The sequence below is a fragment of the Saccoglossus kowalevskii genome, chromosome 19 (assembly GCF_978046115.1).
Source record: "Saccoglossus kowalevskii chromosome 19, keSacKowa6.1, whole genome shotgun sequence".
NCBI classification, from domain to species: domain Eukaryota; kingdom Metazoa; phylum Hemichordata; class Enteropneusta; family Harrimaniidae; genus Saccoglossus; species Saccoglossus kowalevskii.
This window is the reverse complement of record NC_140659.1, coordinates 5,730,234-5,802,322: the sequence shown is the minus strand read 5'-3', so window position 1 is coordinate 5,802,322 and position 72,089 is coordinate 5,730,234. Positions and strand designations below refer to the sequence as shown.

General features: G+C 34.5%; 2 protein-coding genes across 2 annotated transcripts; one reads left to right on the top strand and one right to left on the bottom strand.

Annotated features, from left to right (window-relative positions):
• Nucleotides 1–27,852: 27,852 nt before the first annotated feature.
• Nucleotides 27,853–44,502, bottom strand: LOC100369620 (DNA-directed RNA polymerase III subunit RPC4-like). The gene is made up of 9 exons (XM_002735244.4): nucleotides 44,374–44,502; nucleotides 41,240–41,381; nucleotides 39,428–39,477; nucleotides 38,612–38,781; nucleotides 35,621–35,751; nucleotides 34,338–34,506; nucleotides 33,272–33,603; nucleotides 30,896–31,054; nucleotides 27,853–30,147 (listed from the first exon to the last, which is right to left on the bottom strand). The coding sequence occupies exons 2-9, from the start codon at nucleotides 41,369–41,371 to the stop codon at nucleotides 30,034–30,036; spliced, it is 1,257 nt and encodes a 418-aa protein (XP_002735290.1). The 5' UTR covers nucleotides 41,372–41,381; nucleotides 44,374–44,502; the 3' UTR covers nucleotides 27,853–30,033.
• A 140-nt stretch (nucleotides 44,503–44,642) lies between these two features.
• LOC102808961 (DNA-directed primase/polymerase protein-like) lies at nucleotides 44,643–66,286 on the top strand. The gene is made up of 11 exons (XM_078009667.2): nucleotides 44,643–44,834; nucleotides 51,693–51,785; nucleotides 52,893–52,971; nucleotides 54,571–54,709; nucleotides 55,099–55,190; nucleotides 58,027–58,174; nucleotides 59,855–60,058; nucleotides 61,900–62,062; nucleotides 62,548–62,657; nucleotides 63,994–64,195; nucleotides 65,951–66,286. The coding sequence occupies exons 1-11, from the start codon at nucleotides 44,785–44,787 to the stop codon at nucleotides 66,219–66,221; spliced, it is 1,551 nt and encodes a 516-aa protein (XP_077865793.1). The 5' UTR covers nucleotides 44,643–44,784; the 3' UTR covers nucleotides 66,222–66,286.
• Nucleotides 66,287–72,089: the final 5,803 nt, after the last annotated feature.

The following is a 72,089-nucleotide window of genomic DNA, read 5'->3' as shown; positions in this document are numbered from 1 at the left end:
ATCTTTTAGGACTCCATCTCAGGTAATGTTTTTAGGATTCCACCACAGGTCAATCTTTTAGTATTCCATTACAGGTCAATCTTTTAGTATTTCATCTCAGGTCAATATTTTATGATTCCACGTCAGGTCAATCTTTTAGAATTTCACCTCAGGTCAAACCTTTAGTATTACATTACAGGTCAATCTTTAAGTATTTCATCTCAGTTCAATATTTTATGATTCCATCTAAGGTCAATCTTCTAGAGTTCCATCTCAGGACAATCTTTTAGAATTCTACCACAGGTCAATATTTTGGGACTCCATCACAGGTCAATCTTTTAAGATTTCATCTCAGGTCAAGGTTTTAGGATTCTACCACAGGTCAGTCTGTTAGTATTTCATATCAGGTCAATATTTTAGGATTCCATCTAAGGTCAATATTCTAGAATCCCATCTCAGGTCAAACTTTTAGCATTCCATCACAGGTCAATCTTTTGGTATTCCATCACAGGTCAATATTTTATTATTCCATCTCAGGTCAATCCTCTAGGATTCTACCACAGGTCAATCTGTTAGTATTTAATCTCAGGTCAATATTTTAGGATTCCATCTCAGGCCAATAATCAATTTTCATCACAGGTCAATCTTTTAAGATTCTATCTCAGGTAATTTGTTAGGATTCCATCTCAGGCCAATGTTTTAGGATTCTACCACAGTTCAATCTTTTAAGATTCTCCCACAGGTCATTCTTTTAGAATTCCATTACAGGTCAATCTTTTAGCATTTGTCTCAGGTCAATATTTTATGATACCATCTAAGGTCAATCTTCTAGAGTTCCATCACAGGTCAATCTTTTGGGATTTCATCGCAGGTCAATCTTTTAAGATTCCATCTCAGGTCAATCTTTTAGGACTCCATCTCAGGTATTTTTTTTAGGATTCTACCACAGGTCAATTTTTTAGTATTCCATTACAGGTCAATCTTTAGGTATTTCATCACAGGTCAATATTTTATTATTCCATCTCAGTTCAATCCTCTAGTATTCCATCTCAGGTCATTTTTTTAAGATTCCATCTCAGGTCAATCAGTTAGGGCTCCATGTCAGGTCAATCTTTTAGGATTCTACCACAGTTCAATCTTTTAGGATTCCATTACAGGTCAATCTTTAGTATTTCATCTCAGGTCAATATTTTATGATTCCATCTAAGGTCAATCTTCTAGAATTCCATCTAAGGTCAAACTTTTAGCATTTCATCATAGGTCAATCTTTTGCGATTCTAGCACAGGTCAATATTTTAGGATTCAATCTTAGGTCAAACTTTTACGATTCAATCGCAGGTCAATCTTTTAGGATTCTACCACAGGTCAATCTTTTAGTATTCTTTTAAGATTTCATCTCAGGTCAATATTTTATGATTCCATCTCAGGTCAATCTTCTAGTATTCTATATCAGGTCAATATTTTAGGATTCTATCTCAGGTCATTTTTTAGGATTCCATCTCAGATCAATATTTTATGATTTCATCTCAGGTCAATCTTCTAGTATTCCATCTCAGGTCAATCTTTTAGGATTCCATCTCAGGTCTATCATTTAGGGCTCCATCTCAGGTCAATCTTTTAGGATTCTACCACAGGTCAATCTTTTAGGATTCTACCACAGGACAATCTTTTAGGATTCCATTACAGGTCAATCTTTAATATTTCATCTCAGGTCAATATTTTATGATTCCATCTAAAGTCAATCTTCTAGAATTCCATCTCAGGTCAAACTTTTAGAATTCCATCAAAGCTCAATTTTTTGGGATTCCGTCACAGGTCAATCATTTAAGATTCCATCTCAGGCCATTCATTTAGGACTCCATCTCAGGTAATTTATTTAGGATTCCACCACAGGTCAATCTGATGGTATTTCATCTAAGGTCAATATTTTACGATTCCATCTAAGGTAAATCTTCTAGAATTTCATCTCAGGTCAAAATGTTAGCATTGCATCACAGGTCATTTTTTTTGGAATTCCATCACAGGTCAATCTTTTAAGATTCCATCTCAGGTCAATATTTTAGTGTTCCATCACAGGTCAATCTTTTAGGATTCCATCACAGGTCAATCTTTTAGTATTGCATCACAGGTCGATATGTTAGTATTCCATTACCGGTCAATATTTTAGTGTTCCATCACATGTCAATCTTTTAGGATTCCATCATAATTCAATCCTTTAGTATTCCATCACAGGTTAATCTTTTAGTATTCCATGACAGGTCAATATTTTAGTATTCCATCACAGGTCAATCTTTTAGTATTCCATCTCAGGTCAATATTTTAGTATTCTATCACAGGTCAATCTTTTAGTATTCTATCACAGGTAAATCTTTTAGTACTCCATCACAGGTCAATATTTTAGTATTCTATCATAGGTCAATCTTTTAGTCTTCCATCTGAGGTCAAACTTTTAGCATTCCATCACAGCTCATTTTTTTGGGATTTCATTACAGGTCAATCTTTTAGGACTCCATCTCAGGTAATGTTTTTAGGATTCCACCACAGGTCAATCTTTTAGTATTCCATTACAGGTCAATCTTTTAGTATTTCATCTCAGGTCAATATTTTATGATTCCACGTCAGGTCAATCTTTTAGAATTTCACCTCAGGTCAAACCTTTAGTATTACATTACAGGTCAATCTTTAAGTATTTCATCTCAGTTCAATATTTTATGATTCCATCTAAGGTCAATCTTCTAGAGTTCCATCTCAGGACAATCTTTTAGAATTCTACCACAGGTCAATATTTTGGGACTCCATCACAGGTCAATCTTTTAAGATTTCATCTCAGGTCAAGGTTTTAGGATTCTACCACAGGTCAGTCTGTTAGTATTTCATATCAGGTCAATATTTTAGGATTCCATCTAAGGTCAATATTCTAGAATCCCATCTCAGGTCAAACTTTTAGCATTCCATCACAGGTCAATCTTTTGGTATTCCATCACAGGTCAATATTTTATTATTCCATCTCAGGTCAATCCTCTAGGATTCTACCACAGGTCAATCTGTTAGTATTTAATCTCAGGTCAATATTTTAGGATTCCATCTCAGGCCAATAATCAATTTTCATCACAGGTCAATCTTTTAAGATTCTATCTCAGGTAATTTGTTAGGATTCCATCTCAGGCCAATGTTTTAGGATTCTACCACAGTTCAATCTTTTAAGATTCTCCCACAGGTCATTCTTTTAGAATTCCATTACAGGTCAATCTTTTAGCATTTGTCTCAGGTCAATATTTTATGATACCATCTAAGGTCAATCTTCTAGAGTTCCATCACAGGTCAATCTTTTGGGATTTCATCGCAGGTCAATCTTTTAAGATTCCATCTCAGGTCAATCTTTTAGGACTCCATCTCAGGTATTTTTTTTAGGATTCTACCACAGGTCAATTTTTTAGTATTCCATTACAGGTCAATCTTTAGGTATTTCATCACAGGTCAATATTTTATTATTCCATCTCAGTTCAATCCTCTAGTATTCCATCTCAGGTCATTTTTTTAAGATTCCATCTCAGGTCAATCAGTTAGGGCTCCATGTCAGGTCAATCTTTTAGGATTCTACCACAGTTCAATCTTTTAGGATTCCATTACAGGTCAATCTTTAGTATTTCATCTCAGGTCAATATTTTATGATTCCATCTAAGGTCAATCTTCTAGAATTCCATCTAAGGTCAAACTTTTAGCATTTCATCATAGGTCAATCTTTTGCGATTCTAGCACAGGTCAATATTTTAGGATTCAATCTTAGGTCAAACTTTTACGATTCAATCGCAGGTCAATCTTTTAGGATTCTACCACAGGTCAATCTTTTAGTATTCTTTTAAGATTTCATCTCAGGTCAATATTTTATGATTCCATCTCAGGTCAATCTTCTAGTATTCTATATCAGGTCAATATTTTAGGATTCTATCTCAGGTCATTTTTTAGGATTCCATCTCAGATCAATATTTTATGATTCCATCTCAGGTCAATCTTCTAGTATTCCATCTCAGGTCAATCTTTTAGGATTCCATCTCAGGTCAATCATTTAGGGCTCCATCTCAGGTCAATCTTTTAGGATTCTACCACAGGTCAATCTTTTAGGATTCTACCACAGGTCAATCTTTTAGGATTCCATTACAGGTCAATCTTTAATATTTCATCTCAGGTCAATATTTTATGATTCCATCTAAAGTCAATCTTCTAGAATTCCATCTCAGGTCAAACTTTTAGAATTCCATCAAAGCTCAATTTTTTGGGATTCCGTCACAGGTCAATCATTTAAGATTCCATCTCAGGCCATTCATTTAGGACTCCATCTCAGGTAATTTATTTAGGATTCCACCACAGGTCAATCTGATGGTATTTCATCTAAGGTCAATATTTTACGATTCCATCTAAGGTAAATCTTCTAGAATTTCATCTCAGGTCAAAATGTTAGCATTGCATCACAGGTCATTTTTTTTGGAATTCCATCACAGGTCAATCTTTTAAGATTCCATCTCAGGTCAATATTTTAGGACTCCATCTCAGGTATTTTTTTTAGAATTCTACCACAGGTCAATATTTTAGTATTTCATTACAGGTCAATCTTTAAGTATTTCATCGCAGGTCAATCTTTTAGAATTCTACCACAGGCCAATCTTTTAAGATTCCATCTCAGGTAAATCTTTTAGGATTCCATCTCAGGTCAATCTTCTAGGATTCCATCTAAGGTCAATCTTTTTCAGGATTCTACCGCAGTTCAATCTTTTAAGATTCTCCCACAGTTCAATCTTTTAGTATTCCATTACTGGTCAATCTTTTAGTATTTTATCGCAGGTCAATATTTTATGATTCCATCACAGGTCAATCTTTTGGGATTCCATCACAGGTCAATCTTTTAGGATTCCATCTCAGGTCAATCATTTAGGGCTCCGTCTCAGGTCAATCTTTTAGGATTCTACAACAGGTCAATATTTTAGGATTCATTCTCAGGTCAATCCTTTAGAATTCTATCACAGGTCAATCTTTTAGGACTCTACCACAGGTCAATCTTTTAGGATTCTATCTCAGGTCAATCTTCTAGTATGCCATCTCAGGTCAATCTTTTGGGATTCCATCACAGGTTAAACTTTTAAGATTCCATCTCAGGTCAATGTTTTAGGACTCCATCTCAGGTATTTTTTTTAGGATTCTACCACAGGTCAATCTTTTAGTATTTCATTACAGGTCAATCTTTAAGTATTCCATCGCCGGTCAATCTGTTAGGATTCCATCTCAGGTCAATCTTTTAGAATTCTACCACATGTCAATCTTTTAAGATTCCATCTCAGGTCAATCTTTTAGGATTCCATCTCAGGTCAATCTTCTGGGATTCCATCTAAGGGCAATCTTTTTCAGGATTTTACCACAGTTCAATCTTTTAAGATTCTCCCACAGTTCAATCTTTTAGTATTCCATTACTGGTCAATCTTTTAGTATTTTATCTCAGGTCAATATTTTATGATTCCATCTAAGGTCAATCTTCTAGAATTCTATCTCAGGTCAAACTTTTAGCATTCCATCACAGGTCAATCTTTTGGGATTCCATCACAGGTCAATCTTTTAAGATTCCATCTCAGGTCAATGTTTTAGGACTCCATCTCAGGTATTTTTTTAGGATTCTACCACAGTTCAATCTTTTAGTATTCTATTACAGGTCATTTTTTAAGTATTTCATCTCAGGTCAATCTTTTAGGATTCAATCTCAGGTCAATATTTTAGAATTCAATCTCAGGTCAATCCTTTAGGATTCTACCACAGGTCAATCTTGTAGAATTCTACCACAGGCCAATCTTTTAAGATTTCATCTCAGGTCAAGGTTTTAGGATTCTACAACAGGTCAGTCAGTTAGTATTTCATCTCAGGTCAATATTTTATGATTCCATCTAATGTCAATCTTCTAGAATTCCAACTCAGGTCAAACTTTTAGCATTCCATCACAGGTCAATCTTTTGGGATTCCATCACAGGTCAATCTTTTAAGATTCCATCTCAGGTCAATCTTTTAGGACTCCATCTCAGGTAATTTTTTTAGGATTCTACCACAGGTCAATCTTTTAGGATTCCATCTCAGGTCAATCGTTTAGAATTCTACCACAGGTTAATCTTTTAGGATTCCATCTCAGGCCAATAATCAATTTTCATCACAGGTCAATCTTTTAAGATTCTATCTCAGGTAATTTGTTAGGATTCCATCTCAGGCCAATGTTTTAGGATTCTACCACAGTTCAATCTTTTAAGATTCTCCCACAGGTCATTCTTTTAGAATTCCATTACAGGTCAATCTTTTAGCATTTGTCTCAGGTCAATATTTTATGATACCATCTAAGGTCAATCTTCTAGAGTTCCATCACAGGTCAATCTTTTGGGATTTCATCGCAGGTCAATCTTTTAAGATTCCATCTCAGGTCAATCTTTTAGGACTCCATCTCAGGTATTTTTTTTAGGATTCTACCACAGGTCAATTTTTTAGTATTCCATTACAGGTCAATCTTTAGGTATTTCATCACAGGTCAATATTTTATTATTCCATCTCAGTTCAATCCTCTAGTATTCCATCTCAGGTCATTTTTTTAAGATTCCATCTCAGGTCAATCAGTTAGGGCTCCATGTCAGGTCAATCTTTTAGGATTCTACCACAGTTCAATCTTTTAGGATTCCATTACAGGTCAATCTTTAGTATTTCATCTCAGGTCAATATTTTATGATTCCATCTAAGGTCAATCTTCTAGAATTCCATCTAAGGTCAAACTTTTAGCATTTCATCATAGGTCAATCTTTTGCGATTCTAGCACAGGTCAATATTTTAGGATTCAATCTTAGGTCAAACTTTTACGATTCAATCGCAGGTCAATCTTTTAGGATTCTACCACAGGTCAATCTTTTAGTATTCTTTTAAGATTTCATCTCAGGTCAATATTTTATGATTCCATCTCAGGTCAATCTTCTAGTATTCTATATCAGGTCAATATTTTAGGATTCTATCTCAGGTCATTTTTTAGGATTCCATCTCAGATCAATATTTTATGATTTCATCTCAGGTCAATCTTCTAGTATTCCATCTCAGGTCAATCTTTTAGGATTCCATCTCAGGTCTATCATTTAGGGCTCCATCTCAGGTCAATCTTTTAGGATTCTACCACAGGTCAATCTTTTAGGATTCTACCACAGGACAATCTTTTAGGATTCCATTACAGGTCAATCTTTAATATTTCATCTCAGGTCAATATTTTATGATTCCATCTAAAGTCAATCTTCTAGAATTCCATCTCAGGTCAAACTTTTAGAATTCCATCAAAGCTCAATTTTTTGGGATTCCGTCACAGGTCAATCATTTAAGATTCCATCTCAGGCCATTCATTTAGGACTCCGTCTCAGGTAATTTATTTAGGATTCCACCACAGGTCAATCTGATGGTATTTCATCTAAGGTCAATATTTTACGATTCCATCTAAGGTAAATCTTCTAGAATTTCATCTCAGGTCAAAATGTTAGCATTGCATCACAGGTCATTTTTTTTGGAATTCCATCACAGGTCAATCTTTTAAGATTCCATCTCAGGTCAATATTTTAGTGTTCCATCACAGGTCAATCTTTTAGGATTCCATCACAGGTCAATCTTTTAGTATTGCATCACAGGTCGATATGTTAGTATTCCATTACCGGTCAATATTTTAGTGTTCCATCACATGTCAATCTTTTAGGATTCCATCATAATTCAATCCTTTAGTATTCCATCACAGGTTAATCTTTTAGTATTCCATGACAGGTCAATATTTTAGTATTCCATCACAGGTCAATCTTTTAGTATTCCATCTCAGGTCAATATTTTAGTATTCTATCACAGGTCAATCTTTTAGTATTCTATCACAGGTAAATCTTTTAGTACTCCATCACAGGTCAATATTTTAGTATTCTATCATAGGTCAATCTTTTAGTCTTCCATCTGAGGTCAAACTTTTAGCATTCCATCACAGCTCATTTTTTTGGGATTTCATTACAGGTCAATCTTTTAGGACTCCATCTCAGGTAATGTTTTTAGGATTCCACCACAGGTCAATCTTTTAGTATTCCATTACAGGTCAATCTTTTAGTATTTCATCTCAGGTCAATATTTTATGATTCCACGTCAGGTCAATCTTTTAGAATTTCACCTCAGGTCAAACCTTTAGTATTACATTACAGGTCAATCTTTAAGTATTTCATCTCAGTTCAATATTTTATGATTCCATCTAAGGTCAATCTTCTAGAGTTCCATCTCAGGACAATCTTTTAGAATTCTACCACAGGTCAATATTTTGGGACTCCATCACAGGTCAATCTTTTAAGATTTCATCTCAGGTCAAGGTTTTAGGATTCTACCACAGGTCAGTCTGTTAGTATTTCATATCAGGTCAATATTTTAGGATTCCATCTAAGGTCAATATTCTAGAATCCCATCTCAGGTCAAACTTTTAGCATTCCATCACAGGTCAATCTTTTGGTATTCCATCACAGGTCAATATTTTATTATTCCATCTCAGGTCAATCCTCTAGGATTCTACCACAGGTCAATCTGTTAGTATTTAATCTCAGGTCAATATTTTAGGATTCCATCTCAGGCCAATAATCAATTTTCATCACAGGTCAATCTTTTAAGATTCTATCTCAGGTAATTTGTTAGGATTCCATCTCAGGCCAATGTTTTAGGATTCTACCACAGTTCAATCTTTTAAGATTCTCCCACAGGTCATTCTTTTAGAATTCCATTACAGGTCAATCTTTTAGCATTTGTCTCAGGTCAATATTTTATGATACCATCTAAGGTCAATCTTCTAGAGTTCCATCACAGGTCAATCTTTTGGGATTTCATCGCAGGTCAATCTTTTAAGATTCCATCTCAGGTCAATCTTTTAGGACTCCATCTCAGGTATTTTTTTTAGGATTCTACCACAGGTCAATTTTTTAGTATTCCATTACAGGTCAATCTTTAGGTATTTCATCACAGGTCAATATTTTATTATTCCATCTCAGTTCAATCCTCTAGTATTCCATCTCAGGTCATTTTTTTAAGATTCCATCTCAGGTCAATCAGTTAGGGCTCCATGTCAGGTCAATCTTTTAGGATTCTACCACAGTTCAATCTTTTAGGATTCCATTACAGGTCAATCTTTAGTATTTCATCTCAGGTCAATATTTTATGATTCCATCTAAGGTCAATCTTCTAGAATTCCATCTAAGGTCAAACTTTTAGCATTTCATCATAGGTCAATCTTTTGCGATTCTAGCACAGGTCAATATTTTAGGATTCAATCTTAGGTCAAACTTTTACGATTCAATCGCAGGTCAATCTTTTAGGATTCTACCACAGGTCAATCTTTTAGTATTCTTTTAAGATTTCATCTCAGGTCAATATTTTATGATTCCATCTCAGGTCAATCTTCTAGTATTCTATATCAGGTCAATATTTTAGGATTCTATCTCAGGTCATTTTTTAGGATTCCATCTCAGATCAATATTTTATGATTCCATCTCAGGTCAATCTTCTAGTATTCCATCTCAGGTCAATCTTTTAGGATTCCATCTCAGGTCAATCATTTAGGGCTCCATCTCAGGTCAATCTTTTAGGATTCTACCACAGGTCAATCTTTTAGGATTCTACCACAGGTCAATCTTTTAGGATTCCATTACAGGTCAATCTTTAATATTTCATCTCAGGTCAATATTTTATGATTCCATCTAAAGTCAATCTTCTAGAATTCCATCTCAGGTCAAACTTTTAGAATTCCATCAAAGCTCAATTTTTTGGGATTCCGTCACAGGTCAATCATTTAAGATTCCATCTCAGGCCATTCATTTAGGACTCCATCTCAGGTAATTTATTTAGGATTCCACCACAGGTCAATCTGATGGTATTTCATCTAAGGTCAATATTTTACGATTCCATCTAAGGTAAATCTTCTAGAATTTCATCTCAGGTCAAAATGTTAGCATTGCATCACAGGTCATTTTTTTTGGAATTCCATCACAGGTCAATCTTTTAAGATTCCATCTCAGGTCAATATTTTAGGACTCCATCTCAGGTATTTTTTTTAGAATTCTACCACAGGTCAATATTTTAGTATTTCATTACAGGTCAATCTTTAAGTATTTCATCGCAGGTCAATCTTTTAGAATTCTACCACAGGCCAATCTTTTAAGATTCCATCTCAGGTAAATCTTTTAGGATTCCATCTCAGGTCAATCTTCTAGGATTCCATCTAAGGTCAATCTTTTTCAGGATTCTACCGCAGTTCAATCTTTTAAGATTCTCCCACAGTTCAATCTTTTAGTATTCCATTACTGGTCAATCTTTTAGTATTTTATCGCAGGTCAATATTTTATGATTCCATCACAGGTCAATCTTTTGGGATTCCATCACAGGTCAATCTTTTAGGATTCCATCTCAGGTCAATCATTTAGGGCTCCGTCTCAGGTCAATCTTTTAGGATTCTACAACAGGTCAATATTTTAGGATTCATTCTCAGGTCAATCCTTTAGAATTCTATCACAGGTCAATCTTTTAGGACTCTACCACAGGTCAATCTTTTAGGATTCTATCTCAGGTCAATCTTCTAGTATGCCATCTCAGGTCAATCTTTTGGGATTCCATCACAGGTTAAACTTTTAAGATTCCATCTCAGGTCAATGTTTTAGGACTCCATCTCAGGTATTTTTTTTAGGATTCTACCACAGGTCAATCTTTTAGTATTTCATTACAGGTCAATCTTTAAGTATTCCATCGCCGGTCAATCTGTTAGGATTCCATCTCAGGTCAAACTTTTAGAATTCTACCACATGTCAATCTTTTAAGATTCCATCTCAGGTCAATCTTTTAGGATTCCATCTCAGGTCAATCTTCTGGGATTCCATCTAAGGGCAATCTTTTTCAGGATTTTACCACAGTTCAATCTTTTAAGATTCTCCCACAGTTCAATCTTTTAGTATTCCATTACTGGTCAATCTTTTAGTATTTTATCTCAGGTCAATATTTTATGATTCCATCTAAGGTCAATCTTCTAGAATTCTATCTCAGGTCAAACTTTTAGCATTCCATCACAGGTCAATCTTTTGGGATTCCATCACAGGTCAATCTTTTAAGATTCCATCTCAGGTCAATGTTTTAGGACTCCATCTCAGGTATTTTTTTAGGATTCTACCACAGTTCAATCTTTTAGTATTCTATTACAGGTCATTTTTTAAGTATTTCATCTCAGGTCAATCTTTTAGGATTCAATCTCAGGTCAATATTTTAGAATTCAATCTCAGGTCAATCCTTTAGGATTCTACCACAGGTCAATCTTGTAGAATTCTACCACAGGCCAATCTTTTAAGATTTCATCTCAGGTCAAGGTTTTAGGATTCTACAACAGGTCAGTCAGTTAGTATTTCATCTCAGGTCAATATTTTATGATTCCATCTAATGTCAATCTTCTAGAATTCCAACTCAGGTCAAACTTTTAGCATTCCATCACAGGTCAATCTTTTGGGATTCCATCACAGGTCAATCTTTTAAGATTCCATCTCAGGTCAATCTTTTAGGACTCCATCTCAGGTAATTTTTTTAGGATTCTACCACAGGTCAATCTTTTAGGATTCCATCTCAGGTCAATCGTTTAGAATTCTACCACAGGTTAATCTTTTAGGATTCCATTTCAGGTCAGGGTTTTAGGAATCTATCACAGGTCAGTCTGTTAGTATTTTATCTCAGGTCTATATTTTAGGATTCCATCTCAGGTCAATCTTCTGGGATTCCATCTCAGGCCAAAGTTTTAGGATTCTACCACAGGTTACTCTTTTAAGATTCCATCTCAGGCCAAGGTTTTAGGATTCTACCACAGGTCAATTAGTTAGTATTCCATCTCAGGTCAATATTTTAGGAGTCCGTCTCAGGCTAATATTTTAGTTTTCATCACAGGTCGATCTTATAGGATTCCATTCTCAGGTCATTCTTTAGGATTCCATCTCCGGCCAATGTATTAGGATTCCACCACAGGTCAATCTGTCAGTATTTCATCTCAGGTCAATATTTTAGGATTCCATCTCAGGCCAATGTTTTAGAATTCTACTACAGTTCAATCTTTTACGATTTTACCACATGTCAATCCTTAGGATTTCATCACCTGTCATTCTTTTATGATTTCTATATTTTATTATTCCATCACAGGTCAATCTTTTAAGATTCCATCTCGGTAGCGGAAGTGAACTATAATGTACCTGGCCATTGTAACAACCTTAACCTTAACAACCTCCTATATGAATTGATATTTAGGAATCTCCAAGGTTTTATGAACCGTGATTCAATGGGAAAGGGAATTGTATAAATGCCGACAGATTAATTCTGTGAGTAGTACACAGATGCGAGAGAAATATAAGCCAAAAAGACTATGTATTGTAAGTAGAAATTGAGATCTTCATCTAGCTGCAAAGACCCTGGAACCATTGCACAAGCGTGTCATACATTGAGGTAAAATCATGTCATGGTGTCAGCATCCTTTATTTTAAGTTTTTGTCATATTACCTCAAATTCTGCAAATAGAAGTGTGCATGGAATCATGGGAAAATGTGGTAAATGTCATGAAGGTGATTGACAGGTCATACTTGTTTACAATTGGAATCTACCAAGTGTACTTGTGATTTACATATCAAGAGATGTTTACAGCTCTGGATGGACAATTGGAATATACCAGACGTGCTAGTGGTTTACATAAAAAGAAATGTTTACGATCTACTGACTTGTCACTGTGAGACAGCTGCTAGCAAGATTCTGATTGGCTCGTGTGGAAACTCATCATTCTGTGAGACTTGTATGGACTGCTCTGCCATCTCCTGCTATCAGCAGTGCCCTCCAGAATAACAGCGTTCCTCTGCAAGCAGGACTCCTGTATGTCTTCGTTGTTGTGTTGCAATAACATTGGGGCGATTCTCCATTGCACTTGCAAGTAAAAAACCAGGAAGAGGACATATTCGACAGTTGAAAAGAAATGCTGGTCACTGGTCTGGGCATTTCTTGTGCTCAATGGACCATAAATCATTGATGACCCGAACAAATATAATGATGTTACACTGAGGGAGGTGTGTGTTTGTGTCGGCGAAATGTCTACGCCTCTGTGTCTGCGTGCAACTGTAAAGACATTTAAAGACTATCATCGTGTACAAGATTGCGTTGGGACTACCAGTCTACGCCTAGTGAATCACGGAAGACTAGAAACACCCCATAACGTGACATTTCACACACACACGCAAACACCACCAGATATTCCAGTTCGAGTAGGGGTAACGAATCGTATAGTTGTGAAAAAATGGCATATGTCAATGTCACATTAATTTGATTTATACTTATTGCATTTCGTTGTAAGCCAACATAGTTATCATTTCGCCTGTTTAATATTTGGTAATTTAACGTTGCCTATCATTGTTCTTGATACATATATCCTATCACCCCTAAATATATATAGTTCAGTTGTGTGCTTAGTGAAACCGTAACCAGAACCCACACAAGAGTGTGAACACATGTTTTAGTGACTTTATAATTTGAAACCTCTTGAAAATTATGTTTCTTGACAATTTTTCTCAAACAAATTTGTTTATCTACATTCGGATGCAGTTCCATATGGATTATTTATTTTGCATTATATTGTATCGACTAGTTATAATTCGGAGAATCGGGATTAATGTTATAAACAATAGTTAATACAGTATACATGGAAACCGTGTTTCTGCATTTCAGACTATCCGTCTGGTCACTAAGACGGATTTGGGAAATGTACCGCACATTCAGTTAACATTATTCTCTCACACTATAATCTGACCAAATACTGATAAGAATCTGACTAAGATTCTTGCAGGAATCTCAGGGAAAATTTAATTGGATATTTTTATGCAAACCAGAGAAACAAAATAGTGTGAATTTGCTGAAAATTTAGTTTCTTGCTATAACCAAAATTGAAGATTACCTCTGATATATCGAAGACTTGATGACTAAAAACAAACTACAACTAAAGAATGGAAAAACTGAGGTTCTACTCATTCTTATTAAACTTGATCCCTCTCCGAATCTACCCAACTGTCTCCAGCTTGGATTTATACTTTTCAGGCCAGTTCAAAATATCGGAGTTTTATTTGATTACATTTTTCAGTATAAGAAGCATGTCACTGCACGTCAAAGGATCTGCATGGACATCCGAGGCATCTGGGCAGTATCTATCCCTAATATTAGCCTGTTCCATTCTTGTCGCTGAACTAGACTATTGCAACGATCTACTATATGAATTGTATGATACACAAATCAATTTATTTCAAATTCAACCATATTACCCCCTGTATTACATCAATTGTATTAGTTCCCAGTTACTTACAGAATTCAATTCGAGGTTCTACTACTCACATACAATGGAGTATCACTAACATTTATATTAGCTTTGATTCAGCGTCATCTATATGGTAAAACTCCAGAAATCCAGAATCAGACTCAAATGTCATGGCGACCGCTCATTCTCACATTCTTCCCCGTCAAACCATACATGTTTCTGGGGCATATCTGTGAACTACAGAGTGTTATATGTGGGGCATTATATAAACTCTTTATTAATGTCCATTATTGTTATTATCTCATGATCTGGTCAGTTCTAAACTTGTTCGCTCCAACTTGCATGCAAATAAATATCGTAATTGAATTCATACATACAGTTTATCCCCTGTCAACGACAGATATTCTGGCCAAAATGTGGTTGAAATTTGTTATTTGTTTCAATTTCAACATTTTTTTTGTCTAAATATGGAAATATGGATATTGCAAATGATGTAATTTATCAACGATTGCTCTCATCAACAATGTTTCTGTGAGATATTATGAATAAATATACAGACGTATTCAAGTTCACCTTACGTTTTATTTTCTTCTCCCGTGCCATTTAACTGCTATCCCATTACCTATGTTTGCATAATCCATTATAAGGCCTCAGAATCAAAAGCTTCTAACCTCGTCCAACATTTTGAAAAAAGGTTCCAAACTATGAAATGTACGGGAATTTGTTATGCTGGCCGAGGAAGAATCGAACGAATCAAGTATGTCGCATTAACTGAGCTTATTATATTTTTTTGCAATAAGAATTTTGCAAGTAAAAGTAAAGCTTTTAGCTAGATTTTGGTCGTTTGGTACTGATAAGAATATTTCGTTGTTCCCAGTCAGCAAGAAGACTACGAGAAAGTAAACTGATTTATTGTTCTGAATTTCTCGTGGCAAATCTGTAATCAGTCCTATAAACAGTTTATCTCCACATAACGGCGATCAGGAAATAAATAACACCCCAATTGTGGCGGAATTACATTTAATTTGTCTAGTTTGCTGATGGAAAACAAAATGTAATGTTGAAACAGTGACAATATATGTAGACAATATTTACACCGTCGAGTCTTTGAAAACACAATCATAAACGTGGACATGGTTAGGCTACTTGTATGCATAATCACCAGAACAGCGTTAACAACGAATCACGCGGCGCATGATTCCAAACCAACAACGTTTAACGCGGCAGCCAACAATATGTATATATAATGGCAAACTGACGCCAAACGTTGCCCATCTATTTAACGTTTTAATAGACTAGTCTATATGCATAGACAAGCGTTCGTTTTTATCTTATTTATGCTCGCATGCTGTGTTTTCTCTAGAGTGACTCGCCTGTGATTGTACGGCGACCGGACTCAAGTCGGCTTTCATTGTAGCCCCAATTAAAGCCCTTTGCGTATTGAATTAGTCGTGATTTGGTTACGCTAATCGAGTCAGCGTCATTAATACCCATTTAAAAGCACTGAACTATACCAGTGTTCGCTTCATATACAAACACTCGAACGACGAGGCGTAATTCAATTTACGTGTAATTCGATTTCCCTTATTCTCAAAGGTGTATCTTTAATTTCACGGCCCTGAACCGACTGTAAATTATATTTAGAAAACAGAGATTGCCATTATAAGCTGATCCGTTTCGGGCTATAGATAGCGTTATCGGAGAGCAATGTTTTAAGTTCGGCGTAATAGCCTTTGTCGTGGCATTAATTTATTTAGTTAACTAATTTTCGACATTGCATAGAATTGAATTCGGCGTATCGTTGATGCATAAACGAGTACGAGGCAGATGTCAAATTATAATATGTGAGTGAAAACAACGTGTAATTGGAAATTTTGCGCATATTTATTATTTATACTAAAATGTCTGTAATTTTTAGAAACAGTTTTTGGACTGAACGAAAAAGTTATCTGTGTATTTGATGTTGATGGTGGCAGTAAAAAACGTCACATTTACAATTACAAAAGACAAAAAGAAAATTAAATAACATTGACCACAAGAATACACATTCCTTAAATACACTTTGAAAGACACTTGGTTGGATTTCTGTGATTCAATCACGCTTAATGATTTAGTCACATATGTCTAATTTATCAATAATATAATAGAGATAATAACTATTATGACGTAGCCATTCGAATACGTAATACACATACATCCGTGTAACTGTCTTTATTAAACATGAGTGCTAGTGTCGGAATGAAAAATAAAATAAAACAATAAATAAATAAATGAATATTTTAAATAAGAACTATGTTGGTATTGATATCATATATCACGTGGCATTATTAGTCATTCTCATTGCCGTATTCCAATACGTATTCACCAATACGATGGAGTAGAGAAACACCAACTATCGCACATCCATACATAATTAAGGACGTTGTGGCCATGCGGGGATTGACGCTCGTATTTTGATTGGTTGTTATAGCGACTAATCTTTGAACAAACTGTGCATGTGCAGACGTAATTCACTCGAGTCCCAAACTCCCATCTGGATTGATTAATTAAAATTTAAACCGAGTGTAGGCTTTAATTAACTTTAATATGTTGTTTAAATTCCCAGATCACAGATAGAGTCGTTAAATTGCGATAAGCATTACCAATTACAGCATGTAGTTATTCTATTAAACCCGGCGACACAAACTAATTATAGTCTGTGCATCTGAAGAATAGCTCCTATTAAAGTAGTATTGATGGCACGTAATGCAATATGTGCACTTTTTACTCCTTTCGCACATTCAATTAGCAGAACACACAATCATTTTGGACATGTACGGTTGAACATGGTGGCACCGCTCTCTGTATCAAATTCGACACACGTTGTTATATACTGCGATATATCGCCATGTGTTGACATGTAACCACATATTACATTCACCTTACCATGCGTACATACAATAAGTTATAAACCATGGCTTAAAAATAAGTGTGTAATCACTACTTACCAGTTTATAGTCAAAATAACTTTTTTTTTGCACTGGGCGGATCAGGCTTCCATCAACACTTAGTTGGATCGCGGCCCAGAAACGTGAGCATTCTGCATTCTGTTAGTCTCCACGATCGCCAACATTTCAACGTTCGGTCGACTATCCCACAGGACCGCATTATTCATGCCACTTCGCCGTTATTGATTTTCTATTTGTTTTGTAGTTAATTCTATTTGTAATGATCACTACGGTCGGGTTTATTAAATCCACATCCGGTAAAGACGTACCCTTTCACGGTCGGCGAATATTTCAATCTAAGTTGCGTGCGTAAAATATTAAATATACAGTTTTATACAGGTAGCATGGTGTCACGTGATATGTAGTTATTTGTGTGTAATCGAACACAGAAATCGTGTGGAACGCATTCCTCACATGCCAGAAAATACTGTCGTTCTTTGAGCAGTAGAAATACATACAGGTTTAATGGTTAGTAGAAATTATTACGTGCTGGTTACAACTAAAGAAGGCTATAAAGAGTGATATAAACTAAATTCCAAAAAAGGACATATATGGACATAGGTCAGAAGACAATAAAAGGTCATGTCAGAGCACAACGTAAAGAATAATGGCCTAGGGATGAAAAAAAAGAACCAGGCAACGTCATTTGAAGGCGAAGATCGTGTCTAATTTCCGTCTTGAAAGTGAAAATTTAATAAAATTTCAAATAACCGATCACATGTAGAAAAACTCCACCAACAACGTTTTGATCAAAACTTATAGAGGTGATGTCTATTGAATCGCCCCTTCCCCATCATACTAAATCTGATTTTGTAGTCATTTTCACTAGATTGATGTTAACGCCGTGTTGCATTGTATCCTTATTTTAGTTTCACGAACTCACAATGAGTGGTAAATTATTAATAGATTAATACCTGAATTCGTCACAATTATTCATCAGTGAAACCAAATAATCAGGTTGGGCGAGTAATTACCTAGACAGAATGCAATTTGACAAGTTTTTGTTCTACTAATCTTTATAAATAGTATCATGAACCAGGAAAAACAATTATTTGAAGTGATATCGAGTAATGTTTAATTAAAATCTCATTAAAAGTTGTACACCTGATGTTCATGTACCTGCATTCTGATGTTATCGATTATAGTACGGCGTTTTCTCGCCTCGTCTTCTTATGTTGAGTCATTTTTGCACTCAATGGCAACACTTTGCAATATTTCGCATGCCAAGATGATGGTTTTCTAAAATTATTGTAAATATTTGCAAAACTAAAATCATCATGTTTTATTTGAAATTGCCCGGTTCAAAGTGTTAATGTAGTTTTCAACACACTTGAAATACAGATGCAGTCCATGAGTCAACTATTCTTAACGCAGAATAAACCTGGGTGCGAGGGAACCCTGAGAACTGCTCCACTGCTACATGAAGTTGATAAAAGAAAGCCCAGAAAATTGAAAAACGAACTAATTATATCCGCATTCCGTATTTTTTCTACTAATCAAAGTGTGTATGTTACAATTACATCAAGACCAACGAGGAAATTTAATTAACAGTTTTTAGCAAAATTTAACAAGTTTAACTATTTTTAAAGCCAATTTTATCACAACCCAAAACATGATGCCTGGAAATGCGTTTTTATTGAAAAATGAATGGATATGTCATCTTCGACAAACTTCAAAAGAGATATGCCAAGTAATCATTAAAATGAAAAAAACTAAAACCCGTCTGTGATACGTACATAGACATACGATAATGAAATACATGTTAAAATGGAATGAAGAAATAAAACATGGCGTTGATTAATCAAAACTAAAATATTTCTCCTTCTCAGGACATTTATGCACATATCCCATCATGACTACAATTGAACTAGCCATATACGGCAACAGCTATTTTGCTATAGTCAATGATTCATGTAACGCGAAATAATAACTGAAATAAAATGAAAAAGTAAACCGTGTTAACACACGAGTTGAAAGTCCTCAAACAACTCCATGTCAGTCACACACACGGGTTAATCCAACAAAATAAATTGGTGTCGATGGTACATTTAAATTTGTTTTGAAACGATACTTTTCATTTTAGAAATATGTATTTACAACATATACATAAGTTTCTGTACACATGACGCTCCCACCTTTTACTCACTGAATCCTAAGAAGTGAACGTGTTTAATCAACACAAAAATCCAATTACAAGAACTTAATTCTCGTCATTACGTTTTAATAAGATTTACAAACAACTATCAGCTTTTACTTTCACTCACTCCAACACCCCGTTAATAATCATCCAGGCGTCAAACAGGAAATGAACATCAAGTTGATGGCGAAGTCTGTATTGCTAAACGTTCATCGGGGTTAATTATGGATCGGAAATTTATGGATATTGAATTAATATGCAAATAGTGTTCACCACCTTTCATGCATCGAATGAAGTATACTCTTAATATACGTATATTTGTGGTACACCAAGGGAATAGATATATGAATAGTGATAGATAGAGGCTATTTAGTCCCCTTTTTCATTCTCTTTACTATAACAAGTTAATCTGGGATAGTTTTTCTTTGACGTGAGATGCTTATTTTCATCATAGATAGCACATAAATAGTCATTGCGTCCGGAAGTGCTAGTCAATGATACTAAAATGTCAGAATGTTCCAAATGCAATGTACAAATGAGTGTTATGAGGTATTGTGATATAGACCAGTTCATACACAGATACAATGGACACCTTCAATTAAATAATATAAACATTTACGTACGCATACGTAAAGTAAATCAAATATTAAACAGACATATATAGATCGAAATAAATGAGTTCTCTCAAAATAAAACAATTAGTTTTAATAAACTTCCACCCAAACTGGGAATATCTGGTGTTGTTTGCGCGTATATGCAATGCCACGTTACCGGGTACATCTTTCAATGATTCACCATCATAATTCACCGTGACGTAAGCGTAGACTGGCGGTGATATAGTTAGCATGGTCGACTACTGTCGAAAGCGCAGTTCCTCAATCCTTTCACAACCACATGCAAACCGGTTCAACACAACATGAAAAACAACATGTCAAAGGGAAAATCAGCCAAATGTAATACCATGCAACAGTTTATATTGACACCAGCTTTGCACCATACACCATGTACAAATAGCGGCTTCCTGACACAGTTGCAGTTCAATCAGATTGTGTGCCATGTGTACCTGATCACATGTACCATGGTATTCATGGCACATCGCCCTCCAAAGGAGACACCTTCCATAAGTTTAATGAGACTATCCTAATATTAATACATTTTTCAGATCCAAGTTACAATGCGTCCGACAATGAATGTGACATATGTTTTGTACAAGGTATAGTTGATTCATATGGGTATGGCTATTACTATAACTGTCTGTGTATTTCCGTATATATAAAACTGACAGACCGCAGTGTCTATGACACAGTCTAGCGACAAATCGCTCATAATTATTTGCACTCAGAACATGCAAATGTACAAAGTAGGATGGAAATAAAGCAACTATTAATTCAAAAATTGAAAAATATGTGGAGTCACTAACTACCTCACCGAATCCCTTAATTCATGGCAGGTATAACAAGAACCTAATTATACTAACTCAGCGTACACAATACTATTAACGAACTACACACAATCTCGTCATGCAATGTCCCAAAGTTCCAATATCATATCATGTTAAACTGAATTATAGATTGAGTGCTCAGCCAGATCAACAATTTGTCTTTCTGGCACAGTAATGCGTTTCAACTCAAATCAAATGATACATAGACACACAGAAACAAAATATATTCACATCTAAATTGATGTGGTGTATACCTACAAGAACAGGAATATGTTTAAGTTAATTATATTGCAGTATATATGCAGTAACATGAATGCGAAATACCTCTATTACATTGCTGTAAAACGACATGTGTCCAACTTCAATTCAATTGGTGTGTACAAACAGAAACAGGAATGTGTCGAACCTCAACTCAATTGATGTGTACATACAGGAAGATTGAGTCAAACCTCAATTCATTTGGTGTGTACATACAGGTGCAGGATTGTGTTCAACTTCAACGTAATTGGTGTGTACATACAGGAACAGAAATGCGTCCAAACAGGTGCAGGATTGTGTCCAATCTAAATTCAATTGGTGTTTACATACAGGTGCAGGATTGTGTCCAACCTCAATTCAATTGGTGTTTACATACAGGTGCAGGATTGTGTCCAACCCAATTCAATTGGTGTGTACATACAGGTGCAGGATTGTGTCCAACCTCAATTCAAATGGTGTGTACATACAGGTGCAGGATTGTGTCCAACCTCAATTCAATTGGTGTTTACATACAGGTGCAGGATTGTGTCCAACCCCAATTCAATTGGTGTGTACATACAGGTGCAGGATTGTGTCCAACATCAATTCAATTGGTGTGTACATACAGGTGCAGGATTGTGTCAAACCTCAATTCAATTGGTGTGTACATACAGGTGCAGGATTGTGTCCAACCTCAATTCAATTGGTGTGTACAGACAGGTGCAGGATTGTGTCCAACCTCAATTCAATTGGTGTGTACAGACAGGTGCAGGATTGTGTCCAACCTCAATTCAATTGGTGTGTACATACAGGTGCAGGATTGTGTCCAACCTCAATTCAATTGGTGTGTACAGACAGGTGCAGGATTGTGTCCAACCTCAATTCAATTGGTGTGTACATACAGGTGCAGGATTGTGTCCAACCTCAATTCAATTGGTGTGTACAGACAGGTGCAGGATTGTGTCCAACCTCAATTCAATTGGTGTGTACAGACAGGTGCAGGATTGTGTCAAACCTCAATTCAATTGGTGTGTACATACAGGTGCAGGATTGTGTCCAACATCAATTTAATTGGTGTTTACATACAGGTGCAGGATTGTGTCCAACCTCAATTCAATTGGTGTGTACAGACAGGTGCAGGATTGTGTCCAACCTCAATTCAATTGCTGTGTACATACAGGTGCAGGATTGTGTCAAACCTCAATTCAATTGGTGTGTGCATACAGGTGCAGGATTGTGTCCAACCTCAATTCAATTGGTGTGTACATACAGGTGCAGGATTGTGTCCAACCTCAATTCAATTGGTGTGTACATACAGGTGCAGGATTGTGTCAAACCTCAATTCAATTGGTGTGTGCATACAGGTGCAGGATTGTGTCCAACCTCAATTCAATTGGTGTGTACATACAGGTGCAGGATTGTGTCAAACCTCAATTCAATTGGTGTGTACAGACAGGTGCAGGATTGTGTTCAATCTCAATTCAATTGGTGTGTAATACAGGTGCAGGATTGTGTCCAAACTCAATTCAATTGGTGTGTACATACAGGTGCAGGATTGTGTCCAACCTCAATTCAATTCGTGTGTACAGACAGGTGCAGGATTGTGTTCAATCTCAATTCAATTGGTGTGTACATACAGGTGCAGGATTGTGTCAAACCTCAATTCAATTGGTGTGTACATACAGGTGCAGGATTGTGTCCAACCTCAATTCAATTGGTGTGTACATGCAGGTGCAGGATTGCGTCCAACCTCAATTCAATTGGTGTGTACATACAGGTGCAGGATTGTGTCCAACCTCAATTCAATTGATGTGTACAGACAGGTGCAGGAATGTGTCCAACCTCAATTCAATTAGTGTGTACATACAGGTGCAGGATTGTGTCCAACCTCAATTCAATTGGTGTGTACATACAGGTGCAGGATTGTGTCCAACCTCAATTCAATTGGTGTGTACATACAGGTGCAGGATTGTGTCCAACCTCAATTCAATTGATGTGTACAGACAGGTGCAGGAATGTGTCCAACCTCAATTCAATTAGTGTGTACATACAGGTGCAGGATTGGGTCCAACCTCAATTCAATTGGTGTGTACAGACAGGTGCAGGATTGTGTCCAACCTCAATTCAATTGGTGTGTACAGACAGGTGCAGGATTGTGTCAAACCTCAATTCAATTGGTGTGTACATACAGGTACAGGATTGTGTCCAACCTCAATTCAATTGGTGTGAACATACAGGTGCAGGATTGTGTCCAACCCCAATTCAATTGGTGTGTACATACAGGTGCAGGATTGTGTCAAACCTCAATTCAATTGGTGTGTACATACAGGTGCAGGATTGTGTCCAACCTCAATTCAATTGGTGTGTACATACAGGTGCAGGATTGTGTCCAACCTCAATTCAATTGGTGTGTACAGACAGGTGCAGGATTGTGTCCAACCTCAATTCAATTGGTGTGTACATACAGGTGCAGGATTGTGTCCAACCTCAATTCAATTGGTGTGTACATACAGCTGCAGGATTGTGTCCAACCTCAATTCAATTGGTGTGCACAGACAGGTGCAGGATTGAGTCCAACCCCAATTAAATTGGTGTGTACATACAGGTGCAGGATTGTGTCCAACCTCAATTCAATTGATGTGTACATACAGGAAGATTGTGTGAAACCTCAATTCAATTGGTGTGTACATACAGGTGCAGGATTGTGTCCAACCACAATTCAATTGGTGTGTACATACAGGTGCAGGATTGTGTCCAATCTAAATTCAATTGGTGTGTACATACAGGTACAGGATTGTGTCCAACCTCAATTCAATTGATGTGTACATTCAGGAAGATTGTGTCAAACCTCAATTCAATTGGTGTGTACATACAGGTGCAGGATTGTGTCCAACCTCAACTCAATTGATGTGTACATACAGGAAGATTGTGTCAAACCTCAATTGGTGTGTACATACATGAATTGTATCCAATCGCGAACCAATTGATGTATACTCAGTACATGTAGGAATAGGAATGTGTACATACAGGAACAGGAACCGTTCAACCTCAATTCAATTGGTGTGTATATACAGGAAGATTGTGTCAAACCTCAATTGGTGTGTACATACATGAATTGTATACAATCGCGAACCAATTGATGTATACATGTAGGAATAGGAATGTGTACATACAGGAACTGGAACGCGTTCAACCTCAATTCAATTGGTATGTACATACAGGAACAGGAATGTGTCGAACCCTAATTCCATTGGTGTGTACATACAAGAACAAAAATGCGTCCAACCTCAATTCAATTGGTGTGTACATACAGGAAGATTGTGTCCAACCTCAATTCAATTGGTGTGTACATACAGGTGCAGGACTGTGTTCAATCTCAACTCAATTGATGTGTACATACCAAAACAGGAACGCGTTCAACCACAATTCAATTGGTATGTACATACAGGAACAGGAATGTGTCGAACCCTAATTCCATTGGTGTGTACAGACAGGTGCAGGATTGTGACCAACCACAATTCAATTGGTGTGTACATACAGGTGCAGGATTGTGTCAAACCTCAATTCAATTGGTGTGTACATACAGGTGCAGGATTGTGTCCAATCTAAATTCGATTGGTGTGTTCATACAGGTGCAGGATTGTGTCCAACCTCAATTCAATTGGTGTGTACATTGGGGTACAGGACTGCGTCCAACCTCAACTCAATTGATGTGTACATACAGGAACAGAAACGCGTTCAACCTCAATTCCATTGGTATGTACATACAAGAACAGAAATGCGTCCAACCTCAATTCAATTGGTGTGTACATACAGGTGCAGCACTGTGTCAATTGGTGTGTACATACAGGAAGATTGTGTCCAACATCAATTCAATTGTTGTGTACATACAGGAACAGGAACGCGTTCAGCCACAATTCAATTGGTATGTACATACAGGAACAGGAATGTGTCGAACCCTAATTCCATTGGTAAGTACATACAAGAACAAAAATACGTCCAACTTCAATTCAATTGGTGTGTACATACAGAATGATTGTGTCCAGCCACAATTCAATTGGTGTGTACACACGGGTGCAGGATTGTGTTCAACCTCAATTCAATTGGTGTGTACATACAGAAATAGAAATGCATCCAACCTCAATTCAATTGATGTGTACATACAGGAAGATTGTGTCCAATCTCAAATCAATTGATGTATACATGTATGAATAAGGTTGTGTCCAATCTGACATCAATTGATATATTCATGTAGGAACACGAATGTGTCCAATTTCAAACCAAATGATGTATACACATAGGAATAGGAATGTGTCCAATTTTAAACCAATTGATGTATACACGTAGGAATAAGAATGTGTCCAATCGCAAACCAATTGATCTATACCTTTAAGAACATGGATGTCTCCAATCTCAAACAAATTTATGTAAACATTTAGGAACATTGATGTGTCCAATCGCAAAACCAATTTATGTATACACGTAGGAATAGGATTGTGTCCAATCCTAACCCAATTGATGTATACACGTAGGAATAGGAATGTGTCCAATCCTAAACCAATTGATGTATACACGTAGGAATAGGAATGTGTCCAATCGCAAACCAATTGATGTATACCTTTTGGAACATGAATGTGTTCAATCTCAAACTTATTGATGTATACCTGTAGGAACAGGAATGTATCCAATTGCAAACCAATTGATGTATACATGTAGGAACATGAATGTGTCCAATCTCAAATCAATTGTTGTATACACGTAGGAATAGAATGTGTCCAATCTGAAATCAATTGATGTATACATGTAGGGACATGAATGTGTCCAATCTCAAACCAATTGATGTATACGTGTAGGAATAGGAATGTGTCTAATCTCAAACCAATTGATGTATACATATAGGAATAGGAATGTGTCCAATCTCAAATCAATTGATTTATAAATGTTGGCTTGGGAATGTGTCCAATCCCAAACTAATTGATGTATACGTGTAGGAATAGGAATGTGTCAAATCTCAAATCATTTGATAGATACATGTAGAAACATGAATGTGTCCAATTTCAAACCAAATGATGTATACACATAGGAATAGGAATGTGTCCAAATTTAAACCAATTGATGTATACACGTAGGAATAGGAATGTGTCCAATCGCAAACCAATTGATCTATACCTTTAAGAACATGGATGTCTCCAATCGCAAACCAATTGATGTATACCTGTAGGAATAGGAATATGTCCAATCTCAAACCAATTGATGTATACATATAGGAATAGGAATGTGTCCAATCTCAATTCAATTGATAGATACATGTAGAAACATGAATGTGTCCAATTTCAAACCAAATGATGTATACACATAGGAATAGGAATGTGTCCAATCCTAAACCAATTGATGTATACACGTAGGAATAGGAATGTGTCCAATCGCAAACCAATTGATGTATACCTTTAAGAAAATGGATGTCCCCAATCTCAACCCAATTTATGTAAACATTTAGGAACATTGATGTGTCCAATCGCAAACCAATTTATGTATACATGTAGGAATATGAATGTGTCCAATCCTAAACCAATTGATGTATACACGTAGGAATAGGAATGTGTCAAATCAATTGATTTATAAATGTTGGCTTGGGAATGTGTCCAATCCCAAACTAATTGATGTATACTGTAGGAATAGGAATGTGTCCAATCTCAAATCAATTGATAGATACATGTAGAAACATGAATGTGTCCAATTTCAAACCAAATGATGTATACACATATGAATAGGAATGTGTCCAATTTTTAACCAATTTATGTATACACGTAGGAATAGGAATGTGTCCAATCGCAAACCAATTGATCTATACCTTTAAGAACATGGATGTCTCCAATCTCAAACAAATTTATGTAAACATTTAGGAACATTGATGTGTCCAATCGCAAACTAATTTATGTATACACATAGGAATAGGAATGTGTGCAATCTCAAACCAATTGATGTATACATGTAGGAATAGGAATGTGTCCAATGTCAAACCAATTGATGTATACATGTAGAAATAGGAATGTGTCCAATCGCAAACCAATTGATGAATACATGTAGGAATAGGAATGTGTCCTATCTGAAACCAATTGATGTATACATGTAGGAACAGGAATGTGTCCAATCTCAAACCAATTGATGTATACATGTAGAAATAGGAATGTGTCCAATCGCAAACCAATTGATGAATACATGTAGGAATAGGAATGTGTCCAATATGAAATCAATTGATGTACACGTGTAGGAATAGGAATGTGTCCAATCTCAAATCAATTGATGTATACATGTAGAAATAGGAATGTGTCCAATCTCAAACCAAATGATGTATACATATAGGAATAGGAATGTGTCCTATCTGAAACCAACTGATGTATATATGTACAGCATATATAAATACAGTTGCTCAGGATTACTACAAAGTTGAGTTTGTGCTGTTTTCTCAACCTCAGCTGTTTTCACCGACTCTTCGACCGACGTTCCACAACAGCTTGCCCAATAGAAATATATGGTACAGTGGTGCGTGTCTTAGCAACATAAAATGTTCTGTGACGTAGCTCCGCCCAAAGAATAGGGAGGTGTGCATCTTCTCAAGCATTGTGATTGCGGTTTTTCCCCCTAATATGATAGATTCTCTATTACTTACATCAATAGAATTAAAAGTAGTAAAACGAGCAGATTTCATTGCATGGATTACGTTCACATTAGTATTGTATGGCGTTACATTACATTATGAACAATAGAGGGCAGTATGAACTCACTTTCTGATTGCCTCGTATATACGTATACATCTTTTTAAATTCATCAAAACAATGTCAGAAAAATTTAAGTCACACAAGTATTAATTGCATAAAACAGAATTGCATCAGATAGTTTAGTGTCAATTCCTCAATGGTGCGAGCAGGATTATCACGAAGATATTCTAACATTATGAGAATACCACAAAGCTGTATAACTAACTAAAACTCTGGCTTGAAACTCTCTGCATATTTAGCACATTTCTCATTCACCAACATTCATAAGAAAAAAAATGTTCATTTCCCTATGGCTGACAACTAATATCAAAATTCACATGGGACAATTAAGCATCATAAAGAAAACTAGAATATATAAATTAAGAATATACTATAAAGAATATACTTTGTAAGAATTTACATCTGAATACAGAGTATAACATACCCCTTCATTTAAAATCGTGGCAGGGTGGACAGTCAATTTTATTTGGGGGTGGGTGAATAAAAATGATTTATATACAGTTGTAACTGACTATATAAAACCATCGTTACAAGATGAATAATTTTTGTTTTCGGCAAAAACTCTCAATGCCAATTTCACTTCCCTATTTATTTTTCTGTATCTGGAGAAAAGTATCAAAATAACACAAATAAGTTTTTATATTCTGTTTTTCTACTTTCAACAAAATCAGGTGTTCTGTCTTCTGTTTGATTGCAAAATTGTTTACTGTAAATCAATTTTCACTGAAAAGACTTATTGGATGTTATGTATGGAATTAATTTTCACTGATGTTTGATGAGTTGAATGTAAAATATAGGAGAAAAAGGATATTCGCTGGATTTTTTTTTCACTTAATCATCTCCAACAAAAATAAATTATTTTACACCAATAAACATGCATCACTTATGTTCAAGGATAAACCACATACATATATTGTAAGTATCGTTAAAAATAAAAAACAATAATCACATTTTTCCTAAAAATCATTGCCATATGCTTGATAAATTAGACCAGTTAGAATTATTTCATGTTTTACATGGGAACATTATCCAAAACATGGTTAAATTGTGCCCTCATATGGGCAAAATGTAAAATCATTTGTTTAAGAACCAATAGTAATTCTCCTGGCCTGTGAAAGATCAAATACCAAATGAATGACAAAACACTGATTCAGCAATCAACAGTGAGCAAATGTCTTACATTTTTAGTTTTTTATGGCATAAGTCATTTATCACCACATGCAGCCATAATGTTTGAATAATAATAATAATAATTTTTTAACTTTTACAAGACATTGTCAATGACATAGTTTATATTTAAATAACACAACTAACACAAAATTATTGTCTTGTTTTTGTAACAACTAGAAATAAAATCAATCACATCAAAATAAAATTAACATGGCAGTCAGTTTGCCATTTTGAACCAAATTAATTGTTTGTTCATACCAAGTTTGAATGAAATTGTTCTAGGCATACTGAGGTTGATGATGAAAATGGGTCCAGATAAATTTCATCAAAATAACAGACAAGGACATGCACCCATCATGTCTTGCCTTGAATAGTTTTTGAAAAAAATGAAAAGAATTTACATCACAACGTATGCTGCTAATGGATTCTTCAAATATAAATAGCTACAAAAAATATTGTGCCCTCAATTGATACATAACACATATAACCCAGTCAGCTTTGTTTTCTTAAATTATTTCTCCCTTTTATTATAGTTAACTTCATAACAGTTCAGTTACCCACTTTTTGGTAAAAATGAATAAAACACTAAGCATATAGTGATAACAACACAGAAGACGTCAGCAATGTTTTGATCTAATCTAAGACCTGTTCATGCCACTGGGTATTTAGATTAAACGACTGCCATGAGTGTGCAATGGATAAACATATATTTTATGTGTAATATAATACTTATATCAGATTTATTGAAGCAAGAGTAGTAATTCCACATTTGAGATATTATTTATCTGATGTACTCTTTTCCCTGCCACTAAATGGCAAAACTGAAACCATGAGGGATTTTCCAATACATTTTATCTCATTTACATACATGATTATTACCGTTCAATGTGATGCCTTAAACACATATAAAATAAATTGTTTACTACAAACACTTTTTATGCGTATTCTAGTAATGATTCATAATCTGGTGTACAGACAAGACGATGTTTAATATGTCCCAAAACTGACAAGTTTTTTTCATCTTCCTTTGTCTTTATAGATACCAAGTCCTACAACAATTAAAAATTATTCATTAGTCATGGAAACATAATCTTATTAGTTATACAAACATATTTTTTTTAGTTATGCAAACATAATCTCATTAGTTATGCAAACATAATCTTATTAGTTATGCAAACATAATCTTATTAGTTATGCACACAAAATCTTATCAGTTATGCAAACATAATCTTATTAGTTGTGCACACATAATCTTATTAGTTATGCACACATAATCTTATTAGTTATGCAAACATAATCTTATTAGTTATGCAAACATAATCTCATTAGTTATGCAAACATAATCTCATTAGTTATGCAAACGTAATCTCATCAGTTGTGCAAACATAATCTTATTAGTTATGCAAACATAATCTTATTAGTTATGCAAACATAGTCTTATTAGTTATGCAAACATAATCTCATTAGTTGTGCAAACATAATCTCATTAGTTATGCAAACATAATCTCATTAGTTATGCAAATATAATCTCATTAGTTATGCAAACATAATCTTATTAGTTATGCAAACATAATCTCATTAGTTATGCAAACATAATCTCATTAGTTATGCAAACATAATCTTATTAGCCATGCAAAAATAATATCTCAAAAATAATTGGGTCAGTGTTTATCCAAAGTTTATTACAGTAATCACAGAATGTATGACTTGCAAACATCAAACATAACTTAAACAAAAGTAAGTGGAAAACAAATCAGCAAATTTCAGGAATTTAACTTTCATATAAGAATAACTGACCTGTAAAAATCCACATGGTGTACCCATATTGACATCAAGTACCACATTGCCAAGAACTAGTCTAGTCTTCCCTGATTTTAATACTTGTAATTTACCGATATAACTCTCTGATATGTTTTTCAATGTACAATTGGGGTCAGATTTTTCTTCTTCTTTGTCCTGTCAATAATTAAATGGGCAATGTTATTAGAACTGCACATGAGCAACCCATATCACTTTTCTATTCTTTTTTTCCGCTCCTTGTTTGGCTTTTTTCAACATCATGCATCTAGAGTATGCCACTAAAGTGATGACATGGTCGTAACCAGTGTACCCATTAAGCAAACATATGATGCGTCACAGATGAGTTACTTTGTGAGGCAACTAGCTTTATGTTAATTTTTCGGGCTCATACCACAGAAAATTATAGATTGACATAGTGATCTACCAAACTGTCTCGTGTATAATTACTGAAGTACTGTAATTTGGTAATATCAAATTCTCATTTTATAAACTTCATAGCTCCCTTTCGCAACATAACATTTAATTTTTATGGATTCCCAGCCACCAAGCTGACAACTTGATTTTTTAGAATTCCATTAGGAGTCATGTTAGGGGGCACACTGGTCGTAACTAATACTTTATTGTCATAAACAGACTTCATCTATGCTGTGACACAGATGACCACATACATGTAATTAGGTTTTACTAATGTTGTGTTTTAACATCTATGCTATAAATTGTTACCTTGCACTTATCTTGAATTAAATCAATATTTGCAAATCTGTAAGTATGTATGTTACCATAAGAAGCAGTTTAAACAAAAGGAATTGATTGCAAGACCATAGATGGCGATATACCATTTATGAGGATTTTCCTCCCAAAAAGAAAACACAACAGTTGTATGTATATAATTTCTACATATATACTATAAAGTACTTTTTACATTTGGAATTTATTTTCGCTGAAGAGAAAATAAAATTCTGTGAAAATATTGTTGTTTCTATGTTTTACATTCAACTTTCAGTAAAAAAAAATGTCATACAAAACAGACAAAATGTCAGCAGATATCAGTATACCGTATTACCCCGGGCACGCGCCCAGGGGCCTGAACATACAAAATCGGGGAAAAATGGGGGTGGGCGCTTACCCGAGGACCACCCCAAAAAAGATTTTAAAAAGTTGTTTTTGGGATCGTATGATAAGGTCAAATAAAGGAAAGCTTTCGTACACGTTGTAGACGTACTTATTTCTTGATTTATGCGAGGTTTCAATAAACGTGAGCACTCGGTCAAGAACTGTGGGAACACTAAGACACGGAGTCGAATTTCAAGAATAAAACTTGTTTTATGTCAGCGAATGAAGTTGTATTACTCACTGAAATTGGCTACAAAGTATGGTAAGTATTGTAATCAATGCACGGTTGCTTTTTTAGTAACCATGATCAGTGCATGCAAGTCGAAACGGCCGGGAAAAACTACTGCTTGTAATCCAAGATGGCGATGACCTCATTAGCATAATTTTGTTCACGCACGTATTGATACATCGCATCGTAATTACTGAAGAATAGCAGACAGGGTTATGAAACAAATAAACCTTTTATTGCTGATGTGAAATGTTTACACACTATTGTGAATACATAAACATATCCAAATGGCGAAACATAAAAAACAGACTGAAAATAAACTCTGGTCGACCTCATTAACATGATTTATTCACGCACCCACACACGTGACAAAACTACAAAAATAATGATGATGCAACAAGTTCCCATCGTCGGCATGCATCATTATGGTTATCGTAATGGACTTGAGGTCGGCAAAATGTTTTTTCTCCAACAACAGAAAAATAATCCACATGACCGTAATGCCATAGCTGTGATGAAGGATGGAAAGAAAGTAGCAAGTTTACGACGTGATGTCTCAAAAGTGCTAGCTCCCGTTATGGATTCACAGTCAGCAAAATGCTACGTTTTGAAACGTAAAAACACAAACAAAGCGGCCCTTTTCAGGGCCACCACACACTCCAAAAAGAGAACTACCGTAACAAGCACACTATTTAAATAAATCGAACGCGTTCGTTTTTGACAAATAAAACTTTATTGTTGACCCCGTTCTTGGCTAAAAATCACCCTGGGCGTTTAACCTAGGATGTCTCCAACATGTAACTTTTGTGAAAACAGGGGGTGGGCGCTTGCCCAGGGAGGGGCGCGTGCCCGGGGTAATACGGTAGTACCGGGTATATTCTGTCTGCAAACATTTTTTCAAGATTTGACTTTCCAAATTCTTGTGCAGTTCTTAGTAGTAATTTTTAGTTTTCGTAATCTGGCTTTGCAATTTCAAAATCAGACATTGTCATGTGGGACTTAGCTTACATCTATATTGTAACTATACTCACAGTACTTTTATCTTTCTTTCCTTGCATGCCTCTTTGGGTCTCTGGTTTTGCTGCCACTTCACCATCTCGTGATAGAGGAACTGCAGGCAAGGTGTCAGGAAACTGAAAGAACAACAGCTGACCTGACGCAGAGTGCCTGCTACTACAGAACAAATTAGCAGACGTGACATCCTGTGGGTCTTTTATGCTACCAATTTTACTTTTAACAGGAACTTTCTTTGGCTTGACACTTGGAGCTTCAGCATCCATTTTTTTAGACGATGATGATGTCATTTCCTGCTCTTTCTGCAAATCTTCCATTTCAACATCATCTGTAATTGGTTCTTTCTTCACTGCAAACAAAAGGAAAGTGAAACTACTGTGAAACTATTAATTTTCACTAATATTTAATATTTAGTTTCACTGAGCATATTTGATTCATATATTCACAGATTGGTCAGTGAAACAATAATTTCTGCAAATTTCATTTATCAGCAAAATTTAAATCCAGTGTATTATTAATGTCTTCACAGTATTATAATTGAATTGCACTGAATGCATCCTTTTATGGGAGATCTTTTGAAATGACTGCAATCAGCTTATTAAAATATGAAATATATCAGTTAATGATAAAATTTATTGTAGGTTAGAGGTCAGGAGCTTGAGACAAGAATATTTTGTGCCTTAATAAACTGATCAAAGAAAGCTTAGAAAGAATTCCTGTGTGCTGAAGGTATTGGAAGATGAAGTTAGCACACATGCTTCTATTTGAGCAAATACAGCATTTAATAATATAACTGCAAGCAATGATCTGAAAAGGGGTTCCCAGTAGCTATGGTTCAACAATTTTAAATATTTAGTGAAATAATTACCATATATGATGACTTGATATTTTGGTGATACATCTTGTCGAACAAAATGTTAGCACAAATTGCATGTCCCTAGCAACAGTACTTATATCATTTTAAATGATGTCATTTTGCATTCTCGTTGATTGGCTGGTCTGATTCAACTGCCATTTATTTATAAAGATGAAGGGAATGCCTTTGTTGTGCCAAGAATACATCATCAGTGAGTATAAACAAACCTGTAAGTGTAGCACCATCTGTCTCCATCTTCTCTTCTTTCACTTGTATTTTCTCATCATCATTCTCCTCTGTTTTCTCCTCTTTGAATATTTCACCAGTGTCTGACAGCGGCAACTGAATTGGTATATAGTTCTTATCCTGGTCCTTCCACATGCTGTCATCGAGAAACTAAAACAAAACAACAATTGTTGGCTCCTTTAGTTACTAGATAGACTGATACTGAAAATGCATTAAATACTCATTGGTTTTGATTTTGCTATTTTTGCTATAAATATAACCCGCTAAATTAAATCCATGTGATCATGTAAATTAACAATAAAACTCATTGTTTCCCTGCAAAATATGTGAATATGCTTTTTTTTTTTTAAATGTTTTTGTGCCTGGCGACAGTTCTGGACATTAAATGTAACTGTTGTCTCTCCTGACTTTTTTTTTGTTATTGCAAATTGCAAGTGCTGACATTTTTGCCACAGAAGCCATATTCATGTTTTGGGACTACATGACAGGATTGTGTGGCCATCTCTCCATCAAATGACAATTCAATGCGCTATCCTGGCGTCAACCAGGCCCCGTCGAACACAAGCACCTGTGGACCTTAACCAAGGTTCCACCAAAGTCGCATTCATTAGTGAATGAATCTCGGCCAGTGGAATTGGCCTTACCATTGAGTCTGTGGCACACTCACCCAGGGTAGGGGTCGACCCTTCTGGTGTTCAGCCTGAGGTAGGATTTGAACTTGGGTTTAGTAATCATGAGTCTGATGCAACAACCACTATGCTACCAGTGACCAGTACAAAATTGTTTTATAGTAATGGTACTAGTAGTTAGGAGTCTTGGTTATACCAGGGTGTTGAATCTCTGCCTCTCAATAGCCATAACAAGAGGGAATTTGGTCTAGCTATGAGATTTTACGTATGATCCACATATGCATATTTGATAGACTAGTGTTGCTAGTCTTTTGTGAATTTTGTGTAGTCAGACAATTCTCTACCTGTCAAAAGTAGAAACCATGGAATTTCTTTGCTTTTGATTATGTGTATGAAAGGCCCCTATTTGTAAGAAAACAGGACAATGCATACTATACTGAACTATTCCCGACATTACGTCTTCTTGGGAATAAATCATCACCTTTTTCTCAAGACAGGCCAAACAGTTGGCTTGGGTAATCAAACCCAAAAAACCTTTGACAAACTAAAAACCTAAAAACACATTAAACAACTGTACCATTGCCCAGGTCCAATAAAATAAAATAAATATGCCATTGTCTTCCAGTGCTACTTACATCATCTCTCAGGAGCTGATCCATCATTTCCTGACTGAGTTCATTTGTTGAAGACTCTTTTTTGACAGAAACACTAGGTCTACTATAAGCTGAGCTACTCGATAATGCATCACCACCTCCTCCATAGCCACCTTTTGAAAAAAGAAAGTAAACTTAATTATTCCTATCACTGAGAAATCCATTCAACAGTAAGAAATTAATATTGAAATTGAAACACAAGTTTTGGGTTCTATCGTTACCTTTGAAACTTGCATGCTCTGGTGAAAAAACGTTTCAATTTCATTTGTGTAGGAGGTGGGGGGGGGGTTAATTTCACCATGTAAACATTCAATAGATCAGAATACAGGGAACCTGGGAATAAATTGTGCAAGCGAGAAATCAACCCTCCATTCTCACACAGAAAATGACTGAGGGCGCTGTAACTTATCTATTGTTCCTCAGTAACAGTTATAGATATAAAATATATAGATCTCCTGACAGCTACCATACCCATTTAGGGCTTGGTTCTGCAGCTACTGCCTCTATTATGTACAAATATATCAGCACACATACAACACCAGTGGCAAATTTATATTGAGTGAATGTACATATACAAAAAACATTCTTTGGTCAAGTTTAACTTTTGTACAATTTGAAAAGAATTGTGAAACCACCACTACATGTATATATGGGGATAGTTCATACCTTAAACAAAATTTAAAAAAACAGCTGCCTCACAGATACATGTATCTAAATAAATAATCCTTAAAGTGCCTGTGAGATGGCTACTACAAAAAAATGTATTTCCATGCCTAAAATTATTCATTGATACATAAATATTATTATTTTTTATGTTTCTAAGCATAAATTATTTTTTTAAGTGAAAAAATGTGTTTTAAACAAAGTCTACGGCAACTTTATTTTTGTGTATTTTAAAACGAGGCTCCTCATTAGCATACAGAAATTCCCCTTGTGACGTCAGAAGGGGAAGTCGCTGGGCAGCTTGCATTGCTGATACGTGTAAATAAGGCAAATTTCTTGTGCAGTTTTCTCATCTTTGACTAAATTGTTCCTTATGTACTTGTTCGTCGAAGAAGAATGGACCATATTGAACACATAGTATCAAGTTTGTTGCATGGGTTTGAGTTAGATGCGAAATATGTCCGTTCTGGTGTAGCTGGTCACCGGGGATCGTCGCCGTCACCGGCGCACGTTTGTACACTGTCGCTGGACAAAATTAAATTGACATTTTGTTGAAATAGGTGACTGCGTCGGGTCACGATGAGGACAAGTGCATTAAAGGCGGCGTTTAATTGGATAACAAAAATAAACGAGAACGACACACATACAGATAAATTCAGAGTGGATTCCATGGCGTGATTGTCATAATTATGACATCATATTAAAACTTTATTTGGTGGAAACACATTGACAGCCCAAGCCCGGATTCTTATTCCATAAATTATTACGCAGATCAAGCTGCAAGTAAAGGTAACAGAGGTGTGAATTCGACATTCAACACCAATCACCGAACAATTCAGAAACTTTTAGCATGCGAAAATGAAAACAGTGAGTAAGGGCTGTGTAATTTCCTGTTTGTCCGACGCTATTTTTTTTAGTGTCACTGTCAAAATTATTGCTACCTTTTACTTAACACGGACTGAATGGTCTCTATAAAATGATAATCAGGGTCGCAAAAAAAGGCAAATCATTTGAAACACTTGCCCGACGTCTCTCTCTCTCTACTGAAATCCGCCTCAATGATTATGGGCTGGTCCGGAATCTATTTCTTACGCCAGGTTGTTGGTGTTTCTCTTTAAACCTAGTTGTTTTTTTCATGGACGAGAACAGTTTTTCAAAAAAAAGAATCTGAAGTTAAGTTGACACTACATATGACTTTGTAAGGAGAAGGTCCACCCCAACATTTCTCGTTGCTTTCACGGCTTTCGTCCACTGATGTCGCACCTTCGGATCGATAAGAAACGTATGTATACTTTACTATGACTATACCTATCACGGCAACTGCCCACAACACAACATCTAAAAACTCTCTCAAAAAAAATAAAATAGACAAAATAAAACAAAAACAAACGCCAACCGAAAAATGTACGTCATTTAAAAGTATATTGAATGACCAGTGTTATTAGGACTCAGGGGTATGACTTCCTCTCATATTTTGGCATTTGGTGGCGCACTTTCGGCGATAGGCGGAAATCCGGAAACAGTTGACTGTTTCAGGATAGGTGGACGTGGCTACAACACGAGAAATATCTCAAATTTACTTGGATACGAGAAATCAATAACTGCCCATTTCAGTGGGACACAGATCTAAAACGGGAAATGTGTGGGTGGGCATTGCACAGGCACTTTAAATATACATGTACTTTATAAATATGCATTTCCAACCCATTTTCTGGCAAGTTTGTTGATGTTTTTTTTCGTTTTTGTTTTGTTTTTTCTTATAGTGTATGTTTTTATTTCTACTCTGATTGCTTTTGACATGGAATGACAACCATGCTTTATTGTACTTTGATCTATGTCCATTTTTAGGATACAATTTCAATAAAGACTATTATTATTACCTAACAAGCAGCCAATAGCAAATAGATTGTGATAAGATAAAGAGGGTGATTACATGTACAAACTTTACTGAGTCAGTGAAAATCAGGTAATTTTGTAGCAATGAGAATGTCTCAACTTTCACAAATTTTTTTCTTCATATATGTCATACAATCCCAAAATCGCAAAAATATTTAACGGTAGAAATTAAATGGTTCACAGTATTTTGAGGTACTGTAAAATACTTTCTTTTAGCTGGAATTAATTTTCGCTGAAAAGAATTTTTAGGTGTTTTTGTGTTTTGACATTCTTCCAGATTTTTGACAAGTTGAATGTTAAATACAGGAAAAAAGGTATATTCACTGGATTTTATTTTCACTGAATCATTTCTTCATGCGAAAATAGAGAAAATTAATTCCAAGCAAAAATAAAGTATTTTACAGTATTACATACCTCTTCTACCACCACCTAGTCTCTCAGCTGGACCTTGCTCAAATATAGAATGTGACTGAATAATATCACCCCTCCCTCGACCTCGTCCACGTCCTCTCCCCCTCCCTCTCTCTCTTGGAGTTCTCCCTCGCTTATTTGTTGAACCATCATAAGCTGTGCTGTCTTTAGGTCTGAGAAAACAAATAGAGCAATACAACTTAGAGTAGATAGAATATGAGAATTTACTATGTCCACCGCATTCATGTGTAGTTACTTGTGCAATGCAAAGTATTTGTTATTAGAGACAACTCACTTTTGAAGCGGGGCGGTCATCACCTGCACACGCTAAAATGAAAAGTGTCATGGGTAGATGCTTTTTTGTGAAAAATAACACGCTATGGCCATTTGACGCATGACAGGTGATGACTTTCTCACTTTAAACATCTGTAAAATTTAACAACGTACAGCATGGTTCCATGACATTCTATTTTTGAAGTTTCAATCAAATTCATGAATGAATATCTAAGATCAGGTTCTAAACTTGTAGAAAAGCTTGATTTTGTGTATTTCCTATATCCTATATGATAATTTCTTTAAAATAAATTATCATGGGAAATTATGATGACTGGTCTGGTTTCTTCTGTGGTGTATTTATTGCTATTATTTATTCATGACATACTGTGAGGTTATGGAACAAGATTGAAAATCTCCCTTTTATCACACTATCATTAGCACAAAAACAAAATGAAATGTTACTTTTGTCACTAGAGGGTACAGCAGAGAACAATAGAAAACAATAAAATTGTCTTGTCTGGACCAGTATAACGCAATACTTACTCCTCTTTGAATCTTTCTTTTCTAGCTGTTAAGTTTGGTGTAAATGTTTTCTGAAAAAAAACAAGAAATATAAGTTAAGCTATAGCCATAAAAATACAAACTAATGCCAGATCATATTTTGTTTTCTATATTTGCACCAACCAAATTGACAGCACTGCAGGAGTTCATGTATTTTGTATTTTGTTTAAAAGAACATTCATGATGAGCATAAACATTAAAATTTTTAGGGAAAAAACAAAATTTGCTCACCGCCACAAAGGTTCTCTCAAAAACAATCTTAGGACTAGATTATTTTTGGCCTAATGCGAAATATATTAGCCTTAGTCCACATGCTCACAAACTTTGTACTTGTATCTACTTCAATCTACTTCTATCAATAATAAAAACCATATTGGCTACTACTACATTGTTAATATTCTTACATAATTACCAACCTATTCTGCCAATTAACGAAGAGAAGATGATGAATGAAGATCATAATTTTTGTCAGAATCATGTAGAAAATTTAAATATGTTACAGTATTATGAGCATACAATTAAGTAATTAAACATGTGTCTTCTTAATTTACCATTCTGTGAGTCATCGATCACATGATATTTTTTTAATTGATTAATTTAGATTTAGTCAGTGAGAGTTACATAATTTTTAAAATCTATATCTAGAAGTAATTCACTGTTGCTAATAAAGGTTAGCAGAATCCCAGACTACATAGGAATTGTCTTGGTACATACAAAAAATAGAGAGTTCTAACAAAATTATTATACAATGGTATTATTCGGAGGGGTGGTCACCTGCACACATCAAGTTCTACGTGAGGATAACAACACACACTGAAATGCAAAAGCTTATGGGTTTGAGGAGAATGACACAATATGTCACATGCCACATGCACAGGCGACAACTCCCTTGTTTCAACCTTTTCACCACCAGACTTTCTTTGTCTTAATTTGTCTTAACTTTTTTTCTTATATTCTTCTATATATCTGGAAAGGAACCCTAATTTTAGAGCCAACAGACAAAATTTTAGTCAATTTTCAGTTTTTACTCAACAAATTTGGCTATTTTTGCTCCAATCTAATGAAGGAAAATGCAGAATATAAACTATTTTGTGAATTTGTGATGAACCTAGTGGTTATCATAAAAATCATTATCAACAATTTGGGTATCAAGCATTTAATATTAAAACACTGCTATATGTATAGGTAGTTGTAACAGATTAACACACAACAAGCTTCCTGTGTAATTTTGTATGTAATTTTAATCAATCAGAACCACGTATTTCACAATAAAAATCAAGTGTCTATGTGATCAGATAGAGGGCAGCATTTATAGTATGTCAAAGATTATGCGACACTACCGGTAACCTTGTAGCAGATTCCTACATCAAGGTGCACCAGGCCATAAGATTGATTAATCACTTTTTTATTCCTTGTTCTATTTCCTTTGGCTACCTGACATAAGCACTTACATTTGTGGGCATTCTATATATATGGCAGGGGTTTCCAATTATTCCCAAACATTTTGCAAATATAAAACTGTTTCTTTTTTTTATCATTTCGCATACAAATAGCAAGAAACACCAGAACCATCTCTAATATGAAGTCTAAGCAGACATACTGAATAGGCATGGCATTATGTTGTAGTAAAAAAGATTTAAACGAAAATTAGAATTTCAAATTATATCACTCAGTTGTGTAAACTAGGGATAGAATCCCGGCCAGTGGAACAATATGGCGATAACGGTACTAGTAAGTTACTTGCATCCTACATGCCCAATTCCCAAGGAACACTGGGAACCAATAAATACTAACCTTAGGAACACCACCAAGAGTCAGGTCTCTAGGTGATCTGATAGAGGGCAGCCTTACACCACGACCTCTTTTTGATACCAGACCTCTTGGCAGAGATGTGCTGGATGTTGAGGGCTTTTCTTGCTGAGACATTTTTAAAACTCTGAAAACCAACAATGAAAGTAAGTTAGGTCAGTCACAAACCAAATTATATGATTACAGTAATGCTTTTGCACAGAAGCTAAAAAAACTTGGTCAAACAGATATTTACAATGACTGGTATATTTCGAGTTGTATTAAGAGTTTATTCACGGCTAATGTGTGGTATTTTGAGAAGTGATGCTGACATTTTTTTCAAGTATGTAGCACAAGAAAAATATCATTTAGCCGTGAATGACTTATATGTGATATATGCAACTGCATTAGCATAAATATTGTGAAACTGACCATGAGAAACTAAATAATAAATTTTAATTAATCAGTAATACTCAGTTTGTGAACAAATTTGAATTGCACACTTAAGCTGAAAATCCACAATAGCAAATAAAATCACCCAAGTCTGCTGTTACAGAATGTTCTAAAGTAAACAAGATCTTGGCACTATGCCGAAAAAGTGTTAAAATTTCATGAATCAAAAAACGACTTTTGTTGCCAATATCGATAATGATAATGTGCATTACTACAAAGAGATCAACACTGGCAAAGTTGCGGAAAAGTGATGTTACTAGCTCGACGACTTCTCAAAACCGTTGTTCCCGATTTTCTGATTTCAATAAATTATAGTAACAATTTTCAAAACTTCAAATGCAAATATAGTACATACACAAAGTGAACAAAATTATCCAGAGTGATTTTTGGATTTGTTAAAAAAGCGCCCATCGCAAAGTGTCTGGTTTGTAAATAATAAATAAATAAATGATCAGCTTAGACCAAGAGCAATAGGTAAAAGTGCCTGGGTTAATACAATACTAGAGATAATACATGAATATTTTTCTTCTTGGATAAAATAATTTATTAGTAACATTCTAGAAATGATAAAACAGTACTACGAGCATTACCGTCAGTGGTGAAAATGTTTTGACTCGAACTCGTACATGTATTGTTTTTGCGTCTTGTCGTACGTCTAGCACATACAAGACATGGAAGCGTGCTTTTTAAAAACGTTTGAATGTAGGACGCTTTCACCCCCGCTTTTCATAATAATAGACTGGGTATGACAAGACTCAAGCTGACCAATAGGTGTTAGCCATATAGAACACGTGACCTGCAATTTTTCATCCAATGCTCATACATGTACCACTGTTTTGCAATATTATGCATGTATGCCTTTTATAAAACATAGTACACACCATATTCAATCATTAAAAAACATAACTCACTCACATGTATCTGGGCTTAATATCAAATGTTTGCTGTGAAATGCAGAAACTTTAATAATCGCTGTTGTGCAGTCACTCATGATGCATCGCTGTCACTAGATGCATAGCTGCCGTTCTGTGCATATTTAAAATTAGTTCGAGACGGGCGAAATAATCTTACCGGCAATAAAACAATGATATACCCTCGCAATACTGCAGCTACTGATGTGCTGTTGACAACCAACTTTTCGGATGACTCTGATTTTGAACAGTCAGCGTCAGGGTGTGATAACTCAAAAAATAAGCTCGATCAAGCAAAAATTTTCAATATGTATTTCTGTATTCATAACAAATTTCAAAACCATCGCAATTACGTACTATTTTACACTAAAATAATGATGATGTGGTTATTTGGCACTTGACTGTCAACTACATGTACGAACACCATAAATAATGTTCTTGAACGAGAATTCTGGTACACAGCGTGTCCGAAAATGGAACACACTGTGTCATACCCCGTCTATATTATAGTTTTGCTAAATATTTTATGGCCAAAACCAAGGAAACGAGAAATGTGCACTCAAGCGTGAAGCTAAAAACGAAATCGTTCCTTTTGGATATTTGCCAAAACGAAAAAATGGCCGATGGTGGAGCTGTTCAATACTTCTTACATGTATGTCGCTAATTCATAACTTACGGCTCGAATGATACAATGCATTTTATATATGTAGAATTAAGTAATATGAGCCAATGGTACAGCCAGAATTGTGTACATATATAAAGTACATTCAGACATACTTATTCAAAGTAAATGCATTTTATTGTCATTATTTAAATAAATCGTCAACATTTAAAATTTTTCTTTAATCCTGGCTTATCTTACACTTTTGCCTACCGCCCTGCTTAGACTGATGGAAACAATAGAAAGTCACTGTTTCCATGGAAGCAAGCTCGTACATCCTAATGGTAATACCGGTACTCATAATTACATTTTTTTGCTTTTATTAGACGTAATCACTTTTCATGATATTGTAGGGTCAAGTATATTTGCAGTTCAAATACACAATAATAAAATCATTTGCATCGACGCGTCAACAACAAACAACATGGACAACATGCATGGGGCATCGTGATTATGGTGACCACCGAACTCGGCCAGATTTCTACTCGGCCAGTGACCGATCACGGCCAGTGACCGTACTCGGCCAGCATATGTGCATAAGGGTGTCAATGATGCAACAGCGAGCGCTGTATTACAGACTGTCAGAGTCATATCACAACAAAATATAAAAAATGTACGGGCGTCAAAGGGTGTCGATTTCAGTGATGCCTATCGTGCTTTGTTAATAAAAAAAAGGGTTGTCGATTTCAGTGACGAAACAGCCAGCGCTGTGTCTTTTGTCATATCACAGTAAAATGTAAAAAAAATAGACGGTCGCCGATGTGATGTCTGTGATTCGATGTAATGTCTGTGTTTTTCCTTTGAAAAGAAAATTTGCGTCACTGAAATCGACAATGTTCAGCCAATGTTGAAATCAACAACATGTCGGAGAACCAGTAGCGTTTGTGTGTGTGTGTTTGTAAACTTGCGTTGTTGAAATCGACAACAAAATAGTCACGGGAGTTGGCGACTGGCCGAGTTGTGCATTTTTTTCCTGGCCGAGTTGAAATCTGGCCGAGTTCGGTTGTATTCGTGATTATAGCGACAGAAAATCCATACGGAGATTGTCTTTAGCCAGTTTCTTCAATGTACTCGTGATCAGTTCTAAATCATACAATTGTTAATTACAAACTTACCAGAGCCAGTCGTAAACAAAAAGTTTGACAACATTCGCCTTGCACGCATTTTACTTCATCCACTTTCCGAAAAGGTTCAACACATTTTACTTCCGGGTGAAGATCGTAGTTTTAGCGGATTGATACTAGATACAATACTAGTAGTAAACTGTCACTGAACAGCCACAACCAAAACTGCTTCTATTGAGTTACAAATAATATCTATATGTCTTATACATATACAATGTTTTTATTTCTTAATTCTTTCGTTCAGTGCATACATGTCGAATTAGGTGTTAGGTGTACTATATTTTGACCGCGAATGTACCAATTGTTGACCCCTGGCATTACAAGGCAGCTGGAGGGAAATATTAAATTTATGAATTCTGTGTATTCGTGTTTGTCTTCGTTATACTGTGTAACTCGGGTACGATGGAGGCACTATCGCCGCCACGACTGACCTTAGCGCAGGAAAGGAAATTGTAAGTATTGTTCTGAACAAATCTACGGTAGTTTAGTATATTGTGTCCGAAACCTGTTATCAGCGCCGTCAAAACAAAATCTTAATTTTTAGGAATAAATCATTAAAAAACATCTGAATACTTCTATTACAAAAATACGATTATTAGCTGTTCGACAAGTTATACTTATCTTGGGATAATAATCTCATCATCTGGAAATTTTATAGAAGCGAAGAAAACATTAGAAGAGAAAGCAGGCAAAGCTATGTTTATACTGAACAAAACATTGGAAGGGAACACTGACATCAAACTCTTCTTGAAATTATTTCATTCAAACATTAAACCCTTTTTACTCTATGGTGCAGATGTCTGGGGATCAGACATTTTGGAAAATGGGAGAAATGTCCAATTGAAAAAACGCACTTAAAATTTTGTAAGAGAACACTTTGTTTGAACAGATATACAAGAAACGCTACATGTAGAAGCGAAATATGCAAACTACCACTATTAATAGATATTAAAAAAATGCTAATAAAATACTGGTTAAGACTAAAAGATATGCCAGAGGATAACCTTACAAAACAAGCATACTATGAACAACGAAAATCACAGCAACTGAACATACATGGTTATCATCAGTAAATAAAATATTAAAAGATAATTATTACACATCATTAGTAAATTTTACAACAGGTATTCCAAAAAGAAACATTCATAAGATTATAAATAACATTGAAGAAAATATAAAACAAAAATATGTAAACCAGTGGAAGTCACAAATCTCAAAAAATAATAGTAAACTTAGAACATTTGCAAAAATCAAATTTAAATACATGTACTCTTTTGAGCCGTATTTGACACTACAAAACATTAACCATAGAAATGCATTACTAAAATTGAGAACAAGCACACACAAACTTGAAATTGAAAATGGCAGGTACACACACCCTAAAACACCAGTAAGTGAAAGAAAATGCAAACAGTGCAACATGAATGTGATTGAGGATGAATTTCACTTTCTCATGATCTGTCCAAAATATGGAAACTTGCGCCAATAACTTATGTCTGAATTTAATTTTCTATCACATGATGCACACAATACATTTATTCGATTGCTCAGTGCAGATGATTGTGAAATTATAAAAAAGGTTTCACAGTTTATTTACAAAGCCTTTCAAGAAAGAATAGATAGTTGATAGCTTTGAATTTTATTATTATTAGTCTTAGTTTTATTATTATTAAACTTATTAGTATTAGTAAACAATTTTAACACATTACATTTTACTTTTATACTTAACATTATAATATTTTCTCTTTCTTTATTATTTCATTATTATTATTATACTTTGTTATACTTTTATTGCTACTGTACTGATAGAAATACGGGACTTATGTTTTGACCTCCGTGTGTCCGTGCGTGCGTCTGTGTGTGCGTCCGGACCTGTATCTTAGAAATGCCTGGACCAATCACAATCAACATTCACACATACATCATACATGATATTATACATATGCATGTCACTTTGTTTCTTGATCTGATTCAAGATGGCCGAATGGCGGCCATTTTTGTGCTAAAAATCATCAAAATCAAGCATTTCTCGGCTGTTTACAGATGGATTTTGCTCAAACTTGGTATATACATTAGACATTATAGGACCTTGATGCAAATCATTTTGTTTTACGATCTGATTAAAGATGGCCGAATGGCGGCCATTTTTGTGCTAAAAAATCTAAAAATCAAGCATTTCTCGGCTGTTTACAGATGGTTTTTGTTCAAACTTGGTATATACTGTAGAATACTTTATTTTCGCTTGGAATTTATTTTCGCTATTTTCGCTGAAAGGATGATTCCGTGAAAATAAAATCCAGCGAATATACTTTTTTTCCTATATTTCACATTCAACTCATCAAAAATCAGTGAAAATAAATTCCAAGGAAAACGCCCAAAAAGCCTTTTCAGCGAAAATTAATTCCAGCGAAAATAAAGTATTCCACAGTACATTAGACATTATGGGACCTTGATGCGGATAATTTTGTTTTTAAGATAAGATTAAAAATGGCCGACTGGCGGCCATTTTGTTTTAATGAATGTGGTTCTCGTGCCATATCTCTGACTTGCTTTCACTGATTATGTTCAAATTTTAAATATTCATTATACATCATGTCATAGATAGACAAATATATTGGTTTGACGATCCTATTCAAAATGGCCAAATGGTGGCCATTTTTGTGCTAAAAAATCATCAAATATCAAGCATTTATGGATGGATTTCGTTCAAACTTGGTACATATATTAGACATTACAGGTTCCTGATGCACATCACTTTTTTTTCAAATCGGATTCAAAATGGGTGTCTGGCGGCCATTTTGTTTTAATGAATGGGCTTCTAGACCCATACATGTATCTCCGACTTGTTTTGTCTGATTATATTCAAATTTTAAATATTCATTATACATCATGTTATAGATAAACAGATATATTGGTTTGACGATCCTATTCAAAATGACCGAATGGTGGTCATTTTTGTGCTAAAAAATCATCAAATATCAAGCATTTCTGGCATTTATGGATGGATTTCGTTCAAACTTGGTACATACATTAGACATTACAGGTTCCTGACGCACGTCATTTTATTTTTCAGATTGGATTCAAAATGGTTGACTGGCGGCCATTTTGTTTAAATGATTGGGCTTCGAGAGCCATATCTCTTAAATGCTTTGACTGATTATATTCAAATTTTATATATTCGTTATACATCATGTTGTATATATATACATGTATTCAAAATGGCTGATTTTGAATGCTGTTCCAGAGCAATATCTCTCAATATGGACAAGTACTTTTTTGACGATCAGATACAAATGTCAATCATTTTAATGTTAAAAAATCATATTCCTGACATGGTTATATTCCAGCTATATTACTATAAACAAAACTATATGTCTTAAATTTGATAACTAACGGGAACTGTGCCATGCATGGCTTGTTTTTTATAAACGATGTTTAATCCACAGGAGCCACATGATCTTGCTTTTTAATAATATTTTCATTTGTGTTTAAAAACAATTAAAAATTTTTACTTTCAACAGCAAAGATATAGCACAAGATAGTAAAAGTAACATTTTATTTATTGCATCTTTAGAAAAAAAAAACATTTCTATCAGTTGTTAGCAATAAATATATAGGAACTAAAAACCAACTGCAAATGAACAAACTTTTTTGAAGCATCTGTATAAAAAATTTCCAATGTTTTTGATCTAGCCATGGTTTTGCAGTGTTTTGGGTCCGAGAAGGTATTTGCTTCGTCTGTCAATTATATACACATCATTGGTATACAGCCGGGTCCGTGAAACCACGGCTATTTTTGATCATGTCTTTTATTTTTGAGTAGATGTGTATACAAGTTTCTGGAATGAATTGGTGATTTTAGCAGGGAATTCAATATCTGTCAGGATTTTTTGGCGGTCTAAATAATATTTAGGGAAAAGTAGTAAAAAGTGTAATTCATCTTCAATTGTTTTTGAATTCTATTTTCAAAGGGTGTTTTTGAATTGGTATGCCTTTCTTTCTCTATTGCTAAATTGTGGTTACTTGTTCTAAATTTAGACATAATTCTTTGTTTGGTATTTAATGCAGCAAGGTAAGGTTCAAAACTGTGCATGTTTATGAACTCTTTCTGTCTCCAGATATTTATATAGTTATATACCCTATATATAAAATATGTTTTTAAATGCAGTCCCTCACCCCCTTGACTATTTTCGCAGATTTTTCGTCGCCGGAGCGATTCAAGTCCCAAATTTTGGTTCTCTAGCTGTCTATAATAATTACCCTATCTAACCGCTGGACTGAATTAGCTAAATTATGAAAAATTCATAAAAGATTTGGCAAAAATCGGTCGTTTTTGGCCTCAATGTTTTTTTGCTCGGAAACACAAGGGCGATAAGACTTTTCAAGAATGCAGGTCGCTCGGATCAGACTGTTTCTATTGTTTCGAGTCTGTTGTTTGTCTAGAAACATAACAACTTTGGTTTTTGGTGAATATAGAACATGCTCTGTTCCAATAAAGGATTTTGAACAATTTTAATAGTTCCTTATTGCGACGTCTCCCATATAATCAGTCCTCTACTCCCCAGAATTTGACAATGGTACTAGCCCAGAATTGACTTTCTGTTCAGCGTGTCTTTGATTGTAGCAATGTTTACGCCACTGTACGAAAATATGCACACTCGCGAATTTGACAACATTCACTTGAGTGTTTTAGAATAGAATAGAAGCAAATAGATGAAAATGCCAGTTACGTCACTCATGAAGATTGATGATTCGATTGCTGGCCGGGATAGATGTATTTAGTGTTCATTTCTATGCAATATGTCTACACCTGCAATTCTCAATTTTGATGTGTAAAATCATATCGCTGCTGAGGATGTCGACGGCATGGGCAACTGATTTTTAGGTTTCTGATTTTTTTAATATTCTGACGTTCACTTGGTCTTATTTTGAATATACATTCAGACACTGACAACAAGTAAGTAAACGGGCCGGAACATGCCAACATGCCAGTGGGACTCTGAAGGCCCCTGAGAAAGTGTCATCTTACAACATTAATGAACGAAATTTACATTACAATCTCATGCTTCCGAACAATCTGATATTTATGCTGGATAACAAAGTATACAAGTACTGTCTACAATATACTGCATAATGGAAATAACATAATTATTTAGCCGTTGTTGATTTTTGTACAAAATTCCAAGAACACAAAACAGACAACTGACAACAATCGACAAAACAAATACACTACACAGTCACTGTAGTACGGCAACCAAGGTGGCTCACCACATTGATTTCAATAATTAGGCTTTATTTTTGTATTTTTTTTAAATTTCAATTTTAAAATTTCAATTTCACCTCATTTTTTTTTCAATTTAATTTTCGATTTAACTTTCGTTTACGATTTGACTTTTGTTTTCATTTTGAATTTCGTTTTCAAATGGACTTTCGTTTTCATTTTAAATTTCGTTTTCGATTTGGCTTTCGTTTTCATTTTAAATTTCGTTTTCGATTTGACTTTCGTTTTCATTTTAAATTTCGTTTTCGATTTGACTTTCGTTTTCATTTTAAATTTTGTTTTTGATTTAAATTTCGTTTTCCATTTAATCTGGGTTTTTATTAGAACTTTTATTTTTCATTCAAATTTCATTTCAATATTCGTTTTCGTTTTAAATTTAACATATTAACTGTAAAAACATGCTTCCGATTGTATGACCTTTGAACCCCAGGAATACATGTATTTTTTTTTTGGTGCTCATTTTCTCCTTATTTCACATCTTTATTTTCTAAGTAAAGTTAACTGTTTTCTTGAATAGTGTTTATAGAAGTAAATTACCACTATTAAACTGGTTTTGAAATTGCATTTATTGTTCAATGTCACTTTCAATTTCGAATTTCATTTTACTTTTCACTTTTTTGACCTTTGGCCTGCCCTTTGACATTTACAACGTGATTACTAATAGCCAATCATTTACTACATTTGCCATTGCTGGAGTGTGGTGTTTGTTTTCTTGAATGTACACTTTGCGACTGAATCGCCTGGTATCGGTAAGTATGTGAGTAAATTGTCCCCAATAAGAGGTTCCTGTGCATCTAGGAGGGCAACGATGTACAGCATGGGCACGCGATTCCCAGAAAGTGTTCTCATAATCCTGTTGATAGTGTTCTGGTCGAGGAATGGCGTCGAAACGAATCTCGTGTTTCCATCTCAGACCAGTTTCATTTAGCACATACTACCACAGTACCAGTGTAGTTTTCTGTTATAATTTTCAATTAGGTTCAACATGCACACTATTTAGACGATATTTTGCAGTAACTGTTCTGAGCATGTCTCAAAATCGAAATGGGTGGGGGGGGGGGGGGTTACTCGTGTTCCACCTCAGCTTGAGCTTCGCAAAGACCGAAAATAGCACTGATCACATGTGTTTCGTGTAAATTCGCACAAAGGTCATTTTCTGCATTACAGAAATCGCAATGTTAGTGGAAAATGCTAAGGACTGTCCATAGAAAACTACCAAAGGCGTGATTCTTTTTGTAGATGTTGGTGACAACTCTCCCCTGTTATTGTTCTGATGTTAATGATTACTTCACCCAATTTTATTTACAACACATACATTTAATAAACTTAAATAAACAGTTTTCAAAATTTAAAGGAAATTATTTATTGAAAATTTGTCATCCTCAGTAAGTAACTTTGATGGCTAGCTGCTACACAACCGAATACCTTTTCTATTTCAGAATTTGCAAATAAAAAACTTTTGTGTTCTAAGGTTTTGCCACATTTCAACAATGTAATTTGAGTGCTCTTGTTTTGTGTTAATATTGCTTTAGAATTTGGTGAAGATAACATATTTTTTTGTAGATTTTCTTTCATTATATTTTGCGCAGATAAAATCCAAAATAATTGTAAGCATTTTTGTCCTTCATGAAATGCTTGTTTTGCCAGACTGTAGGACTGAAATAAAATCACAACACTGAATGCAGCCGATCATGCAGGCACTAAAAGGTGGTAGTTGTTGTGTGTGTTCTATTTTCATGTAAACAAACAATGTATTATACGCGCATTGTATAAGTTGCTATCAAACAGGACGCGGCACGAGGACCACCGCCCTTAACCCTTTTTGCTGGCATTTTGGGCTGTTATATTGCACTAAATTATTACTACATGCAGGAAAAGATGTACTGTAAAAGTATGCACTCAGGCAGTACTGGGTTGCAATGATCTCTGTTACGCATCAGATATGATCACTGTGCTACCTTTATGCATATACATGTACAGCAGTATTCCCTTATGATGACCTCACTCTGACAACTTTTATTTATCATAGAAGAGAAAGAAGATGGAGAGGAAAACTGGAAATTTTTAAAGTGAAAGAAGAAATTTACAAACATCATTTTCTTGCACCTGAATATAGACCGAGGTAATGCTCTGAATTCAATATTTTTTTTCAAAAAATGCATAGAATTGTAAACATAATTTTTTATTTGAATAAGAAATTAGCCACAGTTTAACCTGTGTTAAGCATCCATTAAAGATACTTGAAGTGCCAAGCCAGGGCTAACAAGGTGGACACTTGTCACATTGGACAAATGGTATATATATTTACAGGTTACTTTACATGTAAATTGCATTGGGACTGCCCAAAAGTGGTCACTGTGGGCATACCTACATGTATGCTCTTTAAAAGGTGGTCACTATTGCAAGTTTGATTGCGAAATTCTTTGCATATTTTGGTTTCACAAATTATATTTGTTCACTGTTTTTTCCAATTCTGGAGGTATGTATACATTGTTGTGCTGAAATTGATGCAGAGCGATTAGTCAGTGTGAGTACCGTAGCACTAACATGAAATGTGGCTAGATCTAGTGGTGAAATAGTACTAGATTAAATTGTGAAATGGGGCTAGATTAAATGGTGAAATAGCGCTCATTCTAGTGGTAAAATATACATATTGCGATGGGCATTGCCATCCCATTGTAGCATTGTTTAATTATTACCTAATACATGTTGCATTAAAATAAATATTGATGTATTGTAGTATAATTTATCATAGTATCAAATTTGTACATGTGTGTATGTTAGTTTATTGTTATTTACCTCCAAGCTACTTGTACAAATTTAGGAATACAAGGATATTGGAATAAAATAAAGCTGTGCTTTTGAAACATGATCAGATGTAAATGGTGAAATGCTATTGAATTCAGTGCTGAAATAGCACCAGATATAGGGAAAAAAATATACACAATGCCAAGGCTATGATATTATTGTTAGAAAGTCACCGCTGAGTCTGTTTTATTCACATTTGATTGTGTTATCAATCACCTGAATTTAAAACATAATAATCACTCACTTTATACAATGTAACTACCGGTAATTTATGATTTTATGATGTCAGCTGCAAATAATAATTGTGAGAGGGAAAAATAAAACAATTCTTCTCTACTGAGCAAGATGTTTTTTTGTGGGGTTTTCTGGTCTTATTTTTGTTAATAATAAAATGAAATAAAAATTTTCAATTTGCTTCCAGACTCACTGATCCAAGTCCACTTTGGAGGGAATTTCATAGACAAAAACAAGCCTTCAATTTCACTGCTACTGGCAAGGAGGTATGGAATTTCCACAGTCCGCTGGCATACATGTGATAATACCATAACAGAGATCAATTCATAATTACTAGTACTGTAAAATGGTTAATTATTCACTGGATTTGGCTTATTTTGCTGACTGGAAAATGCGCTAAATTAAAACCCAGTGAATATGTAAAACTTAGCATAAAACCCATTATCTAAATGATAAAACCGTGAATTTAAAACCCACTGAATATGCCTGAAATGGTAAATCAGTGAAATTTAAACCCAGTGAAAATTAGTCATTTTACAGTATTTACTATATTGGGGCAGCAGTTTTGAATACAGCTTGAAACTAAATAGAAAGACAACTTGAAAAATGCATTTTTCAGATTCCTACAAAAAATTTCATAGCGAAATGTTCCCTTTGAGCAACATTAAGTCAACCGCTAACAAAATTTGTTGGTTTCAACAGTTTTGTGTGGAAAATGCTACAAACCACAGGGCTGCATAATAATAATAATGAATTTATTGCATCCTTAGAAATAATTTCCATTGGTTGAACAGCAATAAAATGTTAGTAATAAAGTACAATACATATAAAATTAAAGTAAAAGTAAAATGTCAGTTATTGATATTTCCGATTTCAAATATTTTGTATAAGTATTCACCAACTTGTCTTATTAGTACGTCTTCTCTTGAACTCATAATATATTTAAATATCTGGTTATCACTTTTCAATTCTTCTGGAATACTGATATTATTAAATAGCTTTTGTCTTTCTTTTTGGTACCTAAGACATTCCATGAAGAAATGTTCTTCATTTTCAATTTTGATCTGGGAACATTGCTTACAGATTCTGTCTTCTAAAGGTATTTTGGGTTGGGTATGTCTACCCTTCTCAATTTCTAATACATGACTGCTTATTCTGAAACGAGTCAATAAGATTTTATGTTTCAGATTACATAAAAGCAAATATGGTTCAAAAGTGTACGAGTCTTTAAACTTTATATACGTTCTCAGTTTTCTATTATCATCTGTTACACTCAACTTCCAGAACTCTACATACCTTTGTTGGATGTTGTTTCGTATGTTTTTTATTTTACTGTGTGGTAATTTTTGAGGTATGACAGACGAGGACAAGTTTGTAATATTTTCGGAGACCATGTTTTTTACTGATGTAAACCAATTTAAATTTTGTTGTTTTTGTTCTTCATATGACACCTATGACACCTAATTACACGAAGAACACAGAAAACTTTCCCAGGGTATTTAAAACTGAAATCATCATCTAACTTTAAGACTGTGATTTGCTCCTGAGTTGAATGACGATTTTGGTTTCAAAAACCCAGGAAAGTGATATTACTATGTTCTTCTTGCAATTAGGTGCTCGTATGCAGTCCTTTGTATGTTTCTCAACTTGTCACTTTAAGCCCTATTCAAGATGGCTGTCCCATAAAGTGAATATCAATCAGTAAATTTATCACATTTAATTATCACTTTTACGCCAGCTAACTGGGCATTTCTAAAGATATACATGTGTGTGTGTATACACATATACACATGTCATGTGTTGACATAAACAATAATTATTGTACATTACATTTGGCAGGTTACAGTATAGTGTGTTCTTTTCAGGATATGCATGTGTTTGCTGTTGACGTAGATGAATCTGGTCAAAGGAGATACATTGTGACTTCCTATCAACAACTCAGACACACAGTATTTGATTGGAAAGATATCGAACCACCTCACTTCTATGAGATCATACCAGAAGGTGAGTGAGTGAGTGTGTGTGTGTACAATATTGGCTTGATTAGTAGCATGTTTGCTTTCATTAAGTCTATGGTCCAATAATTTGTATCATCAGGGATTGTGATTCAAATAATTCAGTATAAAATAGGTGCAAAGTTTGTTTCATACATGTATTTACTTCTATTGGCGATACTCTTTCAATAGAGCAAATATAGTAATAACTTTTAATGTACATTGTATTTAACTACTAGATAATAATCTTCAATTGTGATCACCTTGTGGGTGTAGTTTATTGGTTAGCATGTCCACGCAGCACTGTGGATGATAAGCATTATGGTCACATTTTCCTTTACATAGACATTCTTCATTAGATCTTTCATACAAGTCACTATACATTGTATCTATTTTTAGGCGCTGCATGTCATCTGTATTTTGATCTTGAATACAGTATAGAATTAAACCCTGAATCAGATGGTGTAGCGATGGTTGATATTTTTATACAGGTAAGTTAACACACCATATAACACACTTTTACTGAACACGGATTTAGGACAACTTTTACTAAATGTATTGTATTGAAATCATTAGTGTTACTGCACCCTCTACGGTTAATATTAGACATGAGCGATGACGTCATGTTTTTGGTCCATATAATGACGGCTAAATAATAAAGTTCTTTTCGCATCTTCCTTGGTCTTTCATAGCATGAGTACACAACACTGAACATATTGTATTTTAAGAAACACAGTAGACAAATCAGCAAGTTTGCATAAAAATGGCGCAGGCATTTCAGCATAGACTGTAGGCCTAAGGATTGTTAACTTGTAAAGGCCTCACGCGACATTACATGGTTTTCCAACTGGTACTCAACAGAGAATGATTGATAGCTCATGCAACGTCACGAAGCAACCAGCCAATCACAGATTTGGTGGGCATGTCATTTGGTACTGGAAATAAATACACAGAAAAATACTAGTAGTGAACCATAGTCCCTCAACAAACGGCTGAGAAACGAAAATCTTCCCTGTGCACTATGCTGGTTATGCTTCCGCTGGATGTTTATTCAATAGACAAAACAACGTCTGGGGTTTACTAGACGTCTTACAAATAATTTTATTCTCAACATAAAATTAGCATATATCATGATGTCATTTAACCCGGGATGCTTTGCGCAAATACAGTATGCCTATACTCCTACCCAATGTTATTGTTTTAATCAATGCAAAGTGACTCTTGATCGTTCGATATAATCAAGAATATAACCAAACAAATTCGTGGAAATGTATGAAGATTTCGTCAATTTTGATGATGTTGGTGTCGAATGGGACTACTGCTTATTTATTAGAAAAAAGCAGACACATGATTTTATGGCTTCACACATTCACACCTTATAGCAAATTTTAACTTTGAAAACAACCCAAGTTTTGAATAAGAATTTAGATGGAATAGTATGCAATTTAATATTGTTAGTTTATGTTTGTTCTATAGATGCAAAAATGTAAAAAAAAATTTTTTGAGTACCATTCAACATATCTGTAAAGGTTTAAAAATGTTGTGCTTCGCACCATAACCCGGTCATTTTGTCAAGCGTCAACATTTTGAAATAGCACTGTCTCTCAATGAGCATGTTGAAAAGAATTCGGGATATTTTGATCTTTCGTTTCAATTTCAACAAAATTGTACACAAATGCATAAATATGAAATATACATGTCCTACTTTGCTCTGATTTGGTTACATTTCGTGAAAGGTGCTGAAAAAAAAAACGAGCTTTTTTGCCGATCATAAAAAAAAAAAAACCTTGTAATGATATGGGACGCCATTTTGTATTTTTCACCGCAAAAATATGATGGAAATAACAATTGGCTACATTCTTTTAATAATTATGTATTGAAATTTATAATATTGGTACACTGGGCATTCTGTATAACATAGACATTACAAAAAAAGGTTTAGAATACATCGATGGCCATATAGCCACCAGAGCATAACGCCAATCAGACGTTGATAGAAAAAAACACACTCGGAAGAAAATCAATTATCTTAAGAATAGCACCTAGTTCAGACTTAACATTTTTTCTCCCTTTTATCTGAGATTCTTGTGATTTCAAGTGGTAATGTCAGAATAATGGAAACTTTAATAATATAATATATCAGAAAATTTGAGTATTTTACTATTGCAACGAGAAAAAAAGACTGACAACAGCACAGCTATTTGAGGGTGGTATGTCAATTTTACTCACAATTCATAGCATAACCAGCATCTATCAACATAAAGTGTATTTCACACCTTTAGACAATAGCGTTTCTCAACCGTTTGTTGAGGGATTGTGGTTGAACCAAGCCATGCTCTGCCTATTATTAAAACCAAGTCACGTTATTCGCTTGCATGCATAATTAATACATGTATCATGGGAAACAATACAGATGTGAACATCCTCAGGCCTGTGGCCTTCGCTGAAATGCCTGCGGCACTTCTTCAGTGTTTGCTGATTTAGTATACTAACAAATTAGGCTTGAGGACTGTCAACAGTCTAGAAACACAGGTGCAGTACTTTAGTAGCCCTGTATAGTGTACATATAATGTGGAGGAATCACACACTACACAGACCACTTTCCCTGAAGTAGTGAGAATGGGGTGCATCAATACACCTGCTTTGTCATGGCAGAAAATACAAACATGTCAGTTTGTCGATATTCGATAAAAGGGAATTTTAATTTTGTGATGTTCATTGGTACACCCACAGTCCGTGATAGAGGGACTGTGGTACACCCAAAAACACAATATCACCTGTGTTTACACACAGTCCCTCTATCTGGGACTGTGGTTTACATTTATGTACTAGTCTATAATAAGAAACTGCGTATCTTTGACTTCCGGGAAAGTGATCTATTATTATGCTAAAATTGAAGGTAAAAATAAAAAATTACAGTACTTCCCATGATGCATCTCACTAATTTGTGAACAATACAATTGTCAGTCTTTTTGGAAGATGAAAGAATATTTACTTAACAGTGTGTTCTTTTATCTTTGCATTCACTAGATACCATATTGTAGGGCTACTTACTACTATTTTGAGATTTTCGTATACCAATAGTTTTCACTTCACAAATATCCACTTGCATAGGAAGGGATACTGAAAGCCAGTTACAGGGATGATAGTGAATTTAAACACTAATCAAAATTGTGTGTTGTGACAACTAAGCAATGTTTACAGCGCTGAACACAATCTGCACAGCGACCAAACAGTATTGCAGACATTTTTACATGTACATTTGTACTATTGAAAAGTCAACACATGAAGTAAGGAATTAACATATATGACTCACTTTTATTGCAGTGTGTTTGTCATTTTCTTCATGAATTATATGGAATTCAGTGCAGTCGAAGAAACGTCATTGATTTGGATGCAACAAGTAACATTAAATTTAGCAGACATCTGATATTCAGGTTACCAGGCTCTGCTTTCAGAGACAATAATCATACAGGTAAAAGATAACTACTGTAAAGCCACCATTAAAGATACGTTAAATTAGAGATTTGAATTTGGAGAACATTCATTAAGTTGTCACTGGATAGGCATTACTTAGCCATTATGATTAGGAAGATGGCAGACAGCCCTGTCATGTATAGTAGGTTCCAAGCTTAACTTACCATTATTAAAAAATTATGAAAGAAAGAAAAGACTGTATATACATGTATAAGTGTAAGGTTAAATTCATGCATATTGTTTACCTAATTTACATAAATTAGTGAATATTTAGCTGTTTCAAGAACCACTCATTAGATTTAAATACGTATTTAGTACGTAAGTGGATGGGATAATCAACATACCAACTTAGTTTTCAATTTAAATTCATGCATAATAATTACTAATTGCCCAATAAATTAGGCAACTTTTAACTGTTACATGTAACTACATTGTATCTCCACTCAACTTGAGACATTTTTTTGTGATTATCCACTGACTTTATTTTTGTGTTGAAATCCATGCTTATTAATTACCTAGTAATTTAATACTTTATTTTAGCTGAATTAATTTTCGCTGCAAAGACTTTTCAGTTGTTTTGTATGGAATTTATTTTCACTGATTTTTGACAAGTTGAATATAAAATATAGGAAAAAGGTATATTTTATAGCGAAAATTAATTCCAAGCAAAGTATTTCACAGTAATTAGATTATTTATTATATTCAAATTCACATTGTGCATGTCATACCATAAAGCTCTATCAGCCGACTGGCTTCTTGGCTTAGCTCTTAAATAATTCCTATTTCATGTGAATGCACTGCCTCTAGAACACCAGAGTTTTCTTTGATATGTTTTAGTCAGCAGTGACACTCTATGGCTGCAATTGTCTTACAAAAATACTTCTAAAAACACCTGTTATAGTGATCTGTTTTGGGGCCCCTCCTCCAATAGGTTCATTTTAAAAAGGTATAGTGTACTATTCAATGGATATTGACCTAAACTTTCACATAGATTGTTTAAAGTCATAAAATACTTTATTAGAAGACACATCCCAAATAAAAACTACACCATTTTTTTTCATACAATTGAGAACAAAAGTTTACTATATGTGTAGATGCTCTAATAGAAGCCGCCTCCCCTATGTTGCAATGTACCGGTACTATTGTATTGGAAGCTGTAGCTTCTAATACAGATTTTACAGTACCGGGTACATGGAAAATGCTTTGATAATATTTATTTGTATTTCTGTTTTGGGGGAAACTTGATGAGGTTGGCTTATGCAAGAAGATGCCAGTGTGATAAAAATAATTATTTTTGGAATTGAAAAATGAAAGTGGACCAACTAATCTACAGGCATGTGGATTGACCTCATCTGATGTATTTCTACATTATTATTTCTACATTAAGTTAACCTTTTCACCTGTAGTTTCCTCTTTTCATCAAGAATTCATAAAATAGTCTTGTTTTTAGTCTACACTTTCCTTCAGAAGATTAGGACAAAAATAGCCAACATTTTTGAGTAAAAACTAAAAAAATCTGTTGACTCCAAAATTAGGGTTCATTACCAGAAATATTGAAGAATATTAGAAAAAAGTGCAGAAATATTCGGCTAGAAAGTCTTGTGTTGAAAATTGCCTGCCATGGTAAATTTTAGCTGTTAATTGGATTGTAAAGCTAACTGATTTATTGTCTTTGTAGGTAATTTTGTACATCACGTGTGTACAGCTATAGCAAACATTGCAAGGAATAAAGCCACTAATAATCAGAGTGAATCCAAAGACCAGTCTGCTGAAGAATCAAAGCCAAAGAAACAAAGAACAGATCACTTACTTTCAGATTTAGATCTGAATCAGTTGTTTGTGTTCAACAGAAGTAGTGAGAGAGTTCTGTTCGTTGACGAAGGTAAATTATATTTTCATTTTGACATATTATAGTTGGGGAAATCTTGTTGTTAATCTTTGGAAAATAGTGACATTTTTTGATATACATGTACATGTAGCTATGTATAAGTTGCATGTTATTTTTTTTGAAGATATGCGTAAAATACGGCTTCAAAGTCCCCTCAAGCCAAAAAGACTGTATAATATCTTTTTTTTCATACATTCATTATTATGGGTTCGTACTATGAAAATGCTGAAATTGAAAAAAGAGGGGGGAGGTCATCGAACAAGTTTTCAAGATACAAGAGTTTTACACTGGTTTCCATGGTGAGATAATTTTTTCAGATCTCAAAATGTTGCTTAGTGACATGGGATGAAAAGTCATTTATTATCATTGATATGAATCCTAATATTGTTAGAACATTTCCAAAAATTGACATATAATTTGGTCAGTTTCCAGGGTGATGATATTTTTTCATATGGGAGTTCATTCCCCATAATACGTTGCATATATGTGCAGTAACATGATCAGTATTGCAAATTTTAAATTCTGCTAACCGCTATCATCGTAGATGACAAAGCGAAGCTGTTCATATTGTCGCTCATCATCCATCAACAATTGTATTTTTAAGTTCAATTGCTTTGATACTTGGTATGTAGGTACTTTGGGTAGACCTATGTCAGATTTGTTCATTTTGTAACGATATCTTCAATTCTCTATTTTTGGTGAATATTTTTGTCATTTTGTCACTTATTTAATTGAAATGGCATTGATAACAGTGGAGGTATTTCAACCATAGTTGCACGTTGCTACAGAGACCATATTTCAGTTTGGAACAATGTGACAGGGCTGTGTGGCTATCTTTCTGTCATAATGGCATTATTGCAATTTAATGTGCTATTTTAGTGTCAACAAGATTCGGTCGAACATAAGCACCTGTGGACGTTTAACCAAGGTTCCCCCAAAGTCACATTCGTTAGTGAATGCTCTACGAATCATGATGCAAGTCTGATGCATCATGATTCCCAATACACATTCGTCTCATTGCCTTTGATCAGCCATATGATCTTGTGCATAGTTCCCAATTTCGATTTACGTTTGTGTGCAAGGTTTTGTCGGTTTCTATCTCAGGTTTGGCCAACCGTGTTTACTACACTGACAACCTGCTATACACTGCAAAATATATGTACATTGTGACGTAACAATCCATGCTTTTAGAACTCTTCTGCCATTGCATTAAACAAGAATATTTGAACATTCTGACTTATTACTGGTAGAAATGGTGAACAGGAATAGAGGAAAATCAACCTAGAACGATTGTGATTTTAGACGAATCGACTGTCCAACATAGCTGTCTGCATTGGAAGGATATATTGAATTTACATGTACAGTTTATATTAACACATTGATTTGAATAAACCTGTAATTAAGTCATTTGGGAGACTGTTTGAAACATGCCTTCTCATCTTTTAGATAAGAATTGCTCTAAATCTTGCATAACTAGTTAACTAAATGTACTCTTTTCATTCTGATTTTCAAAAATATTAATTCAAGAAACACTTCCACCAGATACATCACTTACAATAGGCTTACTGAAATATGGTTACCATCTTTCCTTTCATACACACAGAGCTGCAGTTTAAAAAATAATGATGTCAGCATAAAATGCCTGTATGTAGTTTGTCCTCAGATGGTCAAAATATGTGATTCTGCTTTTGTTTTTTTTGCATATTTAAGACATTCTCTGACAAATATCAGAAGATGTCAAACATATCAAGTAAAGACACATGTAGGTCTTTCTAATAAGGAAATTTACAATTGACTTGTCTTCAGCTAAATTCATCGCCATGGTTTCATTTCAGGTGTTTATACTAAAAACAGAAATTTTCGTCTTTACAAGTGTGCAAAGAAAGGCAAGACAAATATCTTTGAATTATCCAAACAGAATGTATATAAAGCCAAACAAGAGAAAGGCTTACCACTAGAATATCAGATGTTTACTGATTCTATTATCAGTAATGTGAAGTAAGTTTATATAGTTAGTCTCTTCTGATAGGTGCAGTCAATCTTTAGTGTTACTTGTGTTTTAACAGTGTGTCCTCTAACAGGACTGAATCCACAGGTACTCTTAGTCAAAATCTGCCAAATCAATGTTTAATCTGTTTGTTGACTGCTGGGAGATTGTATGAGGCTTGATATTAGGTAACTTGAGGCACAAACAAAAATATTATAGCCTCAGATTCCCTTCGGTTTTACTCTTATTTTATGAATTTCATTTTACCAAATTACACATTATGTAACTATATTCGTATTTCAAGATCACTATATCAATTTACAATTTTCTGTTGCCTCAATAGTGTGTCAGTGAATTAGCACAGTCAGTTACTTCACAACAAATCTGTGTGTCATGAAAAAGAGGGAAAGGGAAAGAGTGAATATGGTGTTTATGTTTATTTTAATGAGATACAATATATGTATGTTTAAAGAACACTTGTAGCGTCTCTTACTAGGTACACCAGTACATTGCAAATATTAGATTGCCATGGCGATGCTTCAAGAAGACAAACAAAACTTGATGTATCAAATACTGAATCTGGTACATCCCCACTAAAACCAAAAGGTAAGTTTAATACATCAAATGTTATTGATGAAATGAAAACAATTCTATTAGAGCAATTTGGACCATTACTGTCAATTTTACTATGCTCAGTCTTACTTCCCTTACCACCACTCAAAATAGAATATTGAATATGCTCATGGGATTTACCAATTGAATACTCCAGGTGCCATAAAAAAACAGCAACCTGAGGGACCCAGCGTGACCAGTTCTAAATTTTACGACTTAGGAATTAGTCATTTGAATTTAAGTTGTACAATAAATACCAAGAAAATCTTTTTTAGAAGTTCTGTTGGAGTTCAGTTTCTGAGGACCAGATCACAATGTATGCATTGAAACAGTTTCTACCACCAGAAACAAATTGTAGAACTTTCATCCATCTTTTTAAAAGGTGTATTCAACCAATATTACTGAATGGATCTGAAATCTGGGGCCATGAAATTCAAGATTACAACAAATGGGACAAAACAATAACAGAAAAAACACAATTGAATTAAATTAAATTACCTGTCTCTGACAATAATATCACAAAACAAGCATACCTTGAACAAAAGAAATCCAATTTATAATGGTACTCTTCAATACAAAAAATGATGAACAACATGAACTTTTCACCAGAACAACAGAATGATTTGTTAACAAAACATATACAGCAAATACATACATAAATTTCTGGAGAAAAAATATAACTGAAAAAACAAAACTGAGAACTTATGAAAAATTCAAAGACTCTTATAATTTTGAAAAATATTTGGATGTGTTGAATTTGAAACAAAGAATTTCAATGGCAAAATTTCAAACTAGTAATCACAATTTAGCAATAGAAAAAGAGAGGCATATGCAACCAAATATACCTACTGAAAATAGAATTTGCAAACAATGTTCACAGAATAAAATAGAAGATGAACTGCACTTTGTTATGAAATGTCCACAATATAAAGTAATACGCCAACAAATCATACAAGACATTACATTTCCACAAGAAACACAGGATGATCTCCAGAAATTTATTTTCTTTATGACTTCAAAAGATGATGTAATAATAAAAAAGATTGGCAACTATATTCATAACGCATTTCAATCAAGAAATGAAAATGCCATTTGATATGTAGCACTTGCTTTTATATATCCTTTTAACAACTAACTTTCTTTTTGTAGTAGTAGTTACATGTATCACAACTATTTTTTATTGCTATTAACTGATAGAAACATTGTATTTCTAAGGATGCAATAAAGTTATTATTATTACACTACCGACGGTGGAAATGTACTTAAAATTTTTAAATATTTATTTTTAATATTTGAACTATTACTAACAATTTCATCTCTTGACCAATAGATGACACTATTGTTGAAGGGTTTCAGCATTCCCCGTATCCAGAACTAGACGACTACATTAAAACACAGATAAACACTGGTGGAGTGAAAGGTGAAATCCGACGGTGGACGTACTTCTCACAAGGACAGCTTATAATTTATGATATAGTAAAGAACAGATGGTGTGCGAATATTGGCAGACAACACAAAAGTAATAACATAATGTGAGTTGAAGTTGGATAGTAATTCCCAGGAAATTCTTAATTATTCTTTAATTAAAGAGCCAGCTCATACAATTCAAAAATGAAATATACGCAAAAGTACAACATCAAAAGTGGGAATTAGTAAGTAACAGGTACTACAATGTTTAAAAACATTCTCTGACCAACTATACAAAGTTCTGCTCAATCTCAATACATTTGGACTTATTATAGTTGCTATCAACCTTTTGCTACTAGTCATAGCTGATAAAAAGTTAGCCATAGCCTTCCTGCTCCTTGCCTCAAACGAGCAAATATGATTACCGGTATAAATATAGGTTTGAGACACTACTAGTTATATGAAATTACTAGTTCATTTTCCATATATACAACAAAAAAAACCTCAATTGACCAAAAATATGTATTTATCTGTTCAGCTAATGGGGTATACATGTACCTTATTTGTTTTATTATCATATTTATCAGGGTAAAAGCCCATGCCTGGGCAAACGCCCACCCCCCACTTTTGACAAAATAAAGAAGTTGAGGTCATATCCAGGCATATGCCCAGGGGGTCTTTTTGTTGCGCAGCGGAATATTTGTGGGAATTGAAACTGACAGGCCTTGGGTGCGTGATCGCCCTGGGGGTGACCCCTTAGGCAAGGCCTTTTTCTCAGAATGCTACCCTAGGGTGTTTCTTTTGGACCCGGGTATATTCTCTAGTGGTTTCCGTTTGGGGCTGTAATCTGTAATTAAGCCTAACAAGTAATAAATGAAATTTAGTATTTCCACAGGTATTCTGGTAAGTATGATTAGGTAAACAAATGGGTTTGTACATCCCTAATATTTTAGCATTTTCTCCACTATTGAGGGACTATTAATTTGCGTTCGTTTCGTTTGTACATCCGCAGCTATATCTCGGACACCCATTCAAACTTTACATGAAGACAATACATAATGTCTTACATATGCACGTCAATTTACTTTATTATCGGAGCAAAAATGGCCAGCTGGCGGCCATTTTGGATGTAAAATTTGTTATTTCTGATACCTAAACGTGTCCGCAGAAGTTTCTCAGAGATGACTGGGCCGATTTGGATCAAAGTTGGTATGATGATCATACATATTGGGTTGTAGGTGCACGTCATTTTTTTTTCTTGATTCAAACAAATATGGCCAACTGGTGGCTATCTTGTTTTTCATGGTACCCATGCTACTTTATCTTGAATGCAATGAATGTTTTTGTTTAAATTTTGTACAAAGACAGTATACCAAAAGATACATCTGCACCAACATAATTTTTGTGATTTGATTCAATATGGCGGATTGATGCCCAAATTTCATGTAATAGCGCTAAGTCGTCATTTTTACATGTCCGGAGCTGTTTCTCAGAGATGACTAGGCCAATTTGAATCAAAGTTGGTATGATGATCATACATATTAGGGTTATAGTTGCATGTCATATTTTTTCTGTGATTCAAACTAATATGGCTGACTGGTAGCTATTTTGTTTTTCATGATACCCATGCCTACTTTTCCATGAATGCAATGAATATTTCTGTTTAAATTATGTACAAAGACAGTATACCAATAGATACATCAACATGAACATCAATTCTCGTGTAAAAGCACTAAATCATATTTTTTTACAAATCCATCTCCTATTAATTTCAATCTAATCTCAATGACTTCATCAGCATCAAATTGATATGTCAGATCCCAAATTTTTGGACGGGGACTGTGTCATTAACAATGAATTGTTATTTTTCAAATGTGTAGGATGATTGTGGACCTGCATCAAGGCGTGTTTTATCAGAAATGTCATGACCCAGACTGTAAGGCAAAGAACTTTAAAACGCTTGATAAAGCTGTCCCCGCTGAATTCTTGCCTGGTTTCTATGACGACCTGGATGATGAGGAACTTTTAGAGGCTCTTCAAAAGATGGAAGAAGAGGAGGAAAAAATGAAAGATGAAGAAGCAAGTTTTGATGATGACATTGATGATGAAACATTGCTGAGAGCTGTTGAAAAGATTGAAAGACAAACATGAGAGTGACTTCTACTTTTTTTTTTTTAGACCCTCTAATCCAACTAGGTTTTGAAGGAAATCTTGACCAATGCAGAAGTAATAGTTATAAATTTAACATACAATCAGTACTATGATATTCATAGTTGTAAATTGTAGAAAAACCTCTGTACACTAATTAGTGATGTTATGAGCACTTTTGTTTGCGGTTCATTATTATAGTCAGAATGGAGGTATACTCAGATAATTAATTACTCGACTACCGATATAGTTAAAGTGACACTGTTGCCAGAACTATACACAGGGAGTGTTCTCACAATTACAAATGTTTACATGCTCATAGACACCTTTGAGGTAGATTACTACTTGCGTGTGTGTTTTCAACATTTACGCGTATTTTAGTGCATATGGCAGTGACAGTATTTTGTGTCAAAATCTGTCTACAATTAATCACCTGAATGTGAACTTTCTTGATTCACTGTCAATCTGTTTATGTTAACAAGCATAAAATTTAGCAGCGGCTCATTAAAAACCCACTAAACTGTCATTTTTTGAATACTTCTAGAAATGAACAAGTACATTGTTAGGTATTGTATATAATTTTTTTTACTCTATCACTGACTAAAATTTTGAGATATTGAAATATATCCTTGTCATAGGAAACAATGGCAAAATGCTCTAAAACAGACAGATTATGCTATATTTAATCCATTTTGTACATAGATTTTTAAGTACAATAACTCCATATTTTTAATTTCATTCTTCCAGTCCTTGTGATATGAATTGTCACATATGTAAAAATAAAAAAATAATATTTACAATTGAGTAGCTTTCTTTTATTAAAAAAAATCAATGATTTTAATAATGTTAGCAATTTTGATTGTAATGACAACTTCCTGATGCAGTCCTGTTTGTTTAGAGAATCATGTTTTTTATTTGACTTCATCAGTTCATCAACACATCTTCTGATTAAAAAAAAAATTATATCAGGTAGAGATCTTATTTTGATGGCTGATTGTACCGGTAATCCAAATCTATGACTACTCAGAAAGGTTACAAGTTTTGCCTTCCAAACACATTAATGCATTAGAATAAACACCATACTGACTGTAACAGACTTTCAACTATGAGTTTTCCAAGTTTTTTTTTATTTATTTATTTATTATGTCAAGAAAATCAATTGAACTTTTTAGGTTAAAATAAATAAATACTGCTTCAAAACTTAAAAAATGCATTCCCGTGCTTTAGCTAATACATACACAAAATTAATAATGACATAAAACTTTTTTTATAAAATCTACTGGCAAAGGCCAGTTACTTGTGCCACTCTTGAAATAAGTAAACGATGACTTTTCGAATTACTTTCTGGAAATGTAATTCAATTGATAAATTAATAAAATATTGTTTTTGTTCAACCACTTTTCGAGAAAAAAGTTTATTTAATGACATTGGCTGTCGTAGAGAGCACTGCGATTTTGTCAATGCACAACAATACATATTGTGTCAGGAATTTGGTTTAATTGCAGGTTATTTTTGACTGTTATTATTTAACTACTTAAGGTGGTTCACAATTCTACCCACCAGGCTTGTATGAACAACTTTTTCTTACATACCTTGACAGTAATCCATTCTGAGGAATTTTTACATTTTCTCACTTTTTACATATCTTTTATATATTTTGATCCAGTTGTAGCTTTTATCAATATCTTCAGTTAATTTTAAAAGAAGATTTTATTAACATAATGTAATCATGTTAACGAAGCTTTATTTATTTTTATAGTGTTGCTTTACGATCTATTACAAACTTTGTATCAATTTCTAAAGTTCTTGATCATTAAATTAAATTGAATAAATCATTAGAATAAAACATGTATTTATGAAATTATTGATTTTTGTTTTATCGATATCATTAGATGAAAGAAAAGGAATAGTATAGGTGTTATGTTTGTCATTGTTATTGTCGCCATTATGAACTCTTTTTGTGTTTACAGGAACTCGAGTAATTTATGGCCAGTCATAGTTTTGATATGTCTATTGGTATACAAGCTTGCCCAAGTTTTAGTGTGACTAGCATGCATAGTTTTCAATATATACATGACAATTTGGTTAAATTTGTTAGACATAGAAATAAGTTCACTAAATGAAAACATGCTGATGATAATCAGATGTCAGTCGGTGTCAATTTTTTACTTTTTTGACTTCTTCTTGAAAAAAACAAGCATGATTGGTTACATACTTGGTGTATATGTACCTTGGGTAGACCTCTCTCAGATTTGTTCATTTCATGTAGATAACTTTAATTCTCTAATGTTGGTGAATATTTTTGTCATTCGTGGTAAAAAGTGATATTTTCGACTTGTTGTTGCCTGTCAAGATATGTTCATTTCATGACAATATATTTAACTCTTTATTTTTGGTAAAAAAAATGCTATGTTCGACTTATTTTTGAAAACTACCAGCTCAATTTCTTTGATACTTGGTGTGTAGGTACCTTGGCTGGTTCTCTGTCAGATTTATTCATTTTGTGACTATATCTTCAATATCTTATTTTGGGCGAATATGGTGTATTTATGTTAAAAGTTGTGCGGAATATACATAAGGTTGAGCAAGTTGTATGGGAAGGCTGCAAAGTAAAGTTACATGTATAGTTAGTAAAATGATTACTGGAAAGTCTGCAAAGTTGCATGGAAAGTTTGTTATATTCCATGGGGAAAATGGTACGGTTACCTGAAAGTCAGCAAAGTTTCGTGCATAATTGATGTTTCATGGATTATCTGTATTACTTACTACGTGGTTACTGTGTCTGCAAGTATGTGGAAAATATTGTTGTAAATATGTAAAAAGTTCCTAAGGTTACATTTAAAATCTGCTGTGCTATGTAGAAAGTCTTGAAATGTGCGTGAAAAAAGTCAAAATTGCGTGGCAAGTGGTGTAAATTTAATTAGAAAGTCTGTATTATTTGTCAATAGTCTGCAACTTCGCTTTTAAAATACTTTTGTCAATTGTTGTGCGCCCTCATTTCCAGAGTGTTGACATTTATCTTTGTTGTTCATTGGATAAGAAGGCTCACTGGGGAAAATGAATGACCACCCCTCTGAGCAATTTGGTAAGTGACACTCATTATGTATAAAGTTGCTAAAAATACGTGAAAAGTTGTTAAACCTTTGTGGAAAGTATACTCAGGCTACGTGGCAAATCAGTAAAATTGTGTACAAATATTGTAAAGTTAGGTGGAACGTAAGTATGGGTGAGTGCAAAATTAATAAAGTTGCATGGAATGTCTGCAAAATTGCGTGCAAATCTGATAAAATTACGTGGAAAATAATATATGGAATTCTTAAAAGTTGCGTGCACAGTTGGTAAAGATACATGGAAAGTCTGGAAATCCTCGGGCAATCATGTTGGCAAGTCTACAAAATTGCATGAAACGTCAACAAAGTTGCGCACAAACATGGGATGTTTACAAAGCTTTCTGCAGTATTGGTTACGGTACGTGGAAAGTTCCGTGGAATTCCTACAATGTTGGTAAAATCACCTCCATGTTACTGCTAATGCCGGGACTGCAAAATGATAAAAGTTATGCGGAAAGTCTGCGAATTGCGTGAAAGGTGTTATAGTTACGTGGTAAGTCTGCAAACCTTCGCGCATATTGGAAAAGTTACAAATGTAACAAATCTGCATATTTGCGTGCAAAATTAGTAACTTTACGTGAAAACTCCGCAAAGTTCCATGTTACTTTGCGTAGAAAGTCTGCAAAGTTCGGGCAAAATTGATGAGGTTACGTGAAAAGCCTGTATTGCTACAGTGGAAAATGTTAAATGGAAGGATTTACGTTGAAAGACTGCGAGGTAGCGTGCAAAAATTGATATAGTTACGCGGAAAGTTGGTAAACATACAAGGCAAGTAGTTACATTGACTGGAATGTCCTGCGCGATTGTGATCTGCTATGCTACTGTAAGAAGTTACATCGAAATTTTCGATTGATGAACGATATTTCACATGCGCTTACGTATGTCAATTCTAAATGTTAGCATTTGTTTTCAATTTTTATAATTTATGAAAGAAGACAAAGATGATGTGAATAATCATCTTACAGCATAGTTAATATATTGACAGAATATTATCTACTATATATTGTATCATATTATCTACTGTATTATTTTCATTTTTGATGGTCTTATTATTATTTGAAATAACGTCTGGCCAAGACAACACTTGCATACTTCCAAATTAAAAAAAAATCCCAAAATAGACAGATTTTCAAAGTTTACATTTTAATAGTTACATTTTTTGTAACGTGATTGTTTTATAAGAGTGCAATGTTTCGAAAATTCTTGTTCAAAGTACTATTCAAGAAAAATAAAGAAAATAATAAAAAGAAAAGCAATGGATATTTTCTAGTAAATTTAAAAATGTCTTTCGTCCACCTTTCAACATGAATTTAGAAACACATAATGTAAAGAACATACCTTCGTTTTCAATTCTGAATCAATTAATAAATGAGCCTAATGAAAAATGTTGAATGTATTTGAAGACTGATTTTTTTGTTTCCGTAACTATGAACATTGGCATGTTGTTTATGTTTGAGCTTAAATGACATGCAGGGAGAGACAAAGTTTGTTGTTGTTCACTGTTTTATGTAACCTGTTTAGCTATTACAGATCTATGAACACATACTTTGTCCATACGTGTATACAGTTCGTGTTGTTTAGTGGAACGTCCGTTGATGATCATTCTGGGTACACTAATACAGGTACAGTAGTAAATAACTAGTTTGTTGTTCATTGTATATAATGATGGACATTGCCTTAAATCAAATATTATGCAAGAGACGCCGATGGAAGAGAGACTGTGATGAGACTATTGTGGGGTTACGTACATAGATGTGAAAATTGACCCGTCTTTGACGTTGAAATCACACTTATAAGAAACAACAATAATTTGCCTAAGTTTTTTTTTTATAATTTCACGCTTCCGCCACTACATTCCGGAATTCCCTGTAGTATATAATACATAATACTTCATCATCTCCCATACGTCGAAATGTTCTGGAGAAATCTATGATACTTATCCTACTTTACTCCATCCCCATATGTCCGTTGCTAAAAAAAATCGTCACCTTCTTCCCCAATACATGTTATTGTATTGCGACAACTCGGCATCCTTGAACTAAAAAAACACTGCAAGCCCCACTTTTGCCTTCCATGATCTCAAATCGGATAAACGCGGCTTCGACCATGATACTAGTAATTATTTCAAGCGACAATCGCATCGATCATCCTATCGCATAATTGTATGGTATCCAGTGGCGGATCTAGGGGGTGGGTTCTTGTATTCAATTTTGTTTGTATAATATAAACAGTCTGGCGATTTTAAAGTTTGGATCCCCCCATACAAAAATTCTGTATCCGCCCCTGGCATTATCCTCAACCTATAGCCTCGCATATTTCATACCATCACAATACTGACATCGTTGTGTAATTTACCGGCCTTCATATTTTAACGTTAAACATTATACAAATTTGAGAAAAATTACAACCAGTCATCGTATTCGGGTAAAAACATGAGTCAGGTATTATTTGATAGCTTTTCTTAACTTCTGAATCATGTGAGGTGTGTGTCAAAAATAATGAATAATCTGCAATTGTTTAAGTACAACAACTACATATATATATATATATTTTTAGAGGGCCCGAGTCGGTCTAAATATTTTATATATTTCAGCGAAAATTTCGATTACTGTTATTTCGTTGTTTGTTTGTTCTATTGCATGGGGCTAAAACAATCTTTAGCTCCATGCTCTATGTACGGCCGGGATGTACGGTACCCGCCGGGCCGGGTCCCGCCCGGGTCTAGAACCCAAAGTTTTGGGCTCAGGTTGAAAATGACTAG

Bases quoted from the DNA above. Each gene is read 5' to 3' on its own strand.
- LOC100369620 (XM_002735244.4), bottom strand. From the start codon at position 41,371: ATGTCTCAGCAAGAAAAGCCCTCAACATCCAGCACATCTCTGCCAAGA. The intron at 39,478-41,239 runs GTTAGTATTTAT...GTTTTTTTTCAG, and splicing joins CTCTTGGTGGTGTTCCTAAG to AAAACATTTACACCAAACTT. The intron at 34,507-35,620 runs GTAAGTAGCACT...GTTTTGTTTTAG, and splicing joins ATCAGCTCCTGAGAGATGAT to TTTCTCGATGACAGCATGTG.
- LOC102808961 (XM_078009667.2), top strand. From the start codon at position 44,785: ATGGAGGCACTATCGCCGCCACGACTGACCTTAGCGCAGGAAAGGAAA. The intron at 60,059-61,899 runs GTAAATTATATT...GTTTCATTTCAG, and splicing joins AGTTCTGTTCGTTGACGAAG to GTGTTTATACTAAAAACAGA. The intron at 62,658-63,993 runs GTAAGTTTAATA...CTTGACCAATAG, and splicing joins ATCCCCACTAAAACCAAAAG to ATGACACTATTGTTGAAGGG.